At 37.3% G+C, this 72089-nt stretch overlaps 1 pseudogene; it reads left to right on the top strand.

The window, feature by feature from the left end:
* The first annotated feature begins 28583 nt into the window (after positions 1-28583).
* LOC131830190 (transcription factor IIIA-like) lies at positions 28584-45633 on the top strand (annotated as a pseudogene).
* Positions 45634-72089: the final 26456 nt, after the last annotated feature.

The raw sequence follows: 72089 nt of genomic DNA, 5'->3' as shown, positions 1-72089 counted from the left end.
GGCTAGGATGTAGTAAATAATGTCAGACTCACCTTTCTGCACTGAACAATTAAAAATGTAGATAAAGTGTGCCTATGTGGCCCAGTTGATTAAGCAATCAGCTCTTTGTTTTGGCTGGGATTGTGATCTCAGGGTCATGAGATCAAGCCCCACATCAAGCCCCATACTGGGCTCTGACCTTAGCAGGAGTCTGCTTTTTTCCCTCTTACTCTGCCCCTCCTGACTGTGCTCCCTCTCTTTCTCTCTGAAATAAATAAATAAATCTTTTTTTTTTTTTAAATGTAGGTAAAAATATATGAAAAAAAAAGGGACTTTGAATATTAGACAACAGAGCAGGAATATTTCGTATAGAGGAGAAATAAATATTGTATGCTTCATAATCACTGTGGTTCCTGCCTGGAGACCCTCCTGAATGATCAAACATGGAAGGTGTACTGGTTTCAATAGTGTCCTTCCAAAATTCATATTCATCTGCAACTTCACCATGTCACCTTATTGGGAAATAGGTTTTTTGCAGACGCAGTTAGTTAAGATGAAGCCATACTGCATAAGAATAGGTACTAGATCTAATATATGCAAATAGTATTATTCCATCTATATAAAGTTTGAGAACTGACAGAAATACAGTTGTTTTGGGATAATAGGGATGTAGGGAGTAGGGGGAAGATGGGTAGAGATTTCTGGGAAGAGAAATGAGGAATTGTTCTGGGTGATAAAGTTTTTCTGTATCTTGAGAGTGGTATGGGCTACCTAAAGCTGGTGTGTGCATTTGTTAAATGTCACCTAACACTATAATCTACCATACTTTCCACTCTGTATAAATTATATCTCATTTTCTAAAATTTATTTTAAAACTTATATGTAATATATTATTCAGTTTATTAAAACAACAGAGTTTTAAAGACAGCCAAAGTAGTGGAAAACAGCTTTTCATGAAAGTGGGGCTTGCCTAAGTCCTAAAATATCAGTAACACTTAATTTTATCCAGCCAAATCTATCTTTTAACAGACTGACATCATTCCCAATTTTTGTATGTGTATGCATGCCAAAAATAAACAAATAAATAAATAAACCCAGTCACCAGGGACTATTTACAATACAATTTCCTTAAATCTAAAGAGTTCTTTAAAATTTGTGATATTTTCAGGAACCTAAAAATCTACACATATGCAAAGGTCTTTTCATATACCAAGTTCTTTTGTAGAGCCAAAGATTGGTATCTTGATATTTGATGATTTGTTGATACTATTTTTTACAGTTACTCTTGCAAGTATCTTTAAAATCTCCAGATTATTGGCTGCAAGAACAGGAATACATGTAAAAATATTCCAAGATAAGTTATGATAAACTTAAAAATAATTCCCTTTTCATCTTGGTAAATGATAGGTTTTACCATGCTCTGAGTAGAAGGTACCCTCTAACCTCTTCATTCTCTCTGGCCCTAACTCTACTTCCATCTTTCTCACAATAGGATTAAGTTATGATTTATTCTACTAAATGCTTTGCTCTCTTTCCTCCTATGAATTGTTTTTTTTTCCATATTTTTTTTTAATTTTTAAATTTTTTATAAACATATAATGTATTATTATCCCCAGGGGTACAGGTCTGTGAATCACCAACCTATGAATTGTTTTTTAGTTAGTTCATTTTTCCAATAAACTTTAGATGACACCTAATGCTTTAAAAAAAAATTATTTGAGAGAGAGGGTGTGCACAGGTGTTGAGAGAGAGGTAGAGGGAGAGAATCCTCAAGCTGACTGCCTCGTGAGTGTAGAGGCTGGCCAGGACCTGCATTTCATGACCCATGAGATCACAATTTGAGCAGGAACCAAGGGCCAGATGCTTAAACAATTGAGCCACCCAGGCACCTTGCCCCTAGTGCTTTATATCTAAAACTGCTTGTGTAATACCAAAAAGTAAGTTCTATTCTTTGAATATCTGGTCATCAGTAAAGGCTAATACAGTTTTTTAAAAAATCCTTTTAAATTAATTTTAAATCAATCAATGATCTTTTTTTAAAAGGCAGTCAGAATAATTTACTAAATTGCTAACTATAAATAGAATTTTGAATGAATTTTAAAAACTTCTTCTATTTTTAAACTATCTTATAATGGACTTATATATTTTTTTTTTTTAAAGATTTTATTTATTTATTTGACAGACAGAAATCACAAGTAGGCAGAGAGGCAGGCAGAGCAAGGGGAGGAAGCAGGCTCCCCGCTGAGCAGAGAGCCTGATGTGGGGCTTGATCTCAGAACCCTGAGATCATGACCTGAGCCGAAGGCAGAGGCTTAACCCCCTGAGCCACCCAGGTGCCCCTAATGGACTTATATTTTTGCACTTGGTTTTTTGTTGACTTTTTTCTTAGCTTGTTAAATTTTGTGTAATGTACTTGTATATAGTGTAGAATTTAATAACTTCTATTTTTTAATTTTTTTTTTAAGATTTATATATTTGAGAGTTCCAGAGAGAGAGAGCATGCAGGTAGGAGCAGAGGGAGAGGGATTGGCAGGCTCTGTGCTGGGTGAAGAGCCCCACACTGGTCTCTATCCCAGGGCCCAGAAATCATGACCTGAGCCAGAACCAAGAATTGGATGCTTAACTGACTGAGCCGCCCAAGTGCCCCTAATACTTAAATTTTAAATTCAATCATACACAGAAAGCAAAATGAACAGGAATACATGTAAAAATATTCCAAGATAAGTTATGATAAACTTAAAAATAATTCCCTTTTCATCTTGGTAAATGATAGGTCTTACCATGTCTTTTGATAGGCAATGAGTTTTATCATTTATTGGTTACATTGTTTTAACGAAAGAGAAAACTCAGTCCTTAGCTATTACTGTCAGAAATGGATGAGAAAATTTAAGATATAGAAAACTTTAAAAAAAGAAGAAAAACCTTTAATATGCAGATTGACAAGGGATGATATAAGGAAAGGAAGGAGAAGATAAAAAAATTCATGGTATTTGGTCTTGATCATCCTCTTAAAGCAAAATTTGAGAAGGGAAAATGAGGTCTATTGGGCTTTCTGCATATATTTATCTATTAGTTTTACCTATCAGTTCTAAAATACTCCAGTGTAGTCTCATTGTATATTTTCAAACTATCCTTGAATCATCAAACTCAATCTCCTTTTCAATTTTCTTTTCTTCTCAATTTTTCATAATACCCCTCTCATATTTTGTGTTTAGGCCTCACATTTGACATTCTCATCTCATTTATTCTGATCACTATGGGTTTCCCTGTAAGACTTCCTTTAGTTCCCACGACAACACATGCAAGTCCGTCCACTAAATTAGCAAAGAATTACTGAAATATGTAGACATGTAAATCTTTTTTAATTTTCAACTCTGGATATTCTGTTTCTCCTCAGCATGTATCACAGGATATAAAATACCCTGTACGATTTTATTTCTTTTGCATTATAATTATGTATGTTGTTAGGTTTTCTTGACTTTGTCAGTCATAGGTAAATATACTAAAGGGGTAAACTCCTTCCCTGTTGTGTAGACAATAACTCTCTGGTACTTAGCAGATTTTTTTTAATGAAGATGTTATTCTGGATGGCATACACATATAATATAAGTCTCTCAATGAGACTTATATTCCAATATTATTTAGGAATGTGCAATCATTGGAATGAGAATGGACAGTTAACAAGACATTTTGAAAAATACTGCTGAATGATTCATTTCAGAATTCATTGCTGTGGATTGATCAACCATTAAAAAGACTTGTAATAGAAACTTAAAAAAGTATAATACATTAAAAAAAAAAAAACAGAATTAGAGAGACCTTCAAAAGTATTTTGAAATTCCAACTAAAAAAAAGTATAATGCATATTTTTTAAAAAGCAGGATTAGAGAAACCTTTGAAAGTATCTTGAAATTCCATCTGTTTTTTCTTTGTTTCCTGAGAGTCGTTTGACAATGGGAGATTTAACCTAGACTTCAAAACAGTGATAAATACTACCACATCAGCAATTACATTAAAATGTATAAATGTATTGAAATAACATGCCATATATCTTAAACTTACACGGTGTTTTATGTCATGTTTATTAAATGAAATATTTTTAAACTGTTTTAAAAATTCTGAAGCCATTACTCATGAGAGAGAAGTAAAGGAAAAATAACTCCTAGTGAGTAATGAGAATAAAAAATAAGGAAACATTTTGTAATTTAACAGTTAATCTTTCAAGAATTTGCAATTATTCAAATATCACTTATGACTACTTTCTTATTTTAAGTAGTCATATGGCTACTTCATTTAAAAGTTTAAAAAAACAAGGGGCACCTGGGTGGCTCAGTGGGTTAAAGCCTCTGCCTTCAGCTCAGGTCATGATCTCAGGGTCCTGGGATCGAGCCCTACGCAGGGCTGTCTGCTCGGCAGGAGCCTGCTTCCTCCTCTCTCTCTCTGCCTGCCTCTCTGCCTACTTGTGATTTCTCTCTCTCTGTCAAATAAATAAAATCTTTAAAAAAATAAAAAAATAAATAAAAGTTAAAAAAAAAAAAGAGTTGTCCAAAGAGGATCAATTTCCTAAACACATCGCTTTTAGAATTATTACAATTATCCTTTTACAAGCTTTTTTGTACTTTAATGCTCAGACTGAATATTGCCTCACTTAGTTATTGTAGCATTACTCAGTTCTTCCAAATATTCTGGTACTAAAGGCAAATTTAATAATGATGTTTGGAGTATAGTTTTTCTCTTCTATGTTTTTCTATTTCATGTCATACAGTCATCCACTTTTGTTCATAATTCCCAAATTATCAGTCTCCTCCATGTTCTTCCTCCCGAGTTCCTCTTTTCTTTCTCCCTTATTTCTTATTATTCTGCACACACTCCCAGCCTCTACACTCCCAGCCTCTACTTAGACTCTCTGCTCACTTAAAGATGATTCAGATTTTTAGGTTGGCAATTACATTCTGCTGGTTAATATACTATAGTGCGCTTTTTTTTTTTTTTTTTTTTTTAATTCAAGTCCTCTAGATCTGTGAAAGTTGCCTGAAAGTTCAACATGGAATCACAAGCACATTGGAAGTTTGTGGTAAAAAACAAAACAACTCATGATCTTAGGCATATAATAGCTCCATATCGGGAAAATTTTCAGGACTAGTTATTAACTTTTGCCATCACACCACAGACTTGGTTAATACCTTCTGTTGTAGCTAAATATCTTCTAAGTCATGAGTCCCGTGTGCCTTCAATCCATTGATCCATCAGTGAGAACGTCACTATCTCATGAAGAATTGTTCTATTAATTTCTGGTCTTCTTTCTTAGAGAAGCAGAGTCTCAGAGGTGTGTATCATATCTTCATCTTCATGTTCATCTACTCTTTCTACCCAATAACATATACTAAGTTGGCAGGGAGAGGAATAGGGACAGAGAGGGTTTCTCCTCAATGCTAGAAAAAATTTAATTACAGCTAAATTAGGTATAGATTTAGTTCAGTGTCTGTTTCCCCCTGGACTTAAAACTCCTAATAAGAAAACAAACTAGGAGATGTGATGTATCACCATGACGATCAGAGCTCTGTGCTCATATTAGCCTTTCAAAATAATTTTTGATGTTGATAAAAGAAGAACATGTACATCGATGCCTTTTGTACCTCGTATTTGAACAAGAACAAAGATATCTTCTTTTAAAAAGTAAACCCAAGTTTTGCATCTGGAGATTAGATTTTGTTATTTTAAATACTTCCAAAGAATAATTCAAAAACATATAGTTAATTTTTTGGAAATTCTTTCACTTGTATATAAGATATAATAATAGATCCTTTTCATTTGGCGAAGGGGAAAGGGCATGATGTATAAAAGATGAGGGAGAGAAGAAAGAAATACAGATAATATTGGAACAAGTGATTTTTTTTTTTCTTTCAAATTAGCAAGCAGCAAACAAAGGAGCCGGTCAGGGTGTTCTGCCCTTGGCAGCTCAGTGGATATCAGAGAAAACAATTTTAATTGTTTATAGATTCTCAAGACAATCTTTGGCGTAGATAGCATCTAACAAGTATCCCTGTCTAATGACTATGAAAGTCCTTTGTTAACACTTCCTTCTTAGGTCTGCATATGCCTCTCTTACCAGAATTTCCCAAACTAGAGCTGAGCATCTGATGACATAGCTAGAAGTCTTTAATGAAAAGTTATACTACCTTTATAAATAGCATAAGCTCTCATTTATTTATTCTTTGACTATATTTTATAAAATTAAGATGAGCTTTCCACTTCTATCAGTATACAGATAAGGTGCTACTATGAATTCATTTCATTTCATTTCAGACTCCTGATTGCAAAACCAAACATCTGAATACAATCACCACCAGTAAAAATCTGCTCCTTTTATTGTCTTTTCCATGTACAGTTTATTTTATTTTTGTTGTTGCTGTCTCTGAAAAGAAGCTTCAAGAAATGTTACATTTCTGAACTAATGGCCGTATTTACTCTATAGCAAGGAGGTCAGTATAGCTGGACCTTATCTTAAGTAGAAGAACAGCAGACATAGTAGCAGGTAAAACCTCATAGCCTGTAGAGGCCCTGCTCATGGAGGACTTTTAGGCATTTTTTTCTAGAAGATTCTACTGAACAGCTTTAATAGGATTCAGTAGGATTGCATCTGAACCTGTTGTGGAAATATCCTAAAGAATTAGATCAACTGCATTCAGTCAGATTTATTTTGGCCATCTAGATTTGGGGTAAATAGAGTCCTAAAATATTGAAAGGATGCTCATTCTCACATATAGTTAAATACATTCAATTAAAGTAACACGGAGATATTTTTCTCTACCTCAGCAAAAGCACAAATTTTTATAGTAGATAGAGTGGTAAGGGCATGGGAAAGCAGGAATTTTCATATATACTGTATGAATGTGGGAGAATAATTTGGTAGTACTATGAGGGATGTGATATGGAAGTATTTGTAAAATTTAGAAATTAATATCTAGCTTTTAACCAGAAATTATACTGCTCACAATTTAGCCCATAGGTAGAGTCTCAGATATGTTTTAGATACATAATAGGTTTTATTTTGCAATAACAAAACATAATAGGTTTTATTTTGCAATAACAAAACACTGAATGTGACGTAATTGCCCATTGGTCATAGGTTAAATAAATTATTCATGTAGTCTGTGTACATCCATTTAAATATTACTATGCAGTAACTTTTTTAAAAGTACATCAAAAGACAAATAAAAGTACATCATTTATGTCTAAGGTATATGCTTTTTTAAAAAAAGATTTTATTTATTTGAGGGCGAGAGAGAGCATGCACAAGCGGAGCTGGGGGGTAGAAGGAGAGGGGAAAGCACTCCCCACTGAGCAGGGAGCACTAGGCGGGGCTCAGTCCCAGGACCCTGGGGTTAATGACCTGAGCCAAAGGCAGACACTTAACTGACTGAGCCACCCAGGTGTCCCACTAAGATGTATTCATAAATAAAAAGTGAGGAAAAATGTTTATAGTGTATTCTTTTATTATAAAAATGATTTTACATATGTATTGATACATATCTCTGTATATATAGTTTTATATACATAGAAGATTTCTTGAAGAGTACACAAATGGTTAACAGACACAGCCTTTGTGAGGAGTATTTCTTACCTCAGCAGGAGAGATCATTATGTTTGATGTCTTTTGCAGTGCTGGAATTTTTTTTTTAATGTGTGTATATAATATATTTAATTAATTTAAATAAACATGCAAAATTTGACCCTTCCAGAGAGGTAATAAGACCTACTATGGACCACATTAATCTATAAATGCCCATCTGTTAACTTTTTAATTGTTTTAATTCTAATTTATTCTGAAATATCTAATGTCTAACATATGTGGTCAATTAATAATTGTGGTTAATAATAATGTCCACCTGAATAATTGCTTTTTTCATTATCTCAGGTTCTATTTTGTATTCAAAATAAGCATTGTGTTCTTCTTGTATATTTAATAGAGACTGGAGCATTGGAACACCAATGACTTCCCAGTTGCTAATTAAATGATTGCTTTGCAACTTTGTTCAATTTGATCTCCTTCAAGCATTGTGTTGCATTGGCCACCACCTACTGGTAGAGGCTGCATTCCTCCTTGACTTTGAGATGACTACCCTGTCTGGGATTTTTTTCTCTCCTGACTCCTTTTTTCTGCTAAACTCCTTAACTGGCAGCCTTTTATCTTATGTGCCCTCTTTAAGGATTAGTTCTCCCCAGGGTTCTGTCACTCCAAGTCTGGCATTCTTAACTTGGGATTTACAGACCTCAAAGTTATTCTTGGAATTCAGAGGGAATCTTGACACTTGAATAAGAAAAAAGAATTATAATTATATTTTTATATATCTTTAACTTAAATTTGGAATGTGAGCCCAAACCACAATGTCAGTAGCAGTACCTATATCCCTGTGACTAATAGAAATTGAGTATTTTAGGGCGCCTGGGTGGCTCAGTGGGTTAAGCCGCTGCCTTCGGCTCAGGTCATGATCTCAGGGTCCTGGGATCGAGTCCCGCATCGGGCTCCCTGCTGAGCAGAGAGCCCGCTTCCCTCTCTCTCTCTCTCTCTCTCTGCCTGCCTCTCCATCTACTTGTGATTTCTCTCTGTCAAATAAATAAAAAAAAAAAAAAAAAAAAAAAAAAAAAGAAATTGAGTATTTTATATCACATGACAGGTAGATGCACAATATACCATTTATACCCACCACTAGTTTGAAATTACAGTAGCTATTGGGTTTTCCACTAGCGCTTGTTAATTAACAAGCAAGTGTGACCATAACACAAATGTGCTTTATATTATGATAACTAATTTAATAAATGGTTTTCCTTATGGCCCTATGTATTTCATTCTACACATTCAAATGACTTACCAAAGAAGGCTTTCATAGACTTGTTTACCAGTCTATCAAAGGGGAAAATAACATAGAAAAGGTTAAGAAAGGTAAGTCTTCCTTTGGGCAAGCACATCACTTTTAAGACTTCAGTAATCATCAAGATACAAATTATCCTCAAATCGTGTCTTCAAAAAAGACTTCTCTACTGAACTAGAACATTCAGTTAGAGTCAATTCGTCCCAGTCAGGACTCACTCTTCCCCTTCCCTATTCCTACCTTCCAACCTGAGTCTATCTGTATCCCATGAATTTATTCATATTGTCTGTATTTATGTGGTCCCTCAAACCAAATCATGTAGTCATTCTTTATTCCTCTAGCTTAACCAAAAGGAAAAAAAAAATCCATCTGCCAATTTTTGTGCCAGAAGCTATTTGGGATTTGAATCTCAATTTGGTTTTCTTTTCACAGTAATCCTACACACAAAGAAAGTTACTAATCCCTTGGTAGGCTGGAAAACACTCAAATAAAGAAATTAGATATTATTAGATGAGCAAATGAAAAGTCAAGTGCAGGTTTGTCTGATTGAAAAGACCACACTCTATCACATCACAAGTCAGTAGAATCCTTTATTGCTTTTCTCAATTTACTAGACACTCAAGGAAGTGAGAGCCATGCTTTTCCCATTATTTCCTTCCTTCCTTCTTTCATTCTTTCCTTCTTCAAACATCTATTGATTCTCTACTATACTTTAGAGGGCCTCAGTTCTGTATTGGGAAAAAACTTAAAGTTGAATGAGACATGATACCTACTCTCAAGCACCTTATAGCTGAGGTTTTTTTGCAATTTAAATATCTTCCACAAAGTGATTTGCAAAAATTGGAAAAACATTGCTTGAACAATTGGATAGTATAATGACTAATAATACCAATTATTGTTAATGCCAACTGAAATAGTAAGCATAGCTTTGAAGCACCAGTTAGAGAATTTATTCTGATATCTTGAATTTGATACCCAACCATGTTCTTGTTTGTGAATGTATTCCATCCAAAGTTTCCAGCACTGTCATTGGTAATAAATTTGCTTACAAATGTGTAGACTACCATGACAGAGACCATATATTATTGTCAGTGATAAAGTCTGAATTCCCACAGTTTTCTCACTGTGACTGAAACAAACAAAACTACCATACATTAGCAGGTCCTTGAGAATTTCTGCTATAACTCTTAAGTCTGTATTTAAATATTTGAATAGTGTTTTCAAAATGAACTTCTTATTTTCTAAAAACAATGAATGCTTATTATTTTTTAAAGATACATGAAATCCAGGGGCGTCTGGGTGGCTCAGTTGGTCAAGCATCCAACTCTTGGTTTCAGCTCAGGTAATGATCTCAGGGTCCTGATCCAAGCTCTGTGGCAGGCTCTGTGCTCAGTGTGGGGTCCACTTCAGTTGTTCTCTCCCTCTGCCCCTCCCTCACCCTCTCTAAAATAAATAAATAAATCCTTAAAAAAGAATACGTGAAATCCAAAGGAAAAAAGTTAAAAGTTTACTTAATAACTTATATATAAGTAAATACTGTTAAAAATCAGATTAAGCCCATTCCAGGCATTTCCATTGTATGTGTTAATAGAAGACTACATGGATGGGAAACTAGAGCTATATAAATAGAATTTAAGTAAAAATTGTTTTATACATGCCATTTTATGACAAAGTATAAACCAATTTTAAATGTGAAATGGATTTTTCCTCTCGGTGAAGTTTAATTTCTTATCTTTTTCAGACAAAAATTGGAAACCTAGTTCTCAGTTTAAAAAGGTTTTAAATTTCTCAGTTGAGTGAAGAAAATCTGTTGTAATTATTTGACGCATTCGACATTATTTATGAGCCATCCACTAACACCAATTAAAGAAGAAAACATTAGAATAGGGTTGTCCCTCAGATATTGGAAGGAAGGAAAATTTTGTCCTTTGAAAGAAATGTAAGAACTTTTCCATTTCAATAACTACATTTAGACCCTCTCCAGAGTCACTTTTGCTTTGAGCCTGGCCTTGCCAGTGGGTCTTTCTCATTCTGTCTCCTACTGTGTTTATTCTTTGACAATGGGGGTATCATCATTCTTTTCCATCTCTTTTCTCTTTGTGAAACCAGATGATAACCACTTGACAAGGGTCTGTTCACCGCTCCCCCCCCACACCTCTGCAAAGCTTGACTTCCTGTTCATAGCCATAATAATCGCCTTTTGGTTAAGATTGTATTTCTATCCAGAGACTGAAAATTCATACAGGAAGAAATTAATGCGTCTATATATCCATATACATTATTTTCACAAACTGTACATCCACCCAATAGCAAAAAGAGACAGTTGTTGAGCATAAGAAGTTCTGTAAAGGGGCACCTGGGTGGCTCAGTGGGTTAAGCCTCTGTCTCCAGCTCAGGTCATGATCCCAGGGTCCCGGGATGGAGCCCCACATCAGGCTCTCTGCTCAGTGGGGAGCCTGCTTCCCCTCCCCTTCACCCCACGCCCCCGCCTGCTTCTCTGCCTACTTGTGATCTCTTTTTAAAAAAAAGAAGAAGAAGAAGAAGATGTTCTGTAAATGTTTAATGTGCTTTTGTGTTATTTCATTAGAGTTTACTAGTCTCACAAAAATCTTCAGAAGGAGATAAGATGTATTGCTCCCTTTTAAAAGATGGAGAAGTTTAAAGGATGGCAGTTTAATGATTTACCAGAAGTTGTAGAGTAGATGATAACACAATCAGAGCTAGGACCCAGGTGTCCTGGTTTCTAAAGCAGGGCATTCTCCATTACATCAAGACATATACTTTGATAACTATTTACCAGAGCAGATGCAAGTGGTAGGAAATTCATAATAAGAAAGTACAGGGAGGAAAAAAAGAAAAAGAAAGTACAGGGAGAAAACTGCTTGTTCCATTTTAGTATATAAGAACTATTGATGCTATCACAAATTTATTTAAACTCCAGCAGATTACAGTTAATTTGATTTGGGAAAAACATTTTACTTGATTTATTTTAATTCATTGTAGTCATTTCCTTTGGGAAATCTCATTAATTGAACCAAAAATAGAAGAATAAGTTGTTCCATGCCATTTTGAACATTTGTAAGTAGGTGCAAATTTTTTTTCGTAGTTGAATCTTAATGAAACCAAATATTATTATGCCTGCTAGAAAAAGAATTTTGGGTAGACAAATTATCTTTATTTTGATTGACTACATTTTTATTTAAGGTTATAGTTCTGTTCCTGAGCTAAGACACTAACTTTAGACACCTACAATTAGGTCAAAAAGCTGAACAGGTTAAGTATCCATTACCTGACAAATCATATAGATCCTTAATCAGGAATCCCAATAATTAAAGATTCATCACTCCAGCATATAAACATAGACCTAGAAAAATTGTTAATGTAGGGAAATGATTTTAATGGAACTCCCATCTCCATTTTCTTGGCTTCTTTGCCTAGTTATTCTTAGATGCCAGGATCTCTGCATTTGTGGTTTGGCTACCCTTCAAAATCCATTGAGGCTAAGTTATCATCCTCAAGTGTGATGATGATTTATCTGAAAATAGGATCCATTGATTAACAGAATTCATTTTCCTCTTCAGTTCTGTTTGTTGTGAATGCTGTTTTGAATCTATATATAAGATTAGAGTTGTTCCTCATGGCTGCTTAGCCATTGGTACTGCCATACCTTGTTTGAAACAGACTGCCAGATGAAATCCAGACTTAGATTTCCTAGTTTACTAAACTCAAAGGATTATCTTTGCACCATGGTTTTGTTTCAGGTTTATAATCCTTATGAAACTATAGACCATTCGCTGTTGCAGCTGAAGGACAAATACTGAGTTTTATATCTGAATCCAGAGGGCTGAAATGTCAAAGCATGGCCTTGGCAACAAGGGTCTTTGCATAATGGGGTGAGAATGCTTCAGCAGATCGAGCCCTAAATCTTTGGGGAGGTTTTTTCACTGCAGAGATATCACCATCAGCGTTTCTGACTTCACTGGTCTAGGATGGGCATTAGGCATTGGTAAGTGTTAAATGATCCTTAGGCAATTCTCATTTCCAGCTAAGATTAATTCCAGCCAAAACTAATATAGTCTCAGTGATCACAGATGTACATCAGCTCAGTAGGAGACAGATGGCCAAGTGATGCTCTAAGCTAGGATCAATTTGCTCGCTCTTTTGAGTAAGACCATAGCAATGATCACAGAGTGTAGTCATACCTACAAATGTTAGAAAAACAATTGGCACTAGTTATTTGACTTAGAATTACTTCTCTTTTGTTGTATTTAACTTCCCAATAGAATATGTATTCACTCCATTTATATAACCAGGATTTGGCTTGTTTTTCTATAGATGAGTAATAGGTTGGGTTTAGTGGCCACTGGTCTCCAGTACACTGCTATATCAAAGACATGAATAGGAATACAAATATAATAATATATAATATAATAATAATACATAAATGCAATAATTTCAGTTCTTCCTGTCCTCATTTGTTTTAAGGGTAACACTGCTACTAACTAATATGAGCCTGGCCTCTATGGCTATAAGAAATTTAGGTTTGTTATATATATATATATGTGTGTGTGTGTATAAATTTTTATGTGTAATGTATTAAATTATATATTAATATATTACAAATTATATACTGGGCATTTCTATAACATATATTAATATGTTACTAATAATATATCATTTTATTATATATAAAATTATATAGAGAGAGTGCATGAGAACAAAAAAAATGCCTTCCATGTAATTTTTTTTTAAAAGAATTTATTTATTTATTTGACAGAGAGAGAGAAAGATCACAAGTAGGCAGAGAGGCAGGCAGAGGAGGAGAGGGAAATAGGCTCCCTGCTGAGCAGAAAGCCCAATGCAGGGCTTGATCCCAGGACCCTGAGATCATGACCTGAGCTGAAGGCAGAGGCTTTAACCCACTGAGCCACCCAGGTGCCCCCCATGTAAGATTTTTTTTAAGCCCCTTTACTTATACTGGAGTTCTTTTAAGAGTTTTTTAAGCCCCTTTTCTTATATTGGAGATCACAAACTGAGTAAACACATCAGAGGTTTTCAGATTTAAAGAGTATTAGAAACTGGAAGAATGGAAAAGATACCCAAGACAGATAGGGAAGCAATGAGAAAACCGGGGTGTGGTAAAATATCTCCATTCCTGTTCTGGCTGTGCATGTGTGTGGGTTGGAAAGAGGGGAGGGGCGGATAGAGAAAACTTTCCCAGAGAAGGAAAATATTTTGTTAAAAAAGTAATATATTTTTTTAAAGTATTGGGTGAAATACAATAATTTAGAGGGTAGCATATGGGTTGTATTAGCCCAATTTAATATAGTGAGGTTGTAAAATACACAATTCTGTTTAAACACAATGATCAAGTAACTGTAACTCATGTATCCTTAAAACAAAGCATTACAGTCTTTTCAAATAACTGTTTTCAAAGGCCATACTAATGCTAAATCTCTCCTCCCTCCACCCCTCCATCTGCTTTCCCCAATCACATAATACTTTATGCCAAAGAAAGGTCACATTTGCTCTTAGTCCTTGAGAGGAAAAATACCTACTGCTTTTGGTCTCATAAAGATATCTTCAAGCAACAACACCTTGTGATGATTTGCCATACCTGTCCCTTACTGAAACTTAATTTTAGAGAATTTGGCTAATACGTGTATAGTTTTTAATGCATGAACTAAAAAGCTACATTTATATACATATATATTATATATATATTTGTACATTTACTATAAATGTATTATATTTTTTATATAATTATATATTTATGTATGTATGCATTTATATATTACCTTTTTATAATTATAACACAACATATAATTATAAATATATAACATTATGTTAATTAATTAATAACATTTATATGGCATTAGTAAACAAAATAACATTTTTAATTAATATATATAATTACGTATATATACTGGTTATAAAGTTACAATATATAAATAGATATTTTGTGGGTGTATTTATGAATGATTCTCCCGTGCTCCTTCCACCCCACATTCCTACCAGGATCAAGAGCAAGATGATAGGGATAGCCTAGATCACTGTAGTGCGGTAACCTGGCATCTGGGGAGAATGATGCGTAACTAGAGGAAAGCTGTGAAGTGGTTTCTATGATATGGTAGTTATAGTATCATACAAGTCATGACTATAGTAAATCCTAGCATGTGCCACCAACGAATATGTATTTAAGTATCCTTGGGTGAAAGGCCCAGTGAAGGACTGCTTTTGTGCATGTCCGTGTTATTTGACTCTCAAATGATTATTAGGCAAAATTTTCTGGAATTTTTAGAACAAGACTGAATGTTACAGTTTCATAAATGCAAAAGGAGAAAAATATAATTTGTTCTTGAAAAACTTAGATGGATATAGATATACATGTTTATAAATCTGTTTACTTTTATTGTAATTTAGACATCATTGGTCCTAATTAGAAACTAGACTTGGTTTAAATCACATTTGTTGTGCTACAAAGTTTATTACTCCTAGAAGAAATAATCTTTGATTTGCCCTCTATTTATTATGGAAATAAATGGTAGTTAGGAGCTTCATGAATTAATCATAGGATGTTCTTAGAAATCCCTTCCTTACAATGTAAAATCAGATACTGTATACAAGAGAAGAGTTATCATTAGCTGTTTTTCTCCTTGTGTGGACAATCTCATAGTCTAATCAGTGCTGAGAAGAGAAAATTATTTTTTTCTGTTGGACAGCTGTGGATGGGCACCTGGCTTAGAATTAGAAGACCAGGTGTTGTTTCTGGCACACTCCTGTGGTGTCTTGGTCCCATCATTTATCTTCTCTGACTTTTTAAACTCTTACTTATAAAACGAAGGTGATAATTTTGCCTCATAGAAGGATTTTAAGGATTGCATTTCTTAAATCTTTGTAATTATAATGGACTAGCAAATGATTGTTTGCTACTATTTTTACTGCAATTTATAAAGTGTGTACAAGTTATAAAATATGTGGTGCTTCATATATCTTACTTTGTTTGCTTTTCCAAACAATTCAATTGAATAGTGTTCTTGTTATCAGTTGCAACAAAGCAAGCCATCCCGCTTGAGTAGTCTTTGCACACAATTTTGTGCATGAAGATTTTGAAAAGTTTTGGCTGAGAGGTGTGTCTCTGATCCACTGTGGTATTAGCTGGAGCAGGTAGGACCAGAGGATCCACTTCCAATATGGCTTCTTCACTCTCAGGTTTGGTGTCTCAGTGACCCTTAGCTTCTCTCTCTCTTTCCACCTGGCATCACATCCTTTAGAGCATCTCCATGTGGCTTTGACTTCTCACAGCAGGGTTATCTCACATTTGTCACTCTTAGGTGCTGTCTGGCTTCCAAGAGAGAGGAGCTGTCAAACTCAGTTAAGGGCTATGCCCAGAACTAGCACAGCCTCATCTCTACTGTATTTTACTGTTCAAAACCATCCAAAGGGTTGGACAGGTACAAAGGAGAGGAAAAACAGACTCTATCCCTTAATAGGGTAATGACTAGGCCAACTGCATTTTGAATCAAACCTGACCCCTTGTCCTCCACTGTTTGTGTTTTTAAAATATGCATTTTTTAAAAAGATTTTATTTATTTATTTGACAGAGAGAGATCGCAAGTAGGCAGAGAGGCAGACAGAGAGAGGAGGAAGCAGGCTCCCTGCCAAGCAGAGAACCTGATGTGGGGCTCGATCTCAGGACCTTGGGATCATGACCTGAGCTGAGGGCAGAGGCTTAACCCACTGAGCCACCCAGGTGCCCCTAAAATATGCATTTAATAAGTGAACACAGTTCTTACATGACACATGAATACGTATTATACAAACAAAACATTATTTGCAAAGGCGGCTATTACCTTAACATCTAGAAATACCCATTGACTTGACATTTGTTCTTGCTTCCATTACATCGACAATTGAGAGCTGTATCATCACTCTCAGGTGTTGAAAGTGTATAGAATGGCAAGACGGAATATTTATTTTGGCTAGGCTACTCTGAGTCTGAGGAATAATAGAAGTTTGATGTCTTATGCAGGCTGGTGATGAAAATATTTTAAGACATGGGTACTAGGGGCGCCTGGGTGGCTCAGTAGGTTAAAGCCGCTGCCTTCGGCTCAGGTCATGATCCCAGGGTCCTGGGATCGAGCCCCACATCGGGCTCTCTGCTCAGCGGGGAGCCTGCTTCCTCCTCTCTCTCTGCCTGCCTCTCTGCCTACTTGTGATCTCTGTCTGTCAGATAAATAAATAAAATCTTTAAAAAAAAAAAAAAAAAAGACATGGGTACTATGGAAGCAGCTCCCTCCTCTGCATGAGACTAGTCATCCTTTTCATAAGTTTGAAGTGTGGAAATACATTTATGGTATATATGATATATCAATGTGGGTGATATGACCACTTTATTCCTTGGAATAGTTGACTAATTAGAATACCACATTCCTTCATGACATCAGAAAAGAGGATTTTTTTACCCAGGAGTTTTCCTATTAGTGCTCACAGCTGTAATACCATGAGCTCCACAGTGAGTTTAGTATCCATGACATGATCTCACTGTGACCATCCTTCAATATTTTTTTAATATTTTATTTCTTTGTCAGAGACGGGGGAGGGGGGCAGGGGGAGGAGGACACAAGCAGGGGGAGTGGCAGGCAGAGGGAGAAGCAGGCTCCCTGCTGAGAAGCCAAATACAGAACCCTGGGATCATGGCCTGGACTGAAGGCAGATGCTTAACCTACTGAACCACCCAGGCGTTCCCATCCTTCAGTATTTTTAAGCAGACATCGAGGGACCGTTTCTTCTGTGTGTGTGTGTTTCTCTGTCTCTGTGCATGTGCGTGTGTTTTACCTCATCCATTTCCATCCATTCTGGGAAAACTTCAGTATCTTTTTTCCACCTCCTATTTGGTTCAGACATGAATAAATAGAAATATTTTCTGCTCTAAGGAAGAGTTTCATCAATGACAACTGACACTCGGGCTCACTGTGGAAGAGACCATCGGGGACAGTAGAGTGTGGCAAGTGGAAGGATAAAAGCTCCGCAGAAGAGGGAGAGGCTTCACTCAGCTTCGGGTCCCTGGATACATATGAGAATACAGAACTATCATTACCAGATCTCATTGCATGCAAATTCTCTTGATTTTTAAATGGTGATGACTATTTAAAAACAAAATACAATTCTGTATAGGTCAGGAAAACATATCTTTGGGCTAGCTGTGGGCCGCTAGTTTATAAATCTGTTCTTGGCTCTTGGCTCTTGTCTTTCTCTTGGACTCTGGATTCATACCCAGCTACTCCTCTATGACATTATTTATCAAATATCTAAAATCTATATCCAAATCAGAGCTCTTTTTATTTGTCCTTCAAATTTTCCTTAGGAAAGCGCCATTATCAGGCTAGCAACTTACCTTAATCATCATCTTTCTATTGCTTCTTTAAAACCCAGTCCATCAACATGTTATTTCTTATCTCCAAAATAAAATTAGAATGCATCGACTTCTCCCCATCTTCACTACCACTTTCTTAATCTTTGCTCAGCTTCACATTCCTGGACGGCACAATAGCCTTTAAATTGGTCTCTGTGATTCTATCCTTCCCCATCATTTTTGATCTATACTCTGTCTGCACTGGAGAAATACCAAATGACAACAACAATATAAACAACATTATTCCCCCATTAGAACTTTCCAGTGGCTGCCATTGCATTGAAGTAAGAGCCATAATATTTTCCATGTCCTCCTTTTTTAAAACAACCCAATGTCACTCACTATTCTTGGGCTATACTGGTCTTTCTAATGTCATTGAAGAAGACTTGCTATTAACCATCTCAGGATCAGTGTTTGCCTTTCTCTTGGAGCTCAGAATGGTTGGCTCCTTCTCAGTTTCGTGTCTCAGTTCAAATATCTGCTCAGAGGCATTTCCTGACCACCTTATCTACAGTAGACTCCTCCACTCAGTTTCTCCGTATCACATCACCTAATTTATTTTCTTCATTAATACACTACTTTTATCTTGTAGTTTTATGAATTTCTTAAGTTTCCCACTGCAGCGTAAACTCTAGGAAGGTAGAGATCTTCTCTGTCTTGTTTGCTTCAGTAGCCATAGTTCATCCCCATATCTCCACTGAAATGTTGCTTGACAGTGAAGATTTCCCTGCCTGCCTCCCATTCCAACATCTGAGATCTACATGGTCCCCCCCCCCCAATATGCATTCATGTATTTCTCATTTGTATCCCTTATCCCAATTGTAATCATCCTATTTTCTTATTATTTGTTTACCACCTGTAAGAACTAAGTCTGTCCCTTTTGCTACAACATCAGTAGCTTCTTCGAAACCTCTTAAAGCAGAGTTGTAAGTAAATAAATATTCCTTAACAAACATCTGTCAATGAGTGGCAAATGAAAATATAGAATTGGCTTTTCTGCCATCCTGGTTCCCTTAGAGTACAAATTAATTAACATTAACAGAAATTAATTAATTTTTTTACCCGAAATGACTAATACAGGGCCTTCATTCCCTTAAAAAGTCATCCTCCACTATTTTGGGGAAATCTTAAGGGATTTGCATGTCTGTTCATGAGCCACTCTTGTCAGCCTCCAAGAAGTCTGCTATTTTCTCTCTTCTACCCTGACCCACAACTCTAGTTATGTTTGCTGTCAGAGGAGTTGTGGGAAGGTATCCTTACACTGCCCCGAGCTCTCAGCAAGGTAGACTTCTATTTGTTACCTCTTGGCACCACTGCCAGTCTCTGTCACCTTCTGTGTTCTTGTGGCTCTGGAAGTGTTAAGTGTTTAAAATTCATTCTGTGTGCACCCACTCCATTGGGTTATATCCAGAAAAGAAAAAAAGGGTCCTCATTCTCCCTTGAATTATACCTCGTAACAAAAATAACATCTTGTATTCCAGTGCTCTGCAGGTTTTTTTTTTTTTTTAGGGAGGACTGTGTTCTATTATTTAATTCTTTATGCTTAAAGAAAAGAGATGGCCACCTCTCTCAGCATTCAGGCACAGATCTGTGAAGCCCTGATGAGATACAAATGCAGTGGTCATTTCCAGATTTTCTCAGAATCACTCTACCCTTCTGATAATTGAGGCTTTGACATGGTTCAAACACATCGCTTACCCAGGAGGTTCTTCTTACATCACTTACACACATAAATACCAGGAGAACATGTCTCATGCATTTCACAGATTTGGAGTACCATTGAAGATTCCCACACTCCTCTTCAAATTTTGTTTCGGGAAGAAAACATAGAAGCCAGGTAGATCTGGGACCTTTTTTGAGGCTTAATGGAAAATGCTTTGTAATTGCAAGTAAGCAAAAATAATTTTCCCCCCACCTGTCTGGGTTCTTGATTGAGATTCCCCTTATAATAAAAGGCAGATTAATAGGAGAAAAATAAGCAGAAGTCTAATAATATGCATGCCTCTTGTGTACCTGGGAGATACCCAGGGAAGCTGAGTAACTCCTAGAAATGGCCCAAGCTACCACCTTAAATAATGCCTCCAGCTAAAGACAAACATGTTGGGAGTGGGCAGGAGGCCAATTGTGGGAGCTTATAGGAACAGCATGGTAAACACGGTAAGGTTTTTATGCAGGTTTAAGTCCATGCCTTCACCATTGGGAAGAGTTTCTAGAGATTTAGAGTCAGCCTTCTCTTCCCAGCCCAGGGAGGCAGAGATTTTTTTCCTTGTGCATGTTAATTGTCTCTTAAAAAAGTGTAACATCTCGGGGTGCCTGGGTGGCTCAGTGGGTTAAGCCTCTGCCTTCGGCCCAGGTCATGATCTCAGAGTCCTGAGATCGAGCCCCACATCAGGCTCTCTGCTCAGCAGGAAGCCTGCTTCCCCTTCTCTCTCTGCCTGCCTCTCTGCCTGCTTGTGATCTCTCTCTCTGTCAAATAAATAAAATCTTAAAAAAAAAAAAAAAAAAAGTGTAACATCTCAGTTGTCAGGGGTTTTCCTTTGTCTATTGTTTCTTAAAAATAATCAACCAAAGGGGGAGCTGAGTGGCTTTTTCAGTTGAGCCTCATACTCTGGTTTCAGCTCAGGTTATGGTCTCATGGGTGGTGGGATCAAGATCCCTGTGACTCCTCAGTGAGCAGGGAGTCTGCTTAAGAATTCTCTTCCTCTGACCCTCCCCCTGGTCAAGCACACACCCTCTCTCTCTCTCTCTTTCTCTCACTCTCTCCAGGAGCTCTCTCCAGCATGCTCTTTACCTCTCTCTCTCTCAAAATAAGCAAATAAATCTTTTAAAAAAGTAATCAGCCTAAAATAATCCTTATGCCAAATGGGCATATTTTCAGGTGACAAATTCTGCTCCCCTTTACAGTGTAGTATGATAACCCCCCCCATATCATTATGTATTGTGACACTCTACAAAGGAAAAATAATATGGTTTCAGCATCACAGAACCCTGAAGGGGCCTAGATTTCAGATATATTTATAGCAAATCCATCATAATATTCAGGGATCCCAGCCAAAGCCTCCTTCCTTTTCTCTTTTCCCATATCATCACTGATGATTGCAAAGAATGCCATATGCTTATAAAAGGGGAAAATGCTGATGTGAGACCAAAGACAAGGAATGGTATGGAGCCTACTCTTTTGCAGGGAATGTTTTTTCAATGTGTAATGACTAAACTTTTCCATGGAAAAAATTTCCGCCCAGATAAATCTGCCATACTTTATGACCAAATGCAAAACAGGATGATAGACACTAAGCAGCCTAGAGACAGCCTGACCTGCCTCTTACTGCCTTCCAGGAGCCAATTTGAGCTCTAAGCAGTGAAATGTTTGAGAAATACAGAAATACCAGGTGAGAATTCAGAAGAGTTCTGTTGTTAAAAGGCAAGAGTTGGAACAAAATAGAAATTTTACTCTTAGAAAATTAGTAGAGACAGAACAACCTGAGAGAGCAAAGGTTTAAATCAAGAGGAATAAAAATAATTAAGAGAAGCAAAAATAGGGGTGCCTGGGTGGCTCAGTGGGTTAAAGCCTCTGCCTTCGGCTCAGGTCATGGTCTCCCAGTCCTGGGATTGAGCCCCACATTGGGCTCTCTGCTCAGTGGGGAGCCCCCACCGCCTGCCTCTCTGCCTACTTGTGATCTCTGTCTGTCAAGTAAATAAATAAAATATTTTTTTTAAAAAAGAGAGAAGCAAAAGTAGACTAAGGAAGAACTTTGCCACTACTTTGGCCATGCTTATAAAGAGAAATCATTGGGAAAGATGAATATGACTAGAAACAACATTACTTGCAAGCAGCTTGCAGATTTCATATATATCACTTTCAAGATTTTAAATATATTGCATGATTTATGAGTGTCCATATCACGATTGAAGCTGTCCACTTTGTCCTGTATTTGTTGATTTACCACACACATCAGGTGTGGTAATGGGAGGTGATGGGAGCTAATTCTTCATGCCACTGATAAGGAAGTTATATGGAAGTATTATTCACAGTAGGTGTCTATGTATTGAGTTGCACTCCTTCTGATTCTTGTAATTAAACCAAACTCCCACCAGGGGGAGTAAGGGAATAAATCTCAAAGCCCTAAATCCTGGCACCTTTCCAACTGAAGGTACACTGGATTCCACGGGGAACTGCTCAATATATATATATTTTTTCTCCTGGTGAATCATTTGCAGCCTGCATTTCACTGTGGGAAGTTTCTTTCAGATTTATTTTCTCTGGTTTTTCAGCTGCTTTTTTTAGTTGTAAATCCATGCTGTGGTTGAGCAGTAAAGCAATATTCCAGCAAACTCCAGCAGGAAAATATTTTCCTACAGGATTTCTAAAACCTTGCATAATCAGTTACAACAGAGCCTTCCCCAGCGCCTTGCCAAAGGTAGCACTCTGGTAATTGAGCCTGGGGACAAGGGGGGGGGGGTAAAATTAGATGGGGAGGAGACCCAATGCTTAGAGAGGCTCAGGGAATGGCTTAATGACTCAGAATGATGAACTTGGGAAGCAGGCAGGTCAGCACAATGGATGCAATTAGCAAATGTGATTAGCATCAGCATATAAATCCCTCCCCCTTGACATTCTCCTTTGTATTGCCAAGGCAACCCCGGGCAGCCTCCTCCTTTCCCACCTCCTTTCCAGCAACCCCAGTCTCCCTCCCCTTTTCACTAACTGCTTCTGCCCTTGGAGTTGATGTTAAACAGAGTGCACCTGGATTAACATGTGTCTGGGGGTGGAGAAATGAAAAAACGGGAGGGGGAGAGTGAGGACCTAGGCTTTGCAGTTGAGAATTTTCTGTTGTTGGTTCACACTCTTTTCAGGATATAGACTGAGCCATTTGGGGGATATTTGATTCCTGTTTGTGATCAACATGATCAGCATCAACTGCATGAAACGTTCCTTTCTTTTCACCTCAACAAGGGAGTTGGCGGACAGGGGGATGTGCACCCAAGTGCTACACCGTGTGCTCTAAGTGTACCTTTTGCACATTTATATCTGTTATTAGAGCCAGTTTGTTGTAAGATAAGCAATGTTTCCTTTTCATTTCATGGTCACTGGTAGCCAGAAATTGTGAAAGGCAAGGTGACAATTATTCAGGAAAACGTATTAGTAACATCTAATAAGTGGTATTAAAGGAAGAAGGTGGGCACTTTAATCTTCTGATTTAAACAGTTTTGCTTCTTATTACATTAGGCGAACACGTAATATTTTTAAAAATGCAAAACTAACCTCTCAATTTTTTAAAGTTATTTGAAGATGAAGACGTTTTGATCTTTTGGGGGAGAAAAACCCCAGAGGATTTAAGTGAAACAAATATCTCCAGTTAAAGCAAAACTTTTACTGAACACTCTCTGTATGCCAGACAGTAGTCTAAACACTCGTTTGATTCTCACAACAACTCAAGGATGTAAGTATTTTTATCTCTTTTTTTTTTTTTCCAAATGAGGGAACTGAGGAATACAGACAACTTGGCCAAGATTACTTAGCACTATAAATGACCATGCTCTACTGCCTTTCATTTTTAAAATTATCTGATGGTATGATTTGTTTATGACAAAAGAGAGAAAGAACAAAGGAAAGGAAGGCATTTTGATGACACTGAACATAATTAGCTGTCATATCAACTTTGTAAAGAATCTTAAGGATTTTGGAGTCAGCTAGAAGGACTTGCATATCTAGGCTTCACCATTCAGTATCTAGCAGGCTAGTATCTCAGTATCGGTATGGACGCATAAAATGGATCTACTGAGAGCTCCCTCTCTTCCAGCTGCTCGCTTCCCTTTAGTTTGTCATCCCACCCTCCCCCGGAACCCCCGCTAAACCTTCCTAAAGATCTGAATGTTCCCTTCCTTCCTGATAAAGAAGAACGAACTTGGTAAACTCATGAAGGTAACAGTTAAGTTGCACACTGCCTTTCCTAGGGGTACTGACAACCTAAAAAAGGAAAACAGAGAGGGAAGCAAACCTGAAGAGACACTGAACTCTAGGAAACAAGTGGAGGGTTGCTGGAGGGGAGGTGGGTGGGCGGATGGGGTAACTAAGTGATGGGCATTGAGGAGGGCACGTGGTATGATGCGCACTGGGTGTTGTATGGAGCTGATGAGTCACTAAATTCCACCCCTGAAACTAATAATATACTATATGTTAACAAAATTGGATTTATATAAAGAATTTTTAGTAAAATAAATAGAAATTTTAATAAAAATTTAAAAAGAACCAACTAGAAATGAACATACTTAAGCCAAAGGCACAGTTCCCTTATATAATATGGTGGAGAAGAGATTTTTGCTACAATACCCTGATTTGTACTTTATCATTTGCATTTTCCACCTAAGCCTTAAGTGTACTTTTCTCCACATTGGTCAGAGATATAGTACATACAGATATGTAGAAATGCGGAGAGATGTTGTAAAATACTTCTCATACCTGTAACGCCTCCCCAGAAGTGTGCCAGCTCTTGGCTCACATGGGCAATATAGCCCCAAATTAGACCTCCCAAATTTTTCAGCTGGTTTTTTCCCCTAGAGGCTGTTTAATCAGAAAAAAAAAAAAAAAAAGAATGCTCATTTAATTTTTTTTTTCCGTTTTACTGAGATAGAACTGACAGAGTAACACGTGTTACATTTTAGGCACACAGCATGTTGATTTGATACACTGATATATTATAAAATGATTACAACCGTGGCATTAGCTAACATCTCTTTCACATCACCTAATTACCATTTCTTTTACATAAAGAGAACGTATAAGGCCTACTCTCTCCTACTTATTTTATAGTTCCAGTATATAAAGCAGTATTACTAACTATAATCACTATATTGTACTCTAGATCCCCAGAACTTACTCATTTCATCATACCTGGAAGTTTGTACTCTTTGGCCAACATCTCCCCTTTTCCCCCAGCCCCCAGCCCCTCTATTTCTATGAGTTTGGCTTTTTTAGTTTCCACATGTAAATGATATCATGCTGTGTTTGTCCTTTTCTGTCTGACTTACTTCAGTTAGCATAATGCCCTCAAGGTCCATCCATATTGTCACAAATGACAGCATATCTTTCTTTCTCATGACTGCGTGATATTCTGTTTTGTATGTATATCCCATCTGCTATATCCATTTGTCTATCTTTCATTCATGTGTTGACAGACGCTTGGGTTCTTTCCATATCCTGGCTATTGTGAATAATGCTACAAGTAACATGGGGGTGCATAAATCTCTCCGAGATCCCGTTTTCATTTGCTTTGGATCTATACCCAGATGTGAGATCACTGGATCATATGGAATTTTTATTTTTTAATTTTTTGAGGAAACTCTGTAGTGTTTTCAGTAGCTACTACACTAATTTACATTCCCATGCCAGTGCACAGTGGTTCCTTTTTCTCCATACCTTCCCCAACACTTACTAATTCTAGTGCCCCCCCTCTCCGACAGACAGAGATCACAAGTAGGTGGAGAAGCAGGCAGAAAGAGGAGGAAGCAGGCCCCCTGCTGAGCAGAAAGCCTAATGCGGGTCTCCGGTTCCATCCCAGGCCCCTGGGATCATGACCTGACCCATAGGCAGAGGTTTTAACCCACTGAGCCACCCAGGTGCCTCCCTTTTAAAGTTTTATTTAGTTAAATAATCTCTGCATCCCATGTGGGGCTTGAACTCATGACCCCGAGATCAAGAGTTGCATACTCGGGTGCCTGGGTGTCTCAGTCATTGAGCATCTTGCCTTGTGATCTTAAAAATCTTTAAAAAAAAAAAAAGTCACATACTCTTTTTGACTGAGCCCACAAGATGCCCCTTATTTATAGTCTTTTTTTTTAAGAGTTTATTTATTTATTTGACAGATCACAAGTAGGCAGAGAGAAGGCAGGGAGAGAGTGGGGGAAATAGGTTCCCTACTGAGCAGAGAGCAGGAGACCCTGAGATCTTGACCTGAGACAAAAGCAGAGGCTTAATGCATTGAGCCACCCAGGCGACCCTCTAGTCGTTTTGATGATAGTCATCCTAACAGGTATGAGGGAATACCTCTTTGTGATTTTTATTTGCATTTCCCTGTTAGTGATGTTGAGTATCTTTTCATGTACCTATAGGATATTTGTTTGTCTTTGGAAAAAAATTCCTGTTAGTTCCTCTGCCTAGTTTTAATCAAATTGTGTGTGTGTGTGTGTGTGTGTGTGTATGTTGCTATTGAGTTTATGAGTTCTTAATAAATTCTGGATATTAGCCCCTTATCAGATACTTGATTTGTAAGTATCTTTTCCCATTCCATAAGTTGCCTTTTGCCCATTTAATTTTAGATAACATTCATGGATATGTTATTTAAATGGTTTATCTCACAGAAAAACCTGCTGCACTTATGGCAGACTCAGGACTTGAAATATTATAAACAACTATTAGTTAGAATAGACCCATATCGATTCACTGGCTAGGAAGCTTGCTTCCCTCCCATAAAAAATCTGAAACTTTCCTTGAGCAATATTCAGGCTACAACTTGTTAAACACTAGAGGAAAAAAAAACACACGGAAAAAACCCAAGTGGTGCTTCTTGTTTAGAAAGTGAATATGTTTATGTGTCCCAGCTGTTCTGTTGAGGCCATAGGGTTTGACAACTCCCTGAGAACAAATTTGGGGGAGTAGAACATTTGAATTTACAAGAGACTCTCCCTCCCAACGCATACACACACACACACACACACACACACACACACACACAAGCGCGCGCGCGCACACGTCTCTCTTTGACTTGACTGTTCAGAGAATATTAATATGCGTAAAGAAAAGATATCTCTGCTCTGCTATTAGGAAACATCAGCAAAATGGGAGGGGCTGTGCTAGAGGCTTCCTATCAATGCAAATGACTTTGGCTTCACCCAGAAGAAAAATCCAATTTAAAATGTTTCAAACAGTTAATGATTTGTTATTTCATCGTATGAGGAGCCTGGAGATCAGCCCGTTCCAGGGTGGGCTGAATCAGAAGTTCAACAGTGTCATCAAGGATAGTTTCTCACTGTCACGGCTGTCACTCCCTTCTGCCGGTCTCCCGGCATTGGCTTACATCCTTGGGGTTTTGTCCCTTTGTGAATGCAGTCTGCTCCTGTATTCCCAAGAATCAGGTCTTCAAAGTACAACACCCAGTGTCTGAAAGTAGGGAGCGGTATGTGGAGAAGAGCACGTAACCTCCTTGTACACCTTTTGAAGAGCCCAAGGAATCTTCCCAGAGGTTCCCTCAACCCATTTGCCCCTCGTTTTCCATCAAACAGATTCATATTCTTGTGCCTCAATTAGTCACTGTCAAGGAGAATCGCAGTACCTTGATTGAAACAGATACACCCCTGGCTTAATCTGAGAAAACTGCCATCAGAGGGATTCCATTAGCAGGGAAGAAGTAGGGGAATGGCAGCCGGTGTCTAGGCAGGAACCACTGAGCCAATTCAAGAGACAACCTAAGGGGGTGCCTGGGTGGCTCAGTGGGTTAAGCCGCTGCCTTTGGCTCAGGTCATGATCTCAGGGTCCTGGGATCGAGTCCCACATCGGGCTCTCTGCTCAGCGGGGAGCCTGCTTCCCTCTCTCTCTCTCTCTCTGCCTGCCTCTCCATCTACTTGTGATTTCTCTCTGTCAAATAAATAAATAAAATCTTAAAAAAAAAAAAAGAGACAACCTAAGATGTCAATTATAAATGATCCTTTTTTCTGTATCTCCTGTCCGTTAACCCTAGACCGTGAATGATGTCCTGACAACCGCATTTCATCTTCTTGTGGGCCTTATAGGCAAGCTCTGTAGCCACACCTGAGCCAGAATGGTAAGGAGGACACCAGAATTTCCTGGAGCCAGCAACGTTTTGGCAGCCATACTTAGTAAGATCCACATGAGAAGGAAGAATCTGGGACCAGGAGTTGGGACTGTGAGATACATCTGCCCCCACCTGAGTGCAGATTTTCTGCTGCAATGTTCTAGGAGGACTCTTTTGTTCACTCAACAGATTTTACCTCAGCCTCTAGCAAGTAATCAGTCATTTTTCTAGGTGTTAAGGATACAGCATTGCACAAACTAAACAATACTTCACATCCACAGAGCTTACATTTTTGTTGAGTTGATGTGGAAAGAAACGCTGAAAATAAAAATAAATAAATAAATTAGCACATAAAATGTCATAGCTCTGTGAAAAAATAAAGCAGGGAAGGGATAGGAAGGGCCAGAAAGATAAAAACAGCCTTAAACAGGGTGGTCAGGAGTAACCTCACTGCGAAATAATCTTTGAGAAAAGGCTTGAAAGAGGCGAGGGAACAAGTCACGCAAGATGTTTGTGGGAAGAGCTTTCCAGAGAAAAGGAACAAGTGCACCGACCCTGCACTGTGAGGAGACTGGTGTTCAGGAAGGACACCGGTGTGGCCAGAGTGGGTGAGCGAGGGTAAGAGATCAAGTAAGACAGAAAGCTGGGGAAGGGGAACCCAGAGATCATGGTTGGGATTTGAGTTTAGATTCAGAGAGATACGGAATCAGGGAAAGGTTGTCAGTCACCATGGTAGAGATCTGTATCGATGGATCTTCTTATGGAGAATGGACATGGGGAGGTAGGATGAGAAGCAGAGAGACCAGCTAGAGTCGGGCTTTGGCAATGAATAGAGGAATAATGATCATAGTTTGGATTGAGCTGGTAGAAAGAGGGGCAGCGAGGATGGATTCCACATAGACTCATACGTGTAGCTCCAAGGGAGCCCGTGACCGGGTGAATGTGGCACTTGAAAGAAAGAGGAGGCAGGGACACCTGGGTGGCTCGGTTGGTTGAGCCGCTGTCTTCAGCTCAGGTCATGATCCCAGCGTCCTGGGATCGAGTCCCACATCGGGCTCCTTGCTTGGCGGGGAGCCTGCTTCTCCCTCTGCCTCTGCCTACCACTTTGTCTGCCTGTGCTCGCGTGCTCTCTCTCTCTAACAAATAAATAAATTAAATTTAAAAAAAGAAAGAAAGAAAGAGGAAGCAGAGATGACTGCAGAGTATGGAGTATTCTTTTGTTAAAAGAGAAAACATTGTTTCCTTCTTTCTTGATTATCACTAGTCAGTACTTAGCTGCCTGCAAAGTGTCAAAAATGGGTTCCATATAGAGAAACAGTATTCCGTAATTTTTTAAGGGTGGTGGTTCTATAGTGGTTGAGTTTTCTACTGCAAAATGGTGTCGGGTTCTGCATTTTAATCCCTGCCCTGTTAGCATCTAATTTTGTTAGTTTGAGCAAGTCACATTATCTTTCTAGATCTCATTCTGTTTCATGTGTAAAAGTAAAGTGGCTTTACCGAGTTATCTAAGGTGCATTTCAGATCCAGCACTTTATAATTCTTTGTGGGGCACCTGGGTGGCTCAGTGGGTTAAGCCACTGCCTTCAGCTCAGGTCATGTTCTCAGGGTCCTGGGATCGAGTCCCAGGTCAGGTTCTCTGCTCAGCAGGGAGCCTGCTTCCCTCTCTCTCTGCCTGCCTTTCTGCTTGCTTGTGATCTCTGCCTGTCAAATAAATAAATAAATAAATAAAATCTTTTAAGTATATATATATATATATATATATATATATATAATTCTTAGTGTGTGTTATCTTATGAGGCAAACAGTTTGCTTTCCATATGTAATTCAGAATAATATTAAACATGTCACAGAGATTATCAAACGGCTTTCTGTCAAAATGAGCTTGAGAACCATTCTATTTCAGAAACAAAAGCATGACTATTTTAAAGAATTACTAGTCCATAAATTTTAGACATTTCTAAAGGTCTGAATTTTGAGCCATAGAAATAAGATAATACCAATATTTACAAATTAGATAACATAAGCAATGTGTTTTGTATGTTTGAATAAATTGCAGTGTTTGTTTCCCCCAAGGAAAGATTTTCCTGTTGGTCTTTTTTGACCTAATTGTAAACTACCAGGTAAAATGAAAGGCATTAATTTTTTATTTTGTCTTGTTCCAATATGTCTGAGTAAGAGTTAAAGAATACATCAAGTTAAGTAAGTTAATCACTGGCAGATTCCCACTTGCATCATTCATTAACTTCACTCTATATTATTTTTTAATTAATTGAAAGACTTAAATTTTCTGAATACAAAGGGTATATCATTATTCTGTCGCCAAAGTCAGCCCTCAATGTGTCTTTTTAAAGTCTTAGTCTTTTTTATATCCTCCTACTCAAAGAATCGAGTTACATATTTGCCTAGAAGCTACTTTTATAAATTATTCTTGTAGGTAAGCTATTTAAATGCTGTTAATTCTTGGGGCACCTGGGTGGCTCAGTGGGTTAAAGCCTCTGCCTTCAGCTCAGGTCATGATCCTGGGGTCCTGGGAACTAGCGGCATGTCAGGCTCCCTGCAGGGAGCCTGCTTCCGCCCCCTCCCCCCACCTGCCTCTCTGCCTACTTGTGATTTCTGTCTGTCAAATAAATAAATAAAATCTTTTTTAAAAATGATGTTAATTCTTTCAGCCAATCACTGTATTATAATGGGCCTACTACCTGTCAGGTGTTGTTTGACATGTTGAGGACAGAACTATAAACAAAGTCCCCAGGGCTACAGAACTTTGCTTATGGTTTACTTCATGTTTACCAGTCAAATGGACTAACTTAGAAAAAATTAGATTAATCCTGTCTAAAATTGTTTAGAAATGTAATTCTTAGGCAAACGTTGCCTCTTATGTTTAAATATAATTATTAAGTACTATTGCTCACTTGTCATTCTGTAACTGTTAGTAGTCTTGTCTAGCCCTGCTAAGTCAACTGGAATTTTTAATTAACTTTTCATAGGCAAATGGTTTTTCAGCTAAGCCAGTGGACCTTATTTGTGCGCTTCAATAAACAGAGATGCCATGGTTGGAATAAAGAAATGGGATTGGGAAGCAAAGCTCCAGCTCCAGCTCTGTCATACACTGGACTCAAGCAAGATGTTTAACTTGTCTGAGCTGAGGGCTCATGTGTAAAATGGAGTCTATGAGTGGGTGCCTTTTGAGGCCTTCTTAGGGCTCTGGTGAAAAAGAGAATTGGATTATTCTAAACTCTTGAAGGCTCTTCTATCATGCTAAGGTCTAAAACACTAATTCTTAGTTTTAAAAATAGCAACCCTATCTGTTGTAGACCTATGACATTATACGTATACATTAAAGAAGTAAAAAGATACATAGCTCCTAATTAACTTGAAAATTTTAACCATCACATTACTTCATTCATCAAATAAACCAGGTGAGAGAAATCCTAAAAAATGTATCAATTCATTTCTGTCATTTCTGTTTTCTTCAACTCGGTGCTGGCAAATCAGAATAGCACACTCAAAACAGAGTGTGACAGAAAAGAAAATGTGTTTAGCTCTGTTTATCTCAAAAAGGATAAGCAAGGATAATTCATTTTAGAATGAGAGTTTTATGTATCCCAAACACAAATGACTGATGAGCCAATTTTTTTTTCTCATAGCTAGGATTATTACACCTTTCAGAAATTTACTAAAGGTGACTAAGGTGTTCCGCAGTACTATTGAACACCTGATCGATGAGATACTACAATAAGGTACCCCCTAAGAGATTTTAAAGTCTCAATAGAAAATGGAAAATGACCAATACTAACCAAAAGTCCATTCCTACAGATAAGTTAAGGTGATCTTTTAACCTCCCACAATCAATTTAAAGACTCCAATGGGCAGAACATAAACAATGGCTATGCCCTGTGTAGAATGAAGCATAGGTTAGCTCTTAAGTGCATATCATTCATCTCAAGCAGAACAAGCCATCATTTCTAGCTGAGTGTTAGCCTCATATTTTACTCCCTCTGTCTCCAATAACATCCTATTCTAGTGGCCTGCTAAGGAAAATGTTTTCTTTTAAAATATATACTTTAAATACTTGTAGGGAAGCATTTTATCTTTACTTATCTAGCATTTATCATAAATGCCTGTAAGACTGCAAAATGATATCACAGAAACTAACGTCTGAAAGAAGAAAAGATATATAAATATGATGGAGTACATATTAACTAACATTTCTTCTTAAGGAATTTGGTGCCTAGTCACATGATCCACATCAGAAAATAATTCACCAAATTCCCATGTTTGCTTGATGAAGTACATACTCTTTATGGATCTGGGAATTGCAGCAGGAAATAGACTAGCATACATCAATGTTTAGGTGACATTCAAAAATTGAACAGAGGAAAAACAAAAACAGATAAAAATACTATAAATGGTTAACTTACATTATGTTCTGTCACTATTTAAATAAATTAATCATGTAGTAACAGTCTCATATATAAAATAAATGCACTTGGAGAAAGTTCAGCTCATAAACTGGTATGTGTTGTATGTCTCATATAAACACCTCTAAAGCTTTTCTTTCTTGCCTTCCATAGAAATCAAATATTCCATGGAAATAATTTAATACCTGTGCTGCACTTGGTATACCATTTATTTTATGCTGCTTGCTATTAATTTTGAATAAGAAAAAGAGCAAAATTAGAACTGAATTTTTATGCCATTAACAAAATAATAAGTAAGAATCCTCCCCCCCCCCATATGGTGAAATAACAAAAGCACCAGGAACCCCGTACTGAACACATTCATCTCCAGCACACAAAAGTCTAGGTCAATATTTCAAAGAGTAAATACACGCAAGAGAAGTAAGGGTGAAAATTTGTCAAAATGCAGCATTATCATCTACATGCACAAAGGTAGGGAGGTGATCATTTTAAGAAAGTCTTAATATTAGATTTAATAGTATAGACTCATTAAAATTCCTTGCCTAAATACATCTTAAATTAGTTTACTTTGTTTTCTCAAAGGTGAAAGAGAAGATAAGGAGATAATATGTCCTAACAGAAGTAGGTAAAATTGTAAATTCACCTAATGGATGCTGAGCTGCCCTGATCCCCTGTTATAGGACCAACGTACCAGTTTTTCCTGTGCCTCGGAGTGTTGTCTGGCTCACAGCTAAGACCCTCCCCAAGAATTACTTTCTGACAAAGGGAGCTATCTCTCACTGACTGCTCAAGGTGGGATTTCCTTAATTTGGGAAATCTCTGAAGGGGAACACCAACTTCAGAGCTCCCAAGAGATCAGCTGAATCTTCTGTGTAAATTCTGTTGTAGTTTGCCTTCTCCCTCTGCTCAGTCATGCCTGCTTCCTTAACTCTCAGGTGTTGTGAAGAGCTCTACCAAATAAATCACATTCATGCAAAAGTCAGTCTTAAAGTCTCCCTCTGAGGGAAACTAACCTTGCCATTGGCCTCTTCCTAATTAATTATATTTTGAAACTGCATACATTATAACAGGAAATTGGAAATACTCTGCATTTTATTATTACTCTACTGCCATTTTATTAAAGTATGCTGCTTATTTGTTTCAAAAATTCTTATAATCTCTCTGCTTTTTCCTCTCCTATATTCTTCATTAAATTCTGAGTACATCAAGAATACAGGACATTGAACTTTTCTTTTCTAGATGCATGGTTTAATAATGACAGAAAAATTTGAAAGGTCATTGAATCCAGTTTTAGTTATAGTTTCAAAAGCCAATAGACTCTGAACATTCTATTCAGTCCTCCAAATTAGCATTAGTCATCTCTATTTGAGACGTCCTTGTCTGACAGTTCCTTCAGATTTATATTCCCAGACTTGGGCTACTCTAAAAATGAAGCTTAAAAGAAATCAACCAGGAGTTATATCAGGAACACTGTCAAATTTCTGTTAGATGCAGTGCATTTTTAAAAAATTTAAATACACTAATAAAATAATTGTCCACTATCTACTGATGTTTGCTACCTCCTATGTATCATATTAGGTACATTCTATACATTGTTTCTAAACCTCATAGTATACAACAAGACAGATAATATGACTGTTACACAAGGAAAAAGAAATTGGTTGAGATTCATGATTATGAGATTCATGATATTCATGGTTATTAAGTAACTAAGCCAAGAACACATACTTAATTAGTGGTAGTTTTTAAGCCCATTGACAAAAGGCTGCTAGGGACACACCTGAAGTCATACAATGTCAAGTTTATTTAGCTTGGTGTAGTAAAGGAAAACACTCCAGAGACAAGACTTAGGAGTTTCTTTTCTTTCTTTTTTTTTTTTTTTTTTTTAAGATTTTATTTATTTATTTGACAGAGAGAGAGATCACAAGTAGGCAGAGAGGCAGGCAGAGAGAGAGGGGGAAGCAGGCTCCTTGCTGAGCAGAGAGCCCGTTGCAGGGCTCAATCCCAGGACCCTGGGATCATGATCTGAGCTGAAGGCAGAGGCTTAACCTACTGAGCCACCCAGGCACCCCAACATAGGAGTTTCTTAAACCACAAAGTTATGAATGGCTTTTGTAGGGTATTAGGGCTTGGTTTGAATGCTTTTAAGGTGCAAAAACAGAGTATCAGTTAAGACTGGTAGGTTGATAGAAGCAGAAGATATATACTGATTAGTTATGGGCTCTTAGTAGAAATATTTTAACCAAAGAGAAATGTTTCTTGTCATTTTCATTGGTACACATGTCTATTATTGTTATTTATGAATTGATAGTTTTAAGAGGTCCCATCAGGCATTTTCTCAATGGATTTTAACCTTGTTTCTGAAAGCCTCTAAGTATTTGGACCTGCGTCCCTTTTACCTATTCAACTCTGTCATGCTACATTTAGCCAAGGCAAAAATTCTAGAATGTGGATGGATCAGAATGTTTTCCTTTTTTTTTTTTTTTTTAAAGATTTTATTTATTTACTTAACAGAGAGAGAGCATGAGCTGAGGAAGGGACAGAGGGAGAGGGAGAGAGACAATCTCAAACAGTCTCCACACTGAGCACTCAGGGTTTGATCTCATGACCTGAGATCACAACCTGACCTGAGCCAAAATCAAGTTGGATGCTCAACCAGCTGAGCCACCTAGTCACTCCTAGAATGTTTTCTCTTAAATTTGAAACTTCATTTAGCATGATTTATGTCTGTTAGTAAGTCTGTTAAGCCTCACCATCAATTTTCTCTTTAACCAAATAAGAATGTACCTTTTTACACATCCTTTTTTGTTTTTGTTTTTGTTTTTGTTTTTTCCTTCTCAGGATTGGATATTGACTATAGTTAGATCTACTGACCACCATTTTGAAGGGGAAAAAAAAAGTGAATTCAGGCATAGACAACAGAAAATGCTTTGATATTAATTTTATTTGAGCAATAGTTGAAGACAGTTCTAGCATCTTGAATGTAGCTCTCTGACCACTTATTTCTTTCCTAAAGAGGAAAATCAAGTTGATCAGCTTTAGACCAATTGATTTTGAAATATGTATATACTGATAGATCTGCCCTTCTCAGTTTCTCCCAGACCTTGTGAAGTGACACGAATGATTTTGCATGCTCATTATAATGTTACACAGTTTTGATTTACTGGGCAAGTGTGAGATATTCATCTCCACAACTCATCATTATAGTCACTGCAGAAGGATGGCACAGGTGATAGACACTCCATGCATTTCTGGAGTTGACTTTGTTGATGTGGCTTGACAGAAGACTATTTTTAAACATATAAAGTAACTATGCTGAAGTTTCTAGATAACTTTAGTTCTGGTCGCCTTACTGCTGCCTAATGAACTCCCCTAAAGTTAGTGACTTAAAATAATACCTACGTTAATATATCTTGTGATTTTAGGGTCAGAAATTCAGGCATTGCTCAGCTGGGCAATGCTTGTGTTCTGTAAGGATATGATGAGGATCACTAGGTGGTATTCAATTGAGGACTGAGCTGAACTGAAAAGTCTGAGACTGCTTCATTCACAAGTTTTGTGTTTTGATGGGCATTGCTGGAAGGCTGAACTCAGCTAGGTTTCTCTTCTTTTCTTTCTTCATCTGGTCTTAGGGCCTCACTCTGTGATTGCAATAACAAGGTAATTGGACTCCTAGGTGGAAGTTCAGAGCTACTAAAGACCAAAGTGGAAGCCACTCATACTCTTAAAAGCTAAGTCCCAAACTGGAATAGTTTCACTGGTTGTAAACTCTATTGGTCAAAGTTGTCATAGGCCAGCCAAATTAAAAGGGAGGGCCAGGAATACCCAGCTCTTGGTGGGAAGGGTGCTGAAGCATTTGTGGCCATTTAATTTGCCATAGGACAGTGAAAAGTTAGGTGTTATCTCTACCTACTGCTTATAACCTGAGAAGACCTTACCCTACACAAGGAGAATCTGTTTACCATCATCTGAGCTCATCAATCCTAGAGGAACTGGTGATACTTGAAATGCTATCACCCACCCTGAAACCCTCTAGTATTTTTTGCTAAAAATATTTTCGGGGGTGCCTGAATGGCTCAATCAGTTAAGTGTCTGACTTTTTATTTCAGTTCAGGTTATGATCTCAGAGTCATGAGATCGAGCCCCATATCAAGCTTCATGCACAGTGTGGAGTCTGCTTGAGATTCTCTCTCTCTCCTTCTGCCCCTCCTCTGCTCGTGTCCTATAAATAAATAAAATCTTTAAATCTATATATACTTTTACCTTATCCTGGAAAAATATATCTTGTAAACAATTTGGATGGCTCATACTCACCAATTCTCAAAACAGCCAAGTCGCGTTATTACATAGACTGTTGGAACTAGTAGAAAAATCTGGGATAGTGAGACTAAACTATGCTTTAATTTTTATTAAAATATATTTTAATATATTTAATAAAATATATTTTTTAATATATTTAGGTAACTGACATATATTTTAGGAAACTGTTTGGATTTTACATAGGTAACTTATACCAAGCTCAATTTTGAAAATAAATTGGATTCTTGAATGAGAATCTAAAATAAGCAGTGTTTCTCTGTTGAATATTATTTACTTAAACATATTTCCAAATCCATAATCCCCTTATTGACCCATGTGCCATGTAAACAAGATGATATATGGAAAGTGACTAATTTAACTAACAGCTAAACACCATATGTTCTTATTTTCAATCAACAGTTTATTAATAAAGACATCAGTTTCAATGACCAACAACTTGAAAACCATAAATTAAGAGTTGCTAGTTTGTAAACCTGTCACCAAGTTAAATTGTCAGTTATAACCTTTGTAACTGGAATTGAATTCCCCTAGAATAATTTTTATTTAAAGGCTATTATTTCCTTCATTTTAATAAACCTATATTTTAATGAATTATCTATATTGACTAGACATAAAAGTGCCACAGATTAATCTATTGAGCCAAATAGGATTGAAATACTTTCCTATTTTTATAATTACTTTAGATCTTCATACATGTTTCTAATACTGTATGCTTCCTACCCTATCTATGGTAAAATTATCTCTATAGTTATTCAATCTCTAGAAAAAGATTATGAGAGTAACAGTTCCAACTTTTTTCAAGTTTAGACAAGTTATTTGTATGAGGTTTTTAAAATATGTGTAGAGGGGCGCCTGGGTGACTCAGTAGGTTAGGCCTCTGCCTTTGGCTCAGGTCATGATCTTGGGGTCCTGGGATCGAGCCCCACGTCGAGCTCTCTGCTCGGCGGGGAGCCAGCTTCCCCCTCTCTCTGCCGGCCTCGGCCTCTCTGCCTACTTGTGATCTCCCTCTCTGTCAAATAGGTAAATAAAATCTTAAAAAAAAAAAATAAAATAAAATGTGTGTATAGATTATCTTCTCACATTTTATTTATGGATTAGAGTTTCTCTCAGTTTATTTTCTCACATAAATGCTCTAAAAAAGGTATAAATTTCTGATAAATAGTCACACAAGTTCACCATTGAGTTTTACTATAATCTTTGGGTCGATGCTATACATACTCCAAAATTTATTTATTTGTATGTCTTTTACCAGTTAAATATGAAACAACTGTAGTTCATGCAGTGAAGCACTTAGCCACACAGATGCAAGACAGAGCAGCTGGGGCACAAGTTTAGACCTTCGATATTACTGTCACGTTCATATGATGTCATATCATGGTCTAATATCCTTAGAAATTACCCTAACATTAGAATTTAGTCTCTTGTGTTTTTTTATTTGCAGTGAGTATCCCTTTATAATGTATTATATAGTACACTGATTTTAGTACTCATTTATCAATTCTCATTTGTCATTTAGAGAATTGGCAAATCTCTATAAAATTTGTCTGTCTTACAAAATCTAATTAACCTTAGACTTCCTAGGTGAATATTTTTCAGTTTATTCTCTGAATTTTTTGTTTGCCTAATTTGCCACACTTTATTCTTGACTGGAAATTGTTCCTTTTTTTTTTTTTTTTTTCATGTAATAGTTAAGTGGGAGAGAGACTTGAGAAGATATTAAGTTAAAAAATAATACTTCCAGGAACCAATTTAGGGTATCTTTGATAACCTGGGGACTATATTTTTATGGCCTTTAAGGGCTTGTGATTTGAAACAAAGGAGAGAAGGAGGAAAGCTGGAGATCATTACTTTGTCGAAATGGTTTCTTGAAAAATTCAGGGTCTTGAATGTCAACCAGTGAAGGTTGTCAATTGAAATAATGAAGTCCTTTATAGAAATAGATGAAGAGTAGTAATGGGAAAGGAAAAACACCTATGTTCAGTCATTAAGTAGCCTAAAGACATATCATCTCCTAAATCCAGGACAAACTGAAACACTAAATATTAGTAAAATTGTTACACAAAATTGTCTTTGAAGAGAGAAATCTCTGTTCTTTGCCCTGTGCCACTTGAAAATTGCTAAGAACCAGCATTACTCTGTTTTCCATTTCATACTTTAGATCTTATTAAAAAAAATAGTCATTCAAAGCATTTAAGCTGAACTATGTCAAGTTTAGGGCTGGATGTCCCTCTTCTATTCTAATTAAATATCATTAAAAAAATATATGATCCATCAGAATTTTTTGAGCTTTCAATGTGTGTCATTACAGGAGAATAAAGATCTATTCTCTGCACTGTTGTAAAATAAGCAGTTCAGAATTAGTCACTGACTGTCAAACCTGGCTGGGCTCTTAGGGCCCATCTAGGTGACTCCCATCATGGTTGAATTCAGTTTTCCAAGGACAGAGTTTGAATTAGTTCCCATTTCTTTCTTTTTTTTTTTTTTTTTTTTTAAAGATTTTATTTATTTACTTGACAGACAGAGATCACAAGTAGGCAGAGAGGCAGGCAGAGAGAGAGGAGGAAGCAGGCTCCCTGCTGAGCAGAGAGCCCGATGCGGGACTCGATCCCAGGACCCTGAGATCATGACCCGAGCCGAAGGCAGCGGCTCAACCCACTGAGCCACCCAGGTGCCCTAGTTCCCATTTCTTTTGACTCCTGTCTTATGTACCCATTCTCTCTGAATAGCATTTGTAATTTTTTTTCTTGGTTCTAAATTGTACACACATTCATTCCCCTTCCTAACCTCAGCTTCTCCACCCAATGATAAAAGAAAAACAGACATTCCAAATGTCTTTGGAACAGACATTATTTTTCTATTTCTTATTTTTAAAGTATTATATTGCTTAGTGAAACATGTTTTTCCCCTCCATTTTTTCTTTGTCTACTTCTTTTTTCTCCTCTAAGCCTGATTCCTTCATTTTTCATGCATTTGAGCATCTTTGGTCAGGAAACTGTGAGTAAGAGCTAGGGTCAGTTTTAGGAGAAATAGGGCAATCGATACAACAATGAGAAACCAGAGAATTTGGACAGTTTGACCCGTTTCCTAATCATCAGTGTGCTTACAGGGTTTTGTTGTATTTTTTTTATCAAGTTACATACTCATACCAGTATGAAAATAGGATAATTCTGATAGTTCTGATCAAGTTTCCATATTGTTTCTGAATTAGATAAAAGAGGTTAAAGTACTTTAACAGTAGACTGAAAATGGGATGGATGACCAAAAAAAAAAAAAAAAAGGACATTTGTTTCTTTCTACACCATAGTCTAAGATAGTACTTCCCAAATTGTGAAAGCTATTAGAAAAGAAGATTCTGGAGCCTGACTCTAGATCTCCTGAAGCAGACACTCTGGTACTGAGGGCCAGCAACCCATGTTTAAAGAAATCTTTCAAGTGTTTCTGATGGTTACTGAAGTTTGAAGTCTGTGGGGCAGTTTTCCAACCCAGAGAGATATATGTGTGTGCTGGTAAGAGGGAGCACTTCTGCTCCACTTTGCCATTCAAAGACCCATGCTGACTAGATCTCTGTCATTCTCAGCATGCCCACGTGAAGTGGGTGAGTACACAGAGCAGGGTATGTGGAAAGTTTCATTGTATCATTATAGTCCTTATATACTTTTCAAGAGAATTTCAGCACATGGTCATAGACCATTGCAAGGAAGGCTGAGAAGTGTACTATAGCTGGTTCATAACATGTCCGGTTACTACACAAGAAAGGAAAAGGGACTTTGGTAGACATCTGATAGTCTCTGCAGCAGTTACATAATGATCTTTGGACAATCAGGTTTACTGGTGGTGAGTGTTATCTTACCTTTTTCTTACATTCCAGTTGTTGTTGCTTTCAGTCAGGAACTATAATTCTTATATCATATGAGTAGTGCATCATGGAAACTAAAGTAAGAGGGTAATTCTAGAGAGATTGACCAGTTTAGTGTCACATGCTACTGAGCAATCAATGAAATGATGTTCCTAAAAATGTCCCCTAGATTGGGCAAAGTGGAAGCCATTTATGACCTTAGGAAGGACTGTTCCATAAAAAAATGGTACCTAAGCTATGTTGGCATAGAGTATGTTAGTAAATGTATAGAAGGTGAGAAAATGAAGACAGCAAAATAAAAGTAATTGTTTAAAAAAAGATTGACGATGGAGTGGTGGAGAGAGAGGGCTGTAAAGGAAGGATGGTACGGATGGAGTTCAGGAATGATTACATATTGATGGGAAAGATCTAGTTGAGAAGGTATGGTTGAATATTCAGGAAAGAAAAATTGGAAAATATGCTTGAGAATTCCAATTTATTGGAATTTTAGAAAATTCGGAGAAGAATCTTATCAAATGAATCAGTGTTTCATGTTTATAAAACAGTAATTAAGGAAATTGAGTGCCTCATTTCATATTCAGCTTATGTGTCCAGAAATGGGGGAAGGGGAGAATGGGGGGGGATAGGAAGGGGGGAATGGGCATTTCTTGATCATTGAAAATATATATATATATATATATCTATATATGATCTTATTTATTTGACAGAGAGAGATCACAAGTAGGCAGAGCAGCAGGCAGAGAGAGAGGGGGAAGCAGGCTCCCCGCTGAGCAGAGAGCCTGATTCAGGGCTTGACCCCAGGACCCTGAGATCATGACCTGAGCTGAAGGCAGAGGCTTAACACACTGAGCCACCCAGGTGCCCCTGAATATATTTTTTAAATGAAATATCAAGGTGCCCATACACTGAAGTGACCCAAATGTTTATTCAATGGCATGCTTCCATCCTTGTATATAATCTGGCTGTTTGAGGCATCTGAGTATAGTGTGGACATTACTAAAGCCTACCATGTTGCTCTGAAAAGTTAACTTCCCTTATCGGATCTTACCCTCTGGGCTATTTGAACCACTCTAATTGCTTCAAGTATCAGACAACTAAGGATAATCCCCATGCTAATTATTCCAATTAGCCAGTCCTCACGGAATCTGCAAAACCTAACTAATCCCAGCTTTCTAGCCATTGCATCCCTACATAGCTGCCCCTACAGTTCTTCTTAGCTTTTATTCCTCCTTTTTTCAATTCCCTGTTTCGTCTTGCCTAGCAGCTCTCTTTACTTAGTAGATGTACGTAACAACAATAACTTTTTTTTTTTAAATCAGCCTTTATCTATGTGAGTGTCAAGTTTGTTGTAACCTACCATCAAAAGCATTCAAAAGTCTTAAAAAAAAAAAAAAAAAAAAAAACTGGTACCGTAGTCATAACCACTGACTTTTGGATAACTTCTTAGGAGGCTGTTCTTGCCTTACTAATTGGTTCCAGACCACAGAGAGGGTCATTTAGGATGGAATTTAAGCTTGTGCTTTAGTCTTGTGGCCTGCTGCTGTGTCTGCTGGTGGTTCCCATGTCTCAGAATGTTCTAGATGAGCCGTGCTAATTGGCTTACCTCTTGGGCCTGGCTACTAGTCCAAGTGGGGACACACCCTACAGCTAGGAGTGATAGGCCACTTGAGCTGTGCTTTCCTGGGTCTGTATTCTGTACTTCCAGTCACAGTCTATTTGGCAGAGGCCTATTCCAGTGGTCTGTTACTTCTTTAACATTGATGTTTTTTCATTATTCTTTGCAGCAGAATTCTTATTTGCCTATGTGTTTCATCAGCTCCTATGCAGAAAGATGTTGGTTGGGCTCCCCCATGGTAGAGAAGTGGCACCTAGGTCTCCCTTTGCTTTTGCTTGGATAAGGGTAGCAGCTACCTGCTTCTTTGCTGCTGTGTATAGCTTGTTGCTGTCACTAAGGAACTTACACTTTCTAGACCCTCAGGAGCGTCATAGCCTACATGCTTGAAGACCAGCTACCCAATGTGTAATCCAAAAGAAGTCTCTGGGGCAAGAAAACGAATATCTCATCCCAACAACCCCCTTTAGAATAGCTGCCAGTCATCCTCTTACTTAAGCAATGCAAGACCTGTAGTCTGTATGCTTGGGCTTCGTAAGTGCTTCAGCATAACATGATGGGGCCGGTACCTTCTGACAGTGTTGCTTACTGCACTCTCCCAAGGAGAGGCTGCTCCACCTCTCAAGGGCAAACTCAGTCCTTTAAAGGTGGACTGGGAAGGCTGGAGCAAGAGCCAGCTGCCTATAAGGCAGGGCAGTCGGCCCTCTTCCCCTCGTCTTCTGTAACCAACCAGAAGTTTCACACTCTAAGTTATCAGACAGAGGCAGAAACTAAAACCACAAACTTAGGTACCTATAAGCCCCAAACAGGGGAAAAATAATCAAATGAAAGAGGGGAAATGGAGCACCTGGGTGGCTCAGTGGGTTGAGCCTCTGCCTTTGGCTCGGATCATGATCTCAGGGTCCTGGGATGGAGCCCCACATTGGGCTCTCTGCTCAGTGGGGAGCCTGCTTCCCCACTTCCCCTCCCACCCCCCGCCTACTTGTGATCTCTCTGTCAAATAAATAAATAAAATCTTAAAAAAAAAAAGAAATAAAACAAAGGGGGGAAATAATATAGATGCAATGAGAAAAAAATTAAATATATATATAGATAGACATAACTAAATTCAAACAAATGTCCGTAATTTGACCCAATTGAAAAATCCAAAATTTATTAAAAGAATTTTTGTAACAAAAAGCTTAAAAAGATACTGGTTACCTTTTTTGCTTTTACAACGCAGGCTCTTAATTAACAATTAAATAATTTAACAACAGCTAGCATGAACCAGTTGACAAAGCTTCAGGAGCTTTGTCATACTGGGTCTCAAATTTCAGTTTTACCAGAAGATTACATTAAATTTAAACATGGTACCCCTTATAACCTTAGGAGAATAACTAAATATAAACAGAGGGAAAAAATAGGTATTTCTCACTTTAACTGTAACCTTGCCTAAATTTCCCTTAGCCATAATATCCATTGTCCTCACTGTTCCATATTGGAAAAAGATACTTGGATCATGAGTAATTATTTGGATCTAAATAAAGTCTTTGATACTTACAAATTGGCTTGACAAAAATGGACCCCGTTAACCTACCAGATAAAAGAGTTAAGATGGCCCAATGTAAGTAAAAGAGTACTTTTAAGATCTCACTTATTAGATAAGACATAATTAATAAATTATGCCCACTCGTCTTCCATAACAGTCAGATTTTGCCTATTCTAAATTTTTAAAAATGAAAGAAAAGAAAGAAAAAAGAATAGCACCTTACAGTGGATTACTGTAACTTAATCTGTAGTTCTACCTATTAAGGTCCCCATACCCAATACCCAATATTATGAAAATTAGTGACCTTGCGCAATCAACAACCAGTAACCATTTTGGGATTTGGCTAATAAGATTTGGCTTATAAGTTGTCTTTAGTACCTGTTTTGGTAGATTCTTAGTGGCAGTTTTTAAGGGAAGCATACACCTTTTCCAGGCTAACCTCCAGAGTACCTCAACAGCTTTGCCATTGCACACAGTATTTATAGACAATATCTTAGCTGTATCTACCTTTCCCCATCAGCACAAGTATGACATTACAGTAATGATATCCTCCTCCAAGGAGTTTCATTTAACACACTCATTAAGGACATAAAAGTCCAACCTGTTTTAGTTTAGTCTTTTTTGCATTCCGGAAGCAACATATTCCTCATTTAGATACTCTACTTAATCTCTCTGATACTACTACCTGCTACTTACAAATCAGCCTACTTAAATGGGGTCCTCTCCAACAAAGGCTCTAAAATCTGTCCAAATTAAAATTGATAGGCCTTACCTAGAGGGGGACTTTATGGGGTGGAGGACACTCCATAAAGTACATTTGGGTGGTACCTGGGGTTTGTCCAAAATGGTTCACTCTTGAAGAAGCTGTGGCTGTCTACACCTGGTTACCTCAAGTGGCCACACATGTGGTTATCTTCCTAGACCTGCATAAGGATGTCCCAGTCTCTGTCTCTGAGGCAGTCTCTCCTTGATTATCACAAATGCATTCAACTGCAGATGCTGTTCACTGGGATCGGAGATAGCCCAGTTCAGGCCTGCCCCAAGTCCCTCATTCACTTTCCCACTCATGATCCACACTGGAGAAAAGTTGTTTATTTTTTGCAGCTAGTGGCTCTGATAAAGATCTAACACAAAATCAAACTTGAAGTAACATTATGAATGCAAACATGACAGTAAGCAAAAGTGATAGTATGCCAGTTTGAAGGTTGTAGGAAGGCCTTCAAGAAACATCAGCAGCTGAAAATCCATCAGAATGGGCATAAAAATAAAGGAATTCAAGGGAAACTATGAAAGATGTGCCAAACACTCTGCTTCACCCAGTAATGTAGAAGGACATGGGATGGTCCATAAGGTCCGTGTATTATCAAAAGGGATGTTCTACTGTGGCAAAAACGTGTGAGAAACTCATGAAAGAGGAAATAGCATAGAAGTACGGTGGAAAACATCCAAACACAAAGGTGAAGGTAAGCAACATACAAAACTCTTGCCCCTGAAAGGGATATGTGTCAAAGTCCAGGGGAAGACTGTGGTAGAAGCTACACAGCTGTGCTTAGTCTTCAGAGCCATATTTTCTTTTTCATGAGGAAAAGCACCTGTTTAAGTATGGACATGCTGACTGTTGCAAAAGATTTGCAACGAAAAACAGTCTCATGAGGCATGCTGTTGTGCATGATTGTAACCAGAAGAAAATGAAGAGCAAAGTAAAAACATCTCATGGAGAATCGAGTTTGGCCTCTCATCTTAGCGAATATACCTTTCTGAAAGGAGATAACAATAAGGCCTATCTGTGCCTACAAAACAGAGACTTTGAATGGTATTGATATAAGTAGTTGAAATACTTATTCTCAACTAAATATGATATACTATTTGGAGCACAATAAACTGACAAACTCAGTTATTTTCTCTCAGAAGCACAATTCTCTTCATTGCAATCTTGATTTAGAAAAATCAAAATGGCTGGTATTCTCCTAAGTGCCCTCAGAGTCTACTTCACCATACAGGCTTATCAGCCTCTTCTCAGTCCTCCCTAGTACCTGAACACCTATGACAGCCATAGGTTGCCCCTGGGCTTTGGATGGTAGAGTCTTACCTTGGCTCTGCACTATCTGGGCTATACATCATTCAAGCAAAAATTATTGGCCACTTACTGACTCTTCCTAAAAATAGTGGCTCTTACAGATCCCTGAATCTGTGACTCTCTACACGTAGTTGCCTATTATGCCTGGCTTATAAATGCAGCCTACCTCAAGCTCAACACCTCTACGGAGACTTTCTTGGTATAGGACAGAGCCAAACCTGGGCCTTCTGGAATATTTTGCCTAGAAGAGGGTGTAGTCCATCCTGTCCTCAGTCCCTTGCCAGAACCAGCATGCTGGATAGGTTGCCATTCCCCCAGACACCTTAGCCACCTGGGAGTCCCTTGGGATCAAATGAATGAAGCAGTGGGAGTTCATAAACTATATGACAGCATTGCCACCATCAAAGGGATAGAGCTCACGTTGCATGGTGCTTCTTTCTGTCCCCTAGCTGGTGTGTCCCGGATAAAGTATGCTGCCCAAAAGTCGGCAAATTTGCCAAACTTCCAACAACCATCTTAGTACTGGATGTCCTGGTCAGCAAAATACCTTATCTATACATTTTTTTTTTATACATTCTTGAATCATTGCCAAGAGTTGTCCCCTCTGTTCAAAGTAAAGAACTCTATGAACCCCTTAATTCACAGAGATACAAAATATAAAGTCACATGTATTTCTGCATATTCTGAAGCTACAATATATGGAAATTCTCATCAAAATACTCCTTATCCCCTTGGATTTTCAGAACTTTTTCAGAATACACAGTGCAGGCTTACCTCATTTTACTGTACTTTGGTTTATTGTACTTTACATGTATTGCATTTCTTTATTTATTTAGGTTTGTGGCAACCCTGTATCAAGCAAGTCTATCATAGCTATTTTTCCTACAGCATTTGTTCACTTCATGTCTTGGCCATATTTTATTAATTGTCACATGTCAAACTTTTTCACCATTGACATTAGTATCTTTAATGTTACTATTGAAATTGTTTTGGGGTGTCATAAACCACAACCATATAAGGTGGCAAATTTAATCAGCAGATGTATATGTTCTGACAATTCTAATGACTCTACAATCCCCCCTCTTTCTCCCTCTCTCTGGTCTCCCCCTATTCCCTGAGATACAACAATGTGGAAATTAAGCCAAATATTAACCCTACAATGGTCTCCAAGTGTTGAAGTGAAAGGAAGGGTCAATCCATGTGGCAGACTTTATTGCTGCATTATTTTAAGCAATTGCCACAGCCATTTCATCCTTCACCAACCACCACCTTGATCAGTCAGCAGCCATCAACATCCAGTCAAAACCCTCCACCAGCACAAAGATTACAACTTGCTGAAAGCTCAGATGAGAATTAGCTTTCTTAAGCAATAAAATATTTTTTAATGAAAATATATACAGTGTTTTTAGACACAATGCTGTTATACAGTCAACAGACTATGGTAGAGTGTAAACATAACTTTTAAATGCACTGGGAAACCAAAATATTCATTTGACTTTGCTTTATTGTGATACTCGGTATACTGCTGTGATCTGGAATCAAATTTGCAATTATGTCCAAGGTATGCTCATATAGGATGCTTGGAGAAAGAATTCAATAAAACTCATTTCCCTGGTAGGTCCCAGACAGTTGGTCTAATGGGCCCCTCAAAAGTCTCAGTTACAAAATAAACCACTAAATAGTGTCTATCTTGCCCCAGGCATTAATCTCTTTTAACTCAAGGTCCTTTAGCCAACTCACACCACATACCAGCTTTATAAAACAAACAAACAAAACAAAACAAACTTCCTATAGACCTATCCTATATTTAAAGGTGGAATATGTCTGACCTCCTTGTATATAAAGGTGTCTCCTCCTGTCTTTATGGATTTTCAATTCAACCCCACCCCATAGAGTTGAAGACCAGATCAAAAGTACATACTCTTCCGGGACCCATTAATCATAGGTTTTCCCATAAGCCAGGACCCTGACCATCTGATACAGGATTCGTTTGAGCCTCAATTTCCACTACTCTAAAAATTTTGGTCAATATTCGGTTATAAGGGGTGGATACTTAATTCCTGCAAAACTTCTGATTCCCTCCAGAAAATTGAAATTACTTTTTCAGGGCCATTCTAATAGGCTGTGTAGACTAATAAAAAGGAGATAGAATACTACACTTAGTAAATAAAATAAAAATGACACTCAGAGGATATAAAATCAACACTATATCCCATAGTGATGCAACCAGAGAATCCCTCACTGGTAATCATCAAGCCAGAAAAAGTCAACAACAGACGACAAAGACCTGTCAAGTGCAGCTACACACCATTCTGTTGCCAATGGTCTCATTGCTATTGGTTGGACTGCTTTCATTGGTTTGCAATTCAGAGGCTCAAACCCTACAAGTAAGTCATTGTTTCAACCAACCTTGATAGATGCTAAAGACTAAAATCCAAAGTCTTCACTGGCTTGTCCATGACCAACCAACCAATTGAGGTGAAGGGTTCATGCTAATTGGCTAAATTGGAGACCTGCCTATAGGATAATGTTGGAGCTCCAAATGCAACCACAGATATTTAAATGACAAACATGACATCCTATTAATAGCATGTACCTAAACCTGGTCATATGATTTAAAACCTGTCTGTAGTAGGATCTCCTTCATCACCCATCTCAATCAAACCTTGAACACTTAGAGATTTATTTATGCCATTTAGTTTCTGATACTTTAGTCCAACTATGGCAATGTCATTGATGATGAAGTATCATCTTTGCTGGCTGTGTACCCACAAAGCTTTGACCTAAAAGATATTTAGCTCCCAAGCCCAACATTGCCTTCACATTTTAGATACAACTACAAGAGACTCAGCTGCGCTATAATATCGTAAGGCCACAAAAACAAGGCCCCTATGAATGCAAATCGTTACCCACTTAAAAAGTATACCCCAGTCCCATATCTAAACCACATTGTCCTAGCTCAGAAGTTTGCTCTTGGAGAAAACATTACTTCAGATGACATTGCGTGGCACAAAGACCTCACCATTGGAAAAAGCTTTGCACCCTGTGCCAGAGACAACATCTCCCCAGACACAGAGACTGCCATACTAGCAATACCCATGGGTTGCCTTTCCTGTCTCTTAAAATGATGATAAACTGGACATGGAACATTTATTGCTTTATAAATTATTATTAGAGATTGCGTTATATTTCCAGAGTTACTGTTTGCTTAGTGCATAGTATGTTCCTTACTTTTTTTATATACCTAAAGGTAGATCTTATAGAGGTTATACTATCTGTGCTATTAAATGTTTAACAGATTAATGAAGATTATTAATCCCCCCAGTAGGTAACTGCCTCAACCTTTGAGTGGACCTCCTATTCCCCAAAGCCTTCTCCTGCATACCCCCAGTCTGCCACCACAACCTCCCATACAACACAACCACACCTTTATCTTGGTTACAAACAAATACCATTAACCTTTACACATATTTTACTATAAACTCTCAATTTATAACCTCCAAAAACAAAACTGCTGTACCTACCATCTTCACTCAAGGAATACACCAAAATATTATTATTATAAAGATATATAATTCATATTTTAACATACTTTACAATTCCACTGTGATATTGTTAGAGACCCCAAATCTGTTCTTTCTATATAAACAGAAAATTTGATTACAGGTTGACCTACATATATTTGTTTCCCTCTCTTTGACTCTCATTAAAAAAAAAAAAAATGTGTTTCTACATAGTTTAGGGGTATATATACCCTCTTCTCTAAAACTATTGCTTACTGCTTAAACTCCTAGGATTCTCTAAATAATTGAGGTCAAAACTGATGTTAAGACAACATGAAGTCAATTGTAATGCAATTTTGTTTTGTTTTGTTCTTGTACCGTGACCCTGTTTTGAGGACTTGGCTTAAGGCTAGTCAGGTCTCCTTCTTGAATAGCTGAGCAAGTCCAAACCCTAACCACTTCCCTTATCAGGCCCTCACATTCAGAACCACCATCAGTCACCCTAATTGTTTCCTGGTGAGCAACCAAACTAGGAACAGCCCCTATGGCCTGAGACTGAAAAATCGTTCAAATTAGAGAATCCACAAGGAGTCCTCTAAATCAAGCTAATACCACCCCTCTCCCACTATAGCAACTGTTTACTATTATCTTGAGGGAGCGGGGGAGGGAAATTTTTGTGTAGCCCTGCCTGGCAGCCATCTTTCCTTTAGAGCTCTAAATAAGAGTTGTGTCTTTCATCTGTTCAAGTGTCAGTGTGGCGTATCCCACAGATGAAGTTTTAAATATAGGTGACGTTCAGTGGGCGGAGTCCAGGACCAATGACCAAGAAAGAATTCTTAAGCCATCTGTGATGCTATTTTTAGTGGTTTATTAAAGCATGGTTTATTAAGTTTATTAAATTTTTATTATAAAATTTATTAAAATTATTAATAATTTTTATTTAAATAAACCTTTAAAAAGGTTTTATTATTTTATTTTATTTTATTTTATTTTATTTTATTTCTTTTATAAAAATCCTTTAAAAAATTCTAAATGTCTTTTTATAAACCTGCCCCATAAGGCTGAGGGGTGGGAATGAGGGTGTAGAAGTGGCCTGCCCTTTTCTGTTTTCACTGAACAGCTTGTTCTAAGGGGGGGAGGAAGGGGAAGAGATCTAGAATGGGTGAGAGGGGGGTGGGGGTGTCAGGGAGGCAAGTGTGTTGTGTTACTGTGTCAATAAACTGATTTAATGTTGGAAAAAAAAAAGGACAGGTTTATTAATTTATTTATTAAAGGTTTATTAAAGGACAGGACCCATGGGCAGAGAGTTTCTGCCCTGGATTTGAGGGGTGACAGGTTATATATCATAGGGTTGGAGGAGGTAAGGAAAAGGGGAGGTTTCAACAGAACTTTCATATGCTAAAGAGGACCTATAAGATACTGGATGCCTTGAGGCCTTGTCATTATCAAGGTGTTTCATTCTAGCAAGGTATTAACATTAAAATAGTTGGGATGGGGCACCTGGGTGGCTCAGTGCTTTAAGCCTCTGCCTTCAGCTCAGGTCATGATCTCAGGATCCTGGGATCCAGCCCCCCAGAAGGCTCTCTGCTCAGCGGGGAGCCTGTTTCCCCCTCGTTCTCTGCCTGCCTCTCTGCCTACTTGTGATCTCTCTCTCTCTCTCTCAGTCAAATAAATTAATAAAATATTTTTTAAAAAGGGCACCTGGGTGGCTCAGTGGGTTGGGCCTCTGCCTTCGGCTCGGGTGGTGGTCTCAGGATCCTGGGATCAAGACCTGCATTTGTCTCTCTGCTCAGCGGGGACCCTGCTTCCCCCCTCTCTCTGCCTGCCTTTCTGCCTACTTGTGATCTCTGTCAAATAAAATCTTTTTAAAAAATATTTTTAAAAAAAAGTTGAGAGATTCCTAAAGAATCTCACAATATGTCCCAACCAGAAGTAGAGATGGGGGGGAGGTTGCACAGTGTCAGCTTTTGCTTTGTCCTCAGCCAGCCTTCTGTTCCCTCATCACCACCATGAAAAAGTTTTTAAATCTTAGAAAACATGTAGTTTTCTTTCTTTCATTCTAAAGCAATTACAGGAATGTTCCACTTTATTCTGAAGTTTTCTAAATTCTTAGAATTGTCCCAAAGTAAAAAAAGTCAAATCATATTTTTAAAAAAATTAGATAATACATTTCCAACTTTTTACAAGGCTTTACTAAGCCTTGTAACCTAAATATCATAACCTAAATGTTGAAAGAAGATTAGACTTTTTATTTTTTGTTTATTTATTTTTAAAGATTTTATTTATTTATTTGACAGAAATCACAAGTAGGCAGAGAGGCAGGCGGGGGGGGGGGGGGGGCAGGGGGAGGCAGACTCCCTGCTGAGCAGAGAGCCCGATGTGGGGCTCTACCCCAGGACCCTGAGATCATGACCTGAGCTAAAGGCAGAGGCTTTAACCCACTGAGCCACCCAGGCACCCCAAAGATTAAACTTTTATAGGCATTGATTCATCATAAACTTTTTTCTTTTTGTCTTAATATTTTGTCCTTCTATTCAAATCAATTTTATCTGTTTCTTTTAGTCTCAGTTTCTTTGAGTTGTTGGTATTCTAGAATTGAACTCTTCAATATAGGACTGACTAGCCAAAATTAAGTAAAATTTAGACATTTTTTAAAAACTTAATTAAAAATAGTTTTTAACTTAAATAAAATTGGAAAATCCATTTTTTAAGTCATAGTAGCCACGTTTCACAGTCTCAATAGGCACAGGTAACTAGGTCTGACTATTTTGGTCCATGTGGGAGTGCATTTTCTTCAAAACAGAAAGCCCTTTCGGGCAGCTCTCTTCTAGAATACAAGTGCCTATTTATTATCTCATCTACTTTCAGCATTATTTGTAGGAATATTTTTATAAGATATATCAAAAATTTTGAGTGACTGTTATCTGAAGAATAAAAAAAAAGTGACAGAAAATAAGAAGCAAAACATGCAGTAAAGAAAACCCATTTGGGGGCACCTGTCTGGCTTAGTCAGTAGAGCATGTGACTCTTGATCTCAGGATTGTGAGTTCAAGCCCCACACTGGGTGTGGAGATGACTTAAAAATAAAATCTTAAAAAAAGAAGATTCATTTTTAAGCTCAAGAAAACAGATCTATACCAATTATGATAAAAGATTCTATGCAGTCTTGATATTTCTACTAGTCTCTGTCACTTTCTGTCTCTTTTAATAAAAAATACTTTGTTATCTTGAACTTGATCTCTACTCTTCTGGGTGGTAAATTTTTTTTTTAACATGTGTTCAGTAAGAAAACAAAAATGAAGCAGATGCCCTTCCACAACATTGGGAAGACTCCTCTGATAACATGGTTAGTCTTCTAGACAGAGGACATGCACAATGTAAACGATTATGCATTCTTCAGGACTGTACTCTCTAAAGAGTCTTGCTGAATGGAAATATGGTTACTTTCTCAAGGGTATATGGATTATATCAGGACATATTCATTTAAATTCATCAAACTACATGCTTATTTACTACCTCTGAGAATCAGTGTTCAACACCGATAGTGATATTGAAGTAGCCTGAGCATGTGTCTGAAAATTGGGATGGTGCACCACATATCATGCTTGAGATTAAGACTTGATAAATTAACATCTTTATTAGAGGCAAATTATTTGCTCTGCTCTCCAGAGCAACAGACTATGGTCCTCATTATCAGTAGGTTTTATATATCTTCGGTGTGTGTGTATCTATGTTTGTGTCTTTGGCAAACCTTGACACTTGACATTTGAGGTATTTGAGACTGTAAAAGTCTTTGTTATGAGGGACAGTCTAGGCAGTGAGGAATGTTTAGCAGCAATCCATGGCCTCCATCCACCAGGTACCAGTAACATTTCCTCATATGCCGTTGTGACAAACAACTGTGTCTCCAGATATTGGCAAAAATCTGCTGAGGACAAAATAACCTCCATTTAGGAAGCACTGGTCTATGGTAATTCATCAACTGGGATTGCAAAGGCACTAATAGTGACTTAAATGATGCAACAAAAATGTACATTTTATTAAACAATATAAATGTGCTAATATATATGTTTCTATAGATGTAAATACAACGTATGAACATTCTACTGACAGCATGCATTCAATACAGCTTTTGGTCTCCATTCCCACACTGAAGCAGTCTGAGATGATATGGCATAGAGTAAATATTCAGAACTTCAAATGTCAGCTCAGTGACTTGTGAAAATTTCGTAAATGGAAATAAAATTTTTTATCAATTCAATAATACTGAATCAAAATCAGCTCCACGAAAGCTGTTGTTGGGTAGGAAAACATACTTCTACATTTATAGGTTCTTTGGCTGATCTAATAATCAAATGAATGTAAAACAGATTAGTGAGAGAAGAACAAGTTTAATAATCTGTGTTCAGGTGTCTCATAAGGATGTGAGACCAAAGGACAAGCTAGGCAATTGAAGATTGTATGCCATCTTGAGCTAAGGAATGAGGAAGGGGCTCAAGGGGAGGGGCATGATAAGTACACATGACAAAATCAGTTTTGGGAGACTTGTTCTCAACCGTCTTAATTAATAGAACCCTGAGTAAGCACATCATTTTTTTAATCAACTGAAAGATAGTCCTTTCAATGCAGATAGGTCATTATGTTGGATGCGATCTAAGTCACCGGTTTTGAAGTCAAATTACAGGAGTGACAAAATAGCAATGCTACTTTTCAGACTCTAACTGTTGGGAATGATAAATGAAGCAAATCCCTGACTGAAAGTTATCTGGTTGTGTTTTTCATAGTTTATCCTCCACAAACTGATAGATTTTACACAAATCAGGAAGTTCTACTTTGCCCAGAGGGGCTTTACTTTACTTAGAATTAATTACTTTTAGATAAGGAATTGATGACTGTCCAGACTGATGGATTCATGAGGGACGTTAAGGTCTTCTCAAAATGAGGCTGCATAATCGGTTACAGAGACATGTTTCTTGGATTGGAGGAAGAAATAATTTTCTTCCAGATTTCAGCAGGGGATCCCTTAGTGGTCAACACCTATGTTTTTTTAATGAATTATTTAAAAAATAAATCCTGTTATCTTGTTGGAAAATCTCAACTATTATTGCTTGGTATGAAAATAATTCATCTATTAAAAGCAGACATTTTAAATATACAAAAAGTAGCCTTTTTATGTATACCTTTTTCAATTTAATGAGCTAGTGACCTAAAAATGGGGATTCTCTGTCCCTCTCTAAGATTCCCTGACAGTGTTGTTCTCATTGCTTATTGTGGTGTTAGTCTGCAGAGCAATGGAGTAAGAGGTAATTGAACCACTAAGTGTCACATTTTAAGTTTCAGTAATATCCCTTTGGCATGAAAGGTGATGACTGAAAGTGTTTTGCCAGGACTGTGAGGGATGAAATCCAGAATTCAGGACTATCACCACCATATCACTCTTGGAGTCCAAAAAAATTAAAAAGGATTTAACAGAATAATTAAACTGAGCTCATGACTTGAGGAGCTTTTGTATTTGGCAAAGGCACTTGAGAGTAGAATCTTCCTTAGCAACCAGTTAATCATGATCTCCTGGCTGTGTTCACCATCGTCCATTCAGACACTTATGTTTTTATCTACATTTCAAGATACATATATCCATAAGTTAGTCTTTATTTTTTCATGCTTTACGTAAAACTCATTTACCTCTAATATGTTAATGGTACATTTTACAGCATTTTGAAATATCAAAGGCACCAGGAATCAGCACTGATATTTTTCTCAGATAAATCGCTGCAGTGATTACCATGAAGTACATTGATGTCACTATCACTATGACAACATTATGACAAGAACTAGTCACTCTAAGGCTACCTAGTCAAGGGAACTATCATCTGTATTTCTGAATAAAATGTAACACATATTAGGACCTCTGCTTTCTTACCTTAATTTGTACCTTGATGGTTAGGGAATGTTGAATCACTATTGGATGAAGAAACAATTCATGTTAATATCTCTCTAAAGGTAAGACTTGAATATTTGAAGAATGTATACTTTAACTTTTTAGTCAGTTGAAAAGAAAGCAATTGTTTGATCAGTAGAAGCTACTGTTTGATGCAATAAATGAATAAATGACCTTGGTATGTGCTTTATTATATTTTTGCACTTAAAAAAGCACGATACAGTGATATCAACAAATAGTCTAAATAGGTGAACTTTGGGAGGGATGTGAAGGTTTTTTGTCTGAAGCTATAGAGAATCAACATTTCTACTTTCAGGATGTTGCATAATTTTTTAACTTTAAGCTTCTTATGAGAGAAGTGGATCACCCTTCTGTACTGTTCCATTTTTAATTAAGCAAGGGTTCAAAATCATTTTTTCATTGGTAACTTTAAAAATAAGTTGACTCTTGTGTGTTCTCCATCCCCCTCCCCCAGGGATGTCCTATGGAAAATAAATGAAGGCGTACTAGAACCTTAGAAAGAAAATATTAGTCATCACAAACACCATTCATCTAGAAATGCACTGCTGCCAATATTTTTGGATCGTTTATGCTCAATTTTGTACTTGTTTTAGTTTGTACAGTAGAGCGTCGGCATTCTGACATTTGCTGTGTAGAGAACTGTATCACCACATGATGTGACATAGAACAGTTGACAAATGGCAATTTTCCCAGTAATGTTTGCCTTTTTATTTGATCTGAGCCAAATCTGAAATTCTTTAGAGGAATTCCTTCCTTAGAAGATTTTGTAGATTTATAAAAAGAAAAACAAAGGTATAACCTGTCTTGATTTTAAAAGCCTACTTTTTATTTTGATCAATTAAGAAATATGATATTAGACATATGTAAATATGGGCTGTAGTCATACAGATGGGCGAGGTATTCTCTTATAACTTCTTCATCGCAAAATTCTTAATGAACATGATTGGAGAGGCTATTTCTTTTTTTGTAATGCATCATTTGGTGCCAGAGACACTAAAAGAAAAGCAGAAACATTCTTGGTGCAGGGTGTGCTATTCCGAGTAGATTATCTGATGCAAAAACTCAAGTATGTCTTTTGTGTTACTCAAGTATCTATTTAGAACAGCTGAGAAAAACCAACAATTCTAAAACATTGAAGATGGATGATGTTTATTATAAGCAGCTTGAGGTTTTTCTGAGAGGTGATACAATTAACTTAATATTCAGTTCATATTTTGCTGCCTCAATCTCTATTAGAACTCAGAGGTACATGTTCTGATTATACTATTTTTGCTAAATGATTTTTGCTTTTCAAATTATTTTGACTACAGATGTGTTATACACCATCTAAACAAAGAAAAAAAATTCATTTCAATGGAAGACTTTTTGAATGTGCCTCAATAGCATTTTAAGGAAAAAGTAAACATAGATAAGCAGAGATATAAAGAGAAGAAATACTACCAAAAATCTGTTGGTTATTTAGAAACTTCAAGGGGAGAGGATTCCAGCTTGTATCTTGATGAAAAAACTTCAAAATTGATTGCTTTAAGAGATTTGTTTTCATGAGGCATAATTCCCTTGCAAATTGTAGTTTCTATTTTAAAATAAGCCTTTAGCAGAGCATATTGCACATCACTAAAAAATCTGCTCGACACCACCCATCTCACCTATTTTTACCATATAATAAGCATTAGATTTCCTATATCCTATATAAAGTTAACCTACTTTCTGTAACCTCTGCCATCACCACTACATGTACACAAATGTACACACACATGCATTTGTGTTTATTTTTTTCTGAATTCTAATAAAATGTTTCACCATATTTTTATTTTTTACATTTCTCCTTTAAAATTTTTCCAGAAGTAAACAAATTTAAAACTCAAATCCCTAGAAACAACTTTGTATTTAAAGATTATGCAACAGTCAATTTTTTTTCATCTTTCAGAGAACTAGGCCATCAAGATCATATTCTTAAAAAGGAGTTCAAATCTTAAGAAATAGTTCAGATCTGATAGAATATTAGTCAGATGTTAAGTTAATCACTTTAATGTGATGATTTCTCCCTCCTCTAGTGTTTTGAATTCACTTGAGTTCAGTGATTTTATAGCAATCCAAAATAGAAGGCAGCGAGGTAATCTTTTTTTTTTTTCTTTTGGATTTAAAAAACAGATGTTTTTACTAATCTATTTGGAAATAAATAAAAGTTGCTGCGTGTATATGTAGGCCAAAAGGACAACAAAATCTCTGTGTTATACATGGAGTCTGAGTTATTCTAGTTTGTCAGTGTAAGTTACATGAGATAGCTTTTATAATGCATAAGGAATTCTGACATTTAAGATAATTAATGCAAAATGGAAAACTTTTCCTAGTATGTATATTAAAGTAAGAGCATATACCAAGCCTCAGTTTATTTGCAATTCATGATAAAAACGGCATTTATGAGTAGAATGGCAGGGATTCTCTGCACTGATGTTTATCATATTCAGATCCCAAGGCAAAGTAGCTTGTCACTATTTTACTAAAGCAATATCATCTTGATTTGCCTTAAAATTATACTTAGTATTCTTTTATAAGCCAATTTAGGTAAGGCTGTGTGACTTTAAAAAAATTAAAGGGTTTCATCAATCCAAGAATTTTTACTCAGACAGTATTTCATTTGATAAGCTTAATGTTGATGAACTTATTATCTTTCCTTTTTTTCCTGAATAAATCTAATTGGTTTCACAAATGTTTGTTTTATTAACATATAATGTATTATTAGCCCCAGGGGTACAGGTCTGTGAATTTCCAGGTTTACACACTTCACAGCACTCACCATAGCACATACCCTCCCCAATGTCCATAACCCCACCACCCTCTCCTGACCCTCCTCCCCACAGCAACCCTCAGTTTGTTTTGTGAGATTAAGAGTCTCTTATGGTTTGTCTCCCTCCTGATCTTGTTTCAACACATCTTTGTTTTAAATTCAGTTGATTCTTAAAGTTAAGATATGGAAATAAACCAGATATTTGTACACAGCTACACTCTTAAACCAAGTAACTATTTAAAAAGTACTATATTTGATATGAAGAAATGTCTATGGCCAGAACTTTCATCCGAAAATATACCACAAGCTTTTTGTTAGTATTATGCAGAAGTGAGAAAGAAGGTGGGAAACTTTATATTCTTCAATATAAATGAGACTTTTACCCCCCTCTATTATCTCAGAGCTCAGTAAACATAGGGACACCTTGGAATACATTTATTTATGATTACATTTTTTTCATGAGCCCAGGCATTCTCCAGCCTCTGAAATACACAAGCCTTATTTATTTGCTGTCACCATCTGTCAGAAAATAATTTGAGTTGAACAGAAGCAGCAAAAGAATAATCCCACCTGCAGATGTTCTTCAACTGAGAAATTAATCCCAACAATTGAAATGATCATTTAAGGAGCATGGGTTTATATTTCTTTTTCATGGTGATACAATAGTTTACCTTATTTGACTCCTTGGGATAAAAAAAGAAAATGCTAATTATTTTTCATTCAGATTTGCATTTAAAACTTCACTTAAAAAAACAAATTGGGGTGCCTGGGTTGCTCAGTGGGTTAAAGCCTCTGCCTTTGGCTCAGGTCGTGATCCCAGGGTCCTGGGATCAAGCCCACATCGGGCTCTCTGCTCCGCAGGGAGCCTGCTTCCTCCTCTCTCTCTCTGCCTGCCTTTCTGCCTACTTGTGATCTCTGTCTGTCAAATAAATAAATAAAATCTTTAAAAATAAATAAATAAAAATTAAAAATTAAACAAACTCAAAAACTTCAGGGCTTTATACAAAAATGGTTCGAGAGCCCTATGACATCTCTACCCCCTCCCTGGTATTCTGCGCCATCCTAACATACATGGGTGGTCTGCACTCCAGACAGTTCTGTAAGTGGTCTTCAGGGCAGGGGGAGTTTAGGGCTACCTTTTGAAAGGGAGAGTCTAGGAATACTACGCCGTATGTTATCAACAAGATTGTATCCTTCTTAAAACCAGATAAAAAAATATATATAGCCTTTCAAGGGGGGACAAATTACAAAAAAACAATCATGCAACTTTGGGGAATAGGCTGGAAAATCTGAGGGACAATTTTACCTGCTTTGTGTGAGTGTGTCATTGATAAAATGCCATACATTTAAAAAAAAATTTTTTTTTAAGATTTTATTTATTTATTTGACAGACAGAGACCACAAGTAGGCAGAGAGGCAGGCAGAGAGAGAGGAGGAAGCAGGCTCCCTGCTGAGCAGAGAGCCCGATGTGGGGCTCGATCCCAGGACCCTGGGATCATGACCTGAGCTAAAGGCAGAGGCATTAACCCACTGAGCCACCCAGGCACCCCAGTAATTGACTTTTAAGAGACAGATATACCACCACTGCCCCAACTGAGATGTGGATTCAAGAAACAAGCAAACAGACCAAGGGATGCAAATATAAGAGACAGAGAGTAAGTCCAGGTGGACCACGAGGTCTTGATGCTGATTGCCGAGAGACCTGTACCTTGATTAATGTGCCAGTATATTCTCTATGGCACATCTTGCCCAGGCTCATTTTACTTGCATTTTTTTTTCACTTGCAATTGGTAGAATCCTAAATAATGTAACAGCTTATATATTAGCAGTCAGAAGAATTCTTATGTTTGATGAAAATAATAAAATGGAAAATTAAAAATTAAATATCACTCAAGATGCCTGGATGTCTCAGTCAATTGAACATCAGACTCTAGGTTTCAGCTCAGGTCATAATCTCAGGTCTTGGAATAGGCTTGCATGAGGCTCCATGCTCAGGGCAGTCTGATTCTTTCCTCTTCACCCCTCACCGCTTCCTCCCTTCCACTCCTTCCCCCACTTGCATGCTCTTTTAAAAAAAATAAAATCTTTTTTAAAAGATTAAATATTAGGGTGCCTGGATGGCTCAGGGGGTTAAGTCTCTGTCTTCAGCTCAGGTCATGATCTCAGGGCCATGGGATCGAGCCCCACATCGGCCTCTCTGCTCCGCAGGGAGCCTGCTTCCTCCTCCCCCCTCTGCCTGCCTCTCTGCCCACTCGTGATCTCTCTTCTCTGTGTCAAATAAATAATAAAATAAATGAATAAAATCTTTTTTCAAAAACCACCAAAAATTAAATATCACTTAAAATGATTACAGGAACATTTATTAATCTTGCTAGTACTCTCTTGTTTTGCATGCACACACACACACACACACACACACTCACACACACACACACACACACACTCCTATATCTACTTACAAAGAGTTTCTGAAGAAGCACAGGAGGTGTTTCATGATATTTTGAATGAGTGAAAAACAAATCTTAATTTGCCAGGATCATGATAAAAGGTTTATGTTTTCCAATGTAAACATATATTCTCTACCCCAGAATAAGCCATTACATTCAAAACATAAAATGATAATATGATTCTTATCTTTGAAAAAGGCACTGTGATGCTTTTGCTGTACTGCTACTCGTGTTGTTTTACAGGAAAAGGGTAATGTCCTCTAAAATTCTGCAACCAAAGTAAAAAATGTCAGTGAAGATAGCTATTCTCAAAATGATAATTCCTTTTTTACCTCTCAAATTGGAAAAATAGGAGAATTTAGGATAGGATAAGTGTGGATAGATATAATAACTATTCACCCTGCAATAATTTTTTGTGTATTATAATTTTTGTAATATATGAAATTTGGATCTTGTGAGAAGCATATGATGAGCTTGAAGTTCAGAAGGCCTATAAAAGTTTATTGTCGAGTAAATCCTGTTTTGTTCAATAAAACTTCATTATGTAAAAAACAACAACAACAAACAAGCTGCTTTGGATGTACACAGATCTCCAAAACAAAGCAAACAAAACACAAGTCCATTTTTAAAATATGGAAACAAATTCAGAAATAAAGGGAAGTAGAAAAGGAATTCAACTGGACATATACCAAAAAGAATGGAATAAAGGAAGAAGCTAGAAAAAAAAATTTCCAAAGTGGAATGCACATTAAAATAAGCTATATAATCTTTAGAGACCTCCTTTCTGCATTGCTGTTGGAGAGGGGCTCTGCCTAGCCCAGCCCCCACCCTGACCACCACCTCCAAGAATGAGATTGCCAGAATGCGTAAGGGAATTTGTGGTATTATAAAATACAGTATATCCTTAAATTGGAATGTCATGTTCTCTGCTTTTTGTCCTGTACTTTTCTGCCCGAGATCCTGGTTAATGAAAAATTTATTAATGTCTTACATTTAATTTGATTTGATAGCAAGAGAAGTATTTGTTGGGGTAACCTGTAAAATCTGGGAAGAGAAAATAAATGGACTCACAGTACTAAGTACAGAGTATCCACATCAACTTTAGAACAGATCAGGGGCGCCTGGGTGGCTTAGTTGGTTAAGCAGCTGCCTTCAGCTCAGGTCATGAACCCAGCGTCCTGGGATCGAGTCCCACATCGGGCTCCTTGCTCAGCAGGGAGCCTGCTTCTCCCTCTGCCTCTGTCTTCCTGTGCTCGCTCTCTCCCCTTCTCTCTCTCTGAAAAATTAAAAAAAAAAAAAAAGAACAGATCAAAAAATTATGTGATTTGACATCTACAGTGGCATTACACTAGTCAGTAACAAATGAAGTTTTAGGAGGAAATCACCATTGTCAATGCCATTTTCATTGCTTGGCTGGATTTGCTTTGACTTTATTATATAAAATAGTATGTGTGGAATACATTTTCTCAAACTATAATATAAACAAGTTTGCATTCTTTCTGCTTTTACTCACCTTGACCATAATATGGTTTTATTGATAATACTTTTGAAATAATGTTTTAACTAAAATAATATAGTTTTTAGGGCAATTTTATAAAACAAGAAGAAAATGAAGTCAAGGGATTACTTATAATTTTAGTATTTAAGTGTAAGTACTGCTGATATTCTTTTTCATTTTTAAATTTCAGATAAATACTTTTAAAAAAAGATTTATTTATTCATTTTAAAGAGAAAGAGGAGTGGGGGGAGGGGCAAGGGGAGAAGAAGGAGAGAAAGAACCTCAAGGAGACTTCCCACTGAGCAGGGAGCCCAAGGCTAGGCTCCATCTTAGGACCCGGAGATTAGGACCTGAGTCAAAATCCAGAGTCAGACACTTAACCGACTGAGCCACCCAGGGGCTCCATGGCGCACATTCTTTTTTCATCAAGTAGTACATAAAAATCTGGGTTTCTTTTTGCTTTTATTACATCACAGTATTTCAAACTGTTGTATATTCTTTTGAGTACTATTTTGAGTGGTAGCGTAATTTTCCATTCAATGAACCAAATCCACTTACCACAGCTCAGTACTTGAATCTAATTCCTTCTCAGATTGATCTTTAAAGTCTGTAAGAGTAACACATCAAAGTTAAGAGGCTGATCTTAACTACCACATATTTATAATTTTGAAGATAACTTAGTCTCCAAAAGACAGGCTTCGGGATGCCTGGGTGGCTCAGTCAGTTAAGTGTTTGCCTTTAGCTCAGGTCATGATTCCAGGGTCCTACAATCAAGTCCCACATTGGGCTCCTTGCTCAGTGGGGAGTCTGTTTCTCCCTATGCCTGACAGTCCCCCTGCTCGTGCTTTCTCTCTCGCTCACATGCTCTCTCTCTCTCTCTGACAAATACATAAAATCTTTAAAAAAAAAAAAAGCTGATGTATATTTCCAAATTGTCACTCATGCCTTTGGTCACAAAATAACTGATGATGGAGTTTGCCTTCATTTAAAAAATATAGGAAAACATGGAAAACATGACCACTATGTTGATAAGCCATGAAGAACAGTATTGTGCTTTCACTCAGGGTTAAATATCAAAATCATTTTGCTTACAGAAAGATATGAACATTTCTTTGATATATAATAATGTTTTTTTAAAAGATTTTATTTATTTGGCAGAGAGAGCGAGAGACACAAGCAGGCAGAATAGCAGAGAGAGAGGGAGAGCAAGTGCCCCACTGATAGGGAGCCCAAGGCAGGGCTCGATCCCAGGACCCTGGGATCATGACCTGAGCTGAAGGCAGTCGCTTAATCAACTGAGCCACCCAGGTGCCCCTCCTAGGTATATAATAATTTTATGTATATAGATGGATAGATAAATAGGTAAGTAGAAATAGAGATATCCTTATGCATATAGCTATTTTCATGAAGTAAGATGAAATCTTTTGGGTACATTGATTTAAAATGAAGGGGAAGTACTAGAGAAAACGATTGTGTTTTTCTTTTTTACGTTCAGTGATAAAATATAGACTTATATGATAGAGCTTTCCATTTTTCCTCATAGCAATGATTGTGGAGGAATTACATTTTCCTCTCCAGACCTAAAATGTTTAATTACTGAGATTTCCAGTGACCTCTTTCAGGTTGACACGCTGGAGCAGTTACTTAGTCAGCTAGCCTGGCAGATATGTAATTTAGTGACAAACATGGTTACTAGGTTACAAATGAGTTATGCTGTCCTTAGTGAACTGTAGAATTGTGAATACCCAAATTAGTTTCCTTCTCCCAAATTTAAAAATATTAAATTCCAGAAACTGGATCATGATGACAAATTGAATGAATAAAGATATATTACTCCTCATCTACCTAAAATACCCTAAAATAATGAAAAATATGTTTAAAAAATTATTTACTATGCTGGCAAGTGAGACAGTCATAAACTAGGTATAAAATCAGTTTGTCAAAATAAGTAGCTTTCATATTACAACAGCTTTTCTATTACAACCAGTTAGAAAATGTAACTGAAAAAAAAATCTGTAAATACCAAGAAATAAACCTATGAACAAATGTTCACTGATTCTGTGAGGAAGTTTCTAACATTTTACTAAAGAATATAAAAGAATTGAGCAAGTGGAAACATACTATTTTTAAATGTGAAGACATATTTGTACAGATTTCAGGTTTTATCCAGCTCTCCATTCCATTGATCTATAACTCAGTGCAATCCCAAACAAAATAACAAATAAAATACTGCATTAATAAAATACTGCATTAGTTTTTTTGTTTGTTTTTGTTTTTTTTTACCAAATGACAGAAATGAATCTCAGAAAGTATATCCAGAATGAAACTTACGTGACTAATTTCTTTCTTGGCTTCTGACATAAGAATCTAGATTATTCAGATAAGAACTGGGCCATTTCCTTATGCCTACACTTTCAACCAACCAAAAAGATTCTTCCCAAGAGAAGTTCCTGTAGAGGAGGGAGGGACCACAGCACAACATGTGACCACAGCACTCAACTGTGTCCACCAGATTTTGGGAAACTTCATGAAAGCTCTTCCTTGCCCTGCGGTTATCAACCTCCTCACATCAAGAGTAGGTAAGTACAAGTAGTGGGCTCACATGTTTGACCTTGACTAGTTTCTCCATTATTTTGTACATGTTTCAGCAGTGAAATCAGATTGAGTCTTCAGCTTTATTCCCATTTCTTGCAAGGGAAGAGTATTTATACAATTGGACATATTTTGTTATCGTCCCCTTACAAATTTTAAACCCTTTTTTTGTATTCTACAATAATCTGTAAACATATTTATTTTTACCTGCTTTTTTAAAAATTTTCAGATCAAAATTTTTATATTGCATTCATTTGTGAAAATAAGACCTCTCCCATAAAAAATAAAAATAAAATATGGCCAAGGATATGCATAGTACTCTTAGGAAGATATTATACAAAGAGGCTGGAGTTGGGAACCTTGACATAATGAAAAATAGGTTACTTTAAAGAAAAAGGAAATAAGGGGTGCCTAGGTGGCTCAGTCAGTTGAGTGTCTGACTCCTGATTTCAGCTCAGGTCATGATCAGAGGGTCCTGAGATGGAGCCCTGCATCTGGTTTTGCACTCCAAGCTGGGTGTGGAACCTGCTTAAGATTCTCTCCCTCTCCCTCTGCCCCTTCTTTCCTCACCCCTACCACCCTGCTCATGTCTGCGCTTTCTCTCTCTCTCCCTCTCTCACTATTGCTCTTGCTCGCACTCTCAAAAAAAAAAAAAAAAAGAAAAAGAAAAAGGAAAAAAAAGGACCATTTAGTCAAGAAGGGAGAAAATCAGGTGTTTGGGGCTTAAAATACTTAAAATTTTCCTAGAGCTTACACTTTTCTTTTTCTTTCTTTTCTTCTCTTTCGCTATTTTATTCAGATCTCATGGTAGAGGTTCTGTGTGTGTGTGTGTGTGTGTGTGGTGAGGGGTGGTAATGCAATTAAACAAGGAGACCATTAGATTGAGGTGGATTTAATCCCTTCGTAGTCTACCTAAGCAAATGAAAGCCCAAGTGCAGGTCAGTGCAAGTGCATCTGAGAAAATGAAACCTGAGAGCAACCAACCATAAACAGCCAACTGTTTTCCCCAAATAAGGCAGTTATTTAAACTGTAGCCAATCAAATATTTCCTTGTTTTGCTTATATACTTTCTCTGTGAAAACCTTTACCCTAGCTCCTTTTAGCAGAGCATTCCTAAACACCTTTGGTTTGGCTCTGTGTCATTTGAATCAATGTTGCTCAAACAAACTCTTGAAAATTTTAATGGGCCTCAGTTTATCTTTTAAAAAAAAGAAAAAATGGCTACTCTATTGAATTATGAATTGTTGTTGTTGTTGTTGTTTTCAGGTAAGCTTTGAGCATGAACATGAGGCTTGAACTCACAACCCTGAGATCAAGAGTCACATGCTCCGGTGACTGAGCCAGCCAGGTACGTCCAGTTTATCATTTGACTAGGGATGCTTAACAGTTAGGAAACCGCCTAATTCAGTTTTACATGTCCACCATCTGCTGTCTACTCTCTGTCTGTTACACGTATCCTTCCCTCAACTGGTCCTCAGCCTGATGAGAGCACAGAACCTCCTAGAGGCTTTCTTAATTACATCGTGGAGAACTTTGCATATGGAAAGGAAACTGATGCCTATCACATGTATGGATGTTGCTGTATTCAGTCATATGGATCCAGGGTTCACTGAATGTTGATTTAACTCTCATGAACTGATAATGCCGAAATTTTTGGAATACTATAAGATAACTTAGAAATTGTCTAAGGTTTCAAACTAATGCGTTTATTTATTTATTTATTTATTTATTTATTTATTTTTTAAAGATTTTTTATTTATTTACTTGACAGAGAGAAATTACAAGTACACTGAGAGGCAGGCAGAGAGAGAGAGAAGGAAGCAGGCTCCCTGCCGAGCAGAGAGCCCGATGTGGGACTCGATCCCAGGACCCTGAGATCATGACCTGAGCCGAAGGCAGCGGCTTAACCCACTGAGCCACCCAGGCGCCCGCGTTTATTTATTTTTAAAGATGTATGAGGATTCCTGGGTGGCTCAGTCAGTTAAGCAGTTGCCTTTGGCTCAGGTCATGATCTCAGGGTCCTGGTCGAGTCCTGCATCAGGGTCCCTGCTCAGCAGAGAGCCTGCTTGTCCTTCTCTCTCTGCCTGCCTCTCTGCCTACTTGTTCTTTCTCCCTCTGTCAAATAAATAAATAAATAATCTTTAAAGTTGTATGTATTCATGTATATATGTATGTATGTGTGTATTTGAGAGAGGAGGAGGGGGAGGGGAGAGACAAGCATACTCTACACTGAGCACAGAGCTCAATGTGGGGCAAGCTCTCAGGACTCTGAGATCATGCCCCAGGCTGAAACCAAGAGTCAGACCATCAACCAACTGAGCCATCCAGAAACTCCTCTAATGCATTTATGTTAAATATATATAATATAACAGATTCAACAGTGTAGAAAATGCTATATAAGCATAAGCGTTTATCAAATAATTGCTTACTAGTCAAGATATACTTTGGATAAGAATATTTTAAAGCAGGAATGCCTCGGTAGCTCAGTTGGTTAAGCGTCTGCCTTTGGCTCAGGTCATGATCCCACGATCCAGGAATCAAGTACCACATCGGGCTCCTTGCTCAGCGGGGAGCCTGCTTCTGTTTCTGCCTGCCTCTCTTTCTCTCTCCTCTCTCTCTGACAAATAAGTAAATTAAAATCTTAAATTAAAAAAAAATATATTTTAAAGCAATACTTAGAATTTTTGATTTTACATTGTCATGGATGTGAACTAAATTTTGAAATTTCACTATATGTTAGTATTCATTTATACCATTCATTTATAATTCTGTAAGCAAGATTATTTCCTTTATTGTCCAATTGTGTATTTTGGGCATTTTAAAAATGATATTTTGGGGCAGGTATTAAAAATTTGTAACATAAAGAAATAGGCAGGGTAATAAATTATGATGGTCTTCTTTTAAAAAATACAAGAATGATCATATTTACAAGCACAATATATGTCAGTACCTCATAAAAGGAGAGAATTTCAAGACCATTGTTAGGTGGATAAAAGCTAGTCTTAAGAAATACATTCATAATTCCTTCCCAACTTTTGTGGACTTTTCTATGGTGTCTGTCTCAATGTTCCTTAGTTGTAATTAAGTTCTCCATTTTTTTTTTCTTATGCTCTTTTGCTCCCCAGTGGTCACTTTTAACATACTCTACTTGTATTATAGTTGGTTGTTTACAAAACTGGACCAAGACTAGACAGCATTATTTTATCCCACCCACTGGTAGCACAGACGAAATAACTTTTGAAGTGGACCAAAGCAGCATTCTAAACCTTTCTGCTTGAAACATTTCTGGAAAGCTCCAGAAATGATATAGTAAGAAAAAATAAAGAGTATCGGGAGTTTTCAAATTCTGTCTGAGGATTAATTTTTGGAGACATTGAACCAGGATAAGAATTTGTTTTTGTGTCCTTTTTTTATTTAAAAAAATAATAATAAAGCAAAATACTTAGTAAATAGTGAAATTTGAAATAGGACATATCAGCCATGGATACAGAGAGCTAAAAAGACTCACAAATTCAGTTTGCTCCTTTGATAGACACTGAAAAATATTAGCATGTGATTGATAGGTTTCAGGTGAGAGATTTCTTTTCTTTTTTTTTTTTTTTTAAGATTTTATATATTTATTTGACAGAGAGAAATCACAAGCAGATGGAGAGGCAGGTAGAGAGAGAGGAAAGGAAGCAGGCTCCCTGCTGAGCAGAGAGCCCGATGCGGGACTCAATCCCAGGACCCTGAGATCATGACCTGAGCCAAAGGCAGCGGCTTAACCCACTGAGCCACCCAGGCACCCGAGAGATTTCTTTTCTTTACAAAGGAATTGTGAAGGTAGTATTAGACCGAGGAAACCGGGAGGACAGAAAGAAAGGCTATAAGAATGTTTAACTTCATATTAACTGCTCATCAGCACTTTTTATACTGGGTTGTTTTAATTTTTTTCATTAAATTCCTCCCCTCCCTTTTTTATCTAACCAAAAAATGCTTAGGATACAACCAAAAATTCTTAATGCTGAAGTTTCATGAGTTTCTACACGTATTTTGAGGCATAGATGTGCATGTTTCTCTTTTTCTTCTCTAAGACCCTGTATAATTTTAGGCAACTTCATTGGTCTGAGACATTATGATAGTATCTCTTCTACAGACACTGGAATGTTGCTAGAAGCTAAAAGCTTCTTACAGACTGAGAAGCTATCTTACTCACATAGCCTCTTTGGTACAGATAGAATATGTATCAATTTTTAGATAAATGGAATTAATTAGCAGCTCACTTTCACATCCTCTAAAAACATGAGCCCCTTTAATATGTTACAACCCTATATCAGATTTCAAATTTTAACAAAGACTTTTAAAAATCTGTACTAAATATTGGGAAAACTTTTACCTATTTAAATCATTGCTCTTAGGTATGCTGGTAATCAACTTTACTGAATACCCTTACTCAGTCTCTGTGTGGACATCAGAGTTACTGTGGGGGGTAGGACTCATTCTGGCTTGAGGAAGATCTTGCTGCATGAAGAACTGTGTTTGAAATTCTTTGAAGTGTCTAGTATCCTACACATGAAAGACAAAGGCAGTTTTTTTTTTTATTTAATTTTATTTTTTTCAGTGTTCCAAGATTCATTGTTTATGCACCACACCCAGTGCGCCATGTAATACGTGCCCTCCATAATCCCCACCACCAGGCTCACCCATCTTCCATCACCTCCCCTCCAAAACCCTCAGTTTGTTTCTCAGAGTCCACAGTCTCTCATGGTTCGTCTCTCCCTCCAATTTCCTTCACTTCACTTTTCCCTTCCTTCTCCTAATGTCCTCCATACTATTCCTTCTGTTCCACAAATAAGTGAAACCATATGATAATTGACTCTCTCTGCTTGACTTATTTCACTCAGCATGATCTCGTCCAGTCCTCCATGTTGATACAAAAGTTGGGTGTTCATCCTTTCTGATGGCAGAGTAATAGTTAATCTCTCAGTTTCTATTCAGTTGTGTAGTTCTGTCAAAGGAGTCCTCCTTCTTGAAGTTCCATTTAAGAAACTGGGTAGATGGGGCGCCTGGGTGGCTCAGTGGGTTAAAGCCTCTGCCTTTGGCTCAGGTCATGATCCCAGGGTCCTGGGATTGAGCCCCATGTCGGGCTCTCTGCTCAGCAGGGAGCCTGCTTCCTCCTCTCTCTGCCTGCCTCTCTGCCTACTTGTGATCTCTGTCTGTCAAATAAATAAAATCTTTAAAAAAAAAAAAAAAGAAAAAGAAACTAGGTAGATGGTTGTTAGCATCCTTTGAATTTTTTCCCCATATTTTGATACATCTTATCATCTCTTGAGTTTTGCCAACCTTAGTTTTAATGTTTCTTCTTGAATGATCACTTCATCTCCATTATAGGTGTTACACTCCTCCAGAATTCACGCATGTCATACTTGCCTCTTTAGTGTAACTTCAAGAAGTTCTTTCTAAATAGTGAAACTGTAATGTTCTAAAAATAAATGAGGATATGTCTACTGTTCAGGTATTTGTTATGCTTATATTCGTCGTAGCAATAGACCCCAATTATGTGGCTATATATTTATGATCATATTTATTATCTGTTGTGTAACTCTAAAGGAAATAGGTAAGTTTATCACCTTAGTACATTTTCAGCATTTTCAGGGAAACATTCTGACAGGCTCCCTTTATCATCACCTTCCCTTTTCCATTGTGCTTTGAAATTTTTAAACATTTTTTTCTCTTCCTTCAGCCCCTGCCATCTTTCCTCCCAGTGAGTCTCTTTTTGAACAAGCAGCTACGGGGTTTACTGAAGCTGAACATTTACAGGACTATCATTAACCATTTTCCTCTATTATTCCACATTTCTGAAATGTTGTTAAAATGTTTTTGGACTTAGTCACTTGGGACTGGTGAGATTTTGATGCCTCTTTGAGTGACCTTGACTATCCTTTAGGATAAGGTATCATCACTCCATGAAGTGACATGTTATGGGACTGGCTTTTCTGTTCTTGGTTGAGAAAGTCAACCCTATCCCTCAGGGAAAAGTGGACCTGTTTACATCTTTAAGTTCTGCTGAATACAGAGTTTTTAATACCTGAGGAATATTCTCCACTACAGGTGACTCCAGGCTCCAGAGTCTTCTTTAATGGGTCTGTTCTTCTCATCAGCTTTATGATATTTTTCTACTCAAGCAGCAAATCTTTTTGCTAGCTTGTTTTCCCTCATAGTGTGTCAGCTTTTTACTGTACAAACATCAAAGCTGTACACATACCAAAATTTCCAAGGGAAACTCAAAAAGAATTGAGCCTTGTAGCCATAATTCAGACAACACCATCCGAGTACCACATACTTGCCACACGGTTAGCTGGAAAGATAACATTTTTGTGGTCATCAGCAGGCTCTTGTTGCCTCCCAAGGGCACTACAGCTCTGCCTCTGGCCAGTTGCTTATGGGTTATAACTGCCTTCCCATAACTCTGTGAGTGTTCTACATCGAAATAAAACTGTACCTGAAAACCAAGACGGATCATCAGTGGGGCTAGGGGAGAGGGAATGGTTTAATAAATTAGTGATCCTTAACTTTGATCTGGTCACTGCACAAATAGAAAGAATTATAATTTTTATAGTATACTAAGGGAATGAAAAAGGAAAATTATAGCCAGAGAAAAGATGCTCTAGGCCCATTTATCTCCACAGGAAAGCCAGGAGGTCAAAACAGTGCTGTTCCCTAGCCAAACCTATAGAACTGAGAGTAAATAAAATTAGATTTACAGCGTAGGTTCTGCCTCTTCAATAATTTCATGACCTGGATCTTCAAAATTACAGCCAGTCTTTGATGACAGCAATGGAGATCACAAATCATCTTCTTATACAGTATGTTATTGAAAAGCTTGACACTCCTATGAGGTTGACCAGTGTCTTAATCAGCTAAGGTACTCTATCAAAATCTGGTAAACTGGGTGTCTTAAATAATAGACATTTATTTCCTACAGTTCCAGACGCTGAGAAGTCACACGATCTAGGTGTTAACAGATTTAGTTATTGGTGAGGGCCCTTTTCCTGGCTTATAGAGAGCCATCTTCTCCTTATATCTTCTAATTCTGGTTATAAAGAAAAAGTTCTGCCCTTCTTATAAGAATGCAGTGCTAAAAAAATAAGAAGAAGAAGAATGCAGTGGTATCATGGGGGCTCCACGCTCAAGATCTCATCTAAAACTAATTAATTAGAAGCCCCATCTCCAAGTACCATCACACTGGGAGGTCGGTCTTCAACATGTGAATTTGAGGAGGACACAAACATTTAGTTCATAAGAGCATCCTATGAGGTTATTAAGTATATTCTAACTGATAACTTTAGACAGGTTATTCAAGGATGTGAACTATTAAATTGCAGTTAGATTTCTAATCAAAATCATCTGTCTCCATCTATATCCCCCCCCTT

This window comes from Mustela lutreola, chromosome 4 (assembly GCF_030435805.1).
Source record: "Mustela lutreola isolate mMusLut2 chromosome 4, mMusLut2.pri, whole genome shotgun sequence".
Lineage (NCBI taxonomy): Eukaryota > Metazoa > Chordata > Mammalia > Carnivora > Mustelidae > Mustela > Mustela lutreola.
This window is presented reverse-complemented; position numbering and strand designations above follow the sequence as displayed.